We start from the raw sequence: 72,089 nt of genomic DNA, 5'->3' as shown, positions 1-72,089 counted from the left end.
CTGAGAAACACAACTAAAAGCCAACACAGATCTAGATACAATTAATTCTATTCCAAAACTTTATGAGTGGCTACAGGAAGCTTTTGATATCCTAATACCACTCAGAAAAACTAACCAGGACAAAAGGAAACCAACACCTTGGAGAAACACAGAACTTAAAAAGATAAAGCAACAAATCAGAAAGTTGCAGCAGACCTGGCTCAAAACAAACAACAGTCAAGACAAAACACAGCTACACAAACTTAACAGAATATACTAATCATCAATCAAAAAAGCTAAAAAAGGTACTACTCCGACAGAATTCAAAATGCTAACTCTACAACCAAATAATTTTATAAAATTCTCAATGAATTTCGAAAACCTAAATGCATGAAAGGAAGTCATCCCACTACTCAAGATTTCCTAAACAAACTGGCAACTCGTTACACACCCAAAGCAGACACATTGGACTCCTATTTAAAACAGAAGAAAACCATCAGCACCAACAACTTTCCTAAAATACCCTCTAAGAATAAACCAACCCTGCCTTTACTGTCCTTGAAACAAATATCACAAAGTGAATTTATGGACTTGGTCAAAGCAAGCAGACCTTCCAGTTGCCCTTCTGACTCTTGCCCACCACACATCTTCAAGAACATTCTTATATCTACTTCTGCTGCCACACCTGTAAGAAGAATCATCAAAAACTCTTTAACTACAGGACCTTTTCCTGTAGACCTGAAAAAAACATACACACAACCTTTATTAAAGAAAACAAACCTAGACCTGCAGGACCCCAACAACTACAGACCAATCGCAAATGGATCTTTCTTGGGCAAACTAATAGCAAGAGCAGCATTCACCCAGATTTCACAATTCATTGAAGAAAATTTCATACTTTCAGACTACCAAACTGGATGATGCCCAGAAAGAGGCAATGAATCAGCACTCAAAGCAATCTGGGATGATGTTGAAAACACAGTTGACTGCAATGGAGTTGCTGCACTACGTCTCTTGCACCTCTCGGCTCCCTTTGATATGGTTGACCATGACACCCTAATTCAAAGACTCCACAAAGCCGCCATAGAAGAGACTCCTCTGGACTGGATTACATCCTACCTTCATAAAAGAACTAATATCATCTATTCTCCCCCCTTCTCGTCCGAACACTACCTCAGAAAAAGAGGGGTCCCCCAAGGATCAATCATCTCACCTTTGCTTTTCATCATCTACGTGATGTCACTACCAGAACTGATCAATGATTTTCATCTCACATGCTACAACAATGCAGATGACACACAAATACTATTTAAATTAGAATGCCCCAAAAACATTGAAAACTCACAAATCTTCAGTTGCCTCAGAGCCGTTGATCAGTGGATGACTTGGAGCCATCTCAAACTAAATGCCTCCAAAACAGAAATACTCATATGTCGTGACTGGAAAAATTATGACCCGCTGTGCGCCTAGCCTGACGATCTCAGACCACCTCCTTAATTGTGTGAGGAAGTTAAAAACCTTGGAATTACCATTGGACTCCAAGTTCACAATGAATGCCCAAGTGGACAAATTAGCACGAACAAGCTTCATCACCTTGAAGACTCTATGACGCATCTTCCCCCACCTCAGATTTCGACACAAGGTGCAGGCTACTATCTTGCTTGTTCTATTCAAACTGGATTATGCCAATGGCCTCTACCATGGATCATCTCTATCTAATATGAAAAAATTACAACACATTCAGAACTCCGCTTCGAAGGCTACTGTTACATGTAAAGCCACAAGCCCATATCTCACCTGTCTTGAGAGCACTACACTAGTTATCTGTTGCCAGAAGATGCACCTTCAAGCTGCTTTGTATCACCCTTAAGCTATACATGGAACAGGACTGCTCTTTATCAGAAACAAAATAACCAAATACATTCAACAAAGAAACCTCCGTTCAAGATTGGCATCCCGCCTTAGAAAACCACCATACAAGAAAAAGACTGGAGGTGGTACATCCTTCTCCATTCAAGCAGCCAAACAATGGAATTCATTAATCTGATTGTGTGTATGGTTCTTTAGGAAATAAGTATTGCTACTATGTCATAACAATAGATCACACACATACTCTTTAAACCTGTTTAACTAACTGTATATATATATCTATATATATATATATATATATATATATATAAATATATAGCCATATATATGTGTATGTATGTGTGTGTGTGTGTATATATATATATATATATATATATATATATATATATATATATATATATATAAATATATAGCCATATATATGTGTATGTATGTGTGTGTGTGTGTATATATATATATATATATATATATATATGTATGTTATCCTATGCTTAACATGTTCATAGGTCATTGCATAGCTCCTAGATAAGTTGTTATATTAGATACTTATGAATCCCTGCTCTCATTTTATATCACACTGATCAAATGTTTTATTATCATAAGCATTTGGCTATTCAAAAATTGAGTAAAGATAAATAAATGTTAGAAAAGTACATTTAGGCCCTCATTCTGACCTTGGCGGGCGGCGGAGGCCGCCCGCCAAAGTCCCGCCGTCAGGTTACCGTTCCGCGGTCGAAAGACCGCGGCGGTAATTCTGACTTTCCCGCTGGGCTGGCGGGCGGTCGCCTTCAGGCCGCCCGCCAGCCCAGCGGGAAAGAGGCTTCCACGATGAAGCCGGCTCGGAATCGAGCCGGCGGAGTGGAAGCTGTGCGACGGGTGCAGTTGCACCCGTCGCGTATTTCACTGTCTGCGCAGCAGACAGTGAAATACATTTAGGGGCCCTCTTACGGGGGCCCCTGCAATGCCCATGCCAGTGGCATGGGCACTGCAGGGGCCCCCAGGGGCCCCGCGACCCCCCCTACCGCCATCCGGTTCCCGGCGGTCGGACCGCCGGGATCTGGATGGCGGTAGGGGGGGTCGGAATCCCCTCGGCGGCGCAGCAAGCTGCGCCGCCTTGGAGGATTCAATGGGGCGGCGGTACACTGGCGGGAGACCGCCAGTGGTGCCGGTCCGACCGCGGCTTTACCGCCGCGGTCGGAATCCCCATTGGAGCACCGCCGGCCTGTCGGCGGTGCTCCCGCGGTCCTCCGCCCTGGCGGTCTTTGACCGCCAGGGTCAGAATGACCGCCTTAATAATTAACTTCAAATATTACAAATTGTGAAAGTCTGTGTTTATACAATACTACTTTTCTTCTCATATTATACCCATTATTATATTCCTTGAACATATATTCCTTTACTATGTATTTACATATCTATTTATTTATTACTCTAGTCCTACTGTACTAGAGAAAAATAAATTTAAAATAAAATACTATCTATAAATAAAATTCAAATTATAAATAAGTAAATTAAAAATAAATGACATTAATAATAATAATGAATACATAAATTAAATCAAAATAATGATAAAAATAATAATATATATATATATATATATATATATATATATATATATATATATATATATATATATATATTTTACTGTCTTGTAAGCTTTACTTTGCCTACCCATCACCATATGTCATGTCTCTATCAATCTATCCTCCATCCCCACTCAGACTCATCACAAACCCATTCTACTACTTTCATCTCCTAAATAACCCTGCCTAAGCTCTTCCCTCCTCTTCCACATGTAACTCACCCAAACCTCAGTTTACTACCATTATTTCCCAAATAACCCTACTAAATTCTCCCTGTTAGACCTGACAGCCTTAGGGCGGTCACCCCTAACTTTTTGCCTGCCTCCCTACACTTTGTGGATACTGTTTTTGCTGGTTTTTGGACTCTGCGCACTTTACCACTGCTACCCAGTGTAAAAGTGCATATGCTTTCTCCCGTTAAACATGATGACATTGGATCATAGCCAATTGGATTATTTAATTTACTTATAAGTCCGTAGTAAAGTGCACCACATGTGCCCAGGGCCCGTAAATTAAATGCTACTAGTGGGCTGCAGCACTGGTTGTGCCACCCACACAAGTAGCCCTTTAACCATGTCTCAGGCCTGGCATTGCAAGGCCTGTGTGTGCAGTTTCAATGCCAATTCGACTTGGCATTTAAAAGTACTTGCCAAGCCTAAAACTCCCCTTTTTCTACATATAAGTCACCCCTAAGGTAGGCCCTAGGTAATCCACAGGGCAGGGTGCTGTGTAGAGAAAAGGCAGGACATGTACCTTTGAGGTTTACATGTCCTGGTAGTGTAAAACTCCTAAATTACTTTTTGCACTGCTGTGAGGCCTGCTCCTTCAAAGGCTAACATTAGGGCTACCCTCATATATTGTTTTAGTGGTAGCTGCTGATCTGAAAGGGGTAGTAAGGCCATATTTAGTATGGCTAGAATGGTAATATAAAATCCTGCTGAATGGTGAAGTTGGATTTAATATTACTATATTAGAAATGCCACTTTGAGAAAGTGAGCATTTCTGTGCGCTTAAAGCTCTCTGTGCCTTACAATCCACGTCTGGCTAGGTTCAGTTGACAGCTCCTTTGTGCATTTACTCAGACAAACCCCAAACACAGGATGCTCAGCCTCACTTGCATACATCTGTATTTTGAATGGGTCTTCCTGGGCTGAGAGGGTGTAGGGCCTGACACTTATATGTCAAAGGACAGTAGTCTGCCCTAATACAAAGCACCACACCCCCTACTGGGACCGTGGCAGACAGGATTGAACTGAAAGGGGTCCTTGTGAACTTCTAAGCCACTCTTTGAAGTCTCCCCCACTTCAAAGGCACATTTGGGTATTGAAACAGGGACTCTACCCCTACCAACTCAGACACTTCCTGGAGTACAGAACTTGAACCAGAACCTGCATCCTGCCAAGAAGAACTGCCTGGCTGCCCAAATAACTCACCTGTCTGCTTTCTGTGAAGGGCTACTTGATGTTACCCTGCTGCCTTGCTACTCTCTGGCTGTGGTGAGAAGTGCTCTCCAAGGGCTTGGATAGAGCTTGCCTCCTGTTCCTTGAAGTCTCAGGACCAAAAAGACTTTGGCCCTCATTACAACCCTGGCGGTCGGTGATAAAGCAGCGGTAATACAACCAACAGGCCGGCGGTAAAAAAAATGGAATCACCACCATGGCGGAAACCGCCAAAACAGACAGCCACTTTAACATTCCGACCGCCACGGCAGTAGCAACAAACACTGCGGTGGTAACTACCAACAGACAGGTGGAAAACAATGTACCACCCACACTATTACAAGGCACCAATCCGCCAGATTTTCCGGGGTGGTACCAACGCCATCAAAAGCACAGTGGAAACAGTCTTTGGAATGGAAACCAATCACCTCACGACACCCAACGAGGAACCAGGACGCCATGGAGCCCAAGTTACAGGTCCTGCCCATGTTGGTCTACCTCCTCATCTACCAGGAACATCAAAGACGCTGGCGACGACCACGGTGAGTACTGCATCTAGCACACAGGGGAGGAGGGGAGGAAAAAGAGAGTGACACACACACGCAATACGCAACACCCCCACCCCCACCCTCAACCACTACACCATACACACAAACACATCCAATTACATCACAGATACACCCTATCACCCCCTGGAAGAACACAAGAACCAAATGAAATGATTTAAACAAGTGTAATAATCGAAAATTCAGATAGGCCAAGATAACTTAAAATCATCAGTATATACAAATATTTAAAGCAAGGTCACAAGTCTGTGTACTGTTCCATTAAATGTCTGTGGACCAGTGGTCCCAAAAAGCATGGGCGAGGCCCACACATGACACCTGCCTCAAAACGGAGAGAACACTGCAGGGGCATCAGGTTGAAAATAAACACAGGCACCTCAGGGGGGGGCACCTCAGCCGGATGATGGGACGTCGCCACTGCTCCTCGAGGGGTCTCCATGCCCACTGCTTGGTCTTGGGGAGTGTAAAGCCACAGTCTCTCAAGTCTCTCAAGTGGGTGCACTGCCCGCTGCTTGGTCCTGGGGAGCACAAAGCCACAGTCTCTCAAGTGGGTGGTTTGCCCACTGCTTGGTCCTGGGGAGTGCAAAGCCACAGTCTCTCAAGTGGGTGGTTTGCTCACTGCTTGGTCCTGAAGAGTGCAAGGGCACAGTCTCTCAAGTGGGTGGCTTCTTCCACTGGTTCTGGAGGGGGCTTTGTGCCCAGAGCGCTTCATCCTGCCAAGGACTGGGGTAGTCAATGCTGTTCTCCACTGGTTCAGCAGGGGGTTTTGTGCCCAGAGTGCTTCATCTTGCCAAGGACTGGGTGAGTGGATGCCGTTCTCCACTGGTTCTGGAGGGGGCTTTGTGCCCAGTGATGCAGCACCTGGGGTTTGGCAGTTCCCATTCCCTCACCTGGGTGTCTGAGCCACGAGATTTTCAGGGAACAGGTAGCATGATACTCCATGGAGGCAGAGCCACACTCCACCCTGCGGCAAATTAGCCTGGCAACTGCTGGTAGTGCCCGTGCTGGTATGGTGCCTCATGTAGTGTGTGCAGGGTTCAGGACGTCTCCTGCAGCCTCAGACGGCTGCCCACTGGGGATGCTGCTGATGTCCGCTGTAGTGGCAATGGCTGGGCATGTTGCGGGGCAGGTGGGGATGGCGGTGGCTGCGGCGGTGTCTGCGGTGGAGATGCTGCCGATTTGTGCAGGTGTCTGCACTTGTGGAGGGAGACAACAGGCCATCTCCTGCAGTCTCGGAAGGGTGCCCACTGGGGATGATGCTGGTGGCTGTAGTAGAGGCAGCAGACATGCCGGTGGCGGTGCAGGTGGCGGTCGTTGCGGAGGTGGACACCGCCGTACAGGTTGCTGGTCTGTCTTGCAGAAAGGGTGACACCAGTCCCTCACCCAGAGGCTCAGTGCCCTGAGCTGACTTCCTTTTGCCCTTGTGTCCCTTCCCCACCTTGGAAGTCACTGCTGGGACCTTGGCACTGTCCTCTTTGGTCCTGGAAGAGGCCTTGCTGGGTGGTTGGTGCGGCTTTTCTCTTCTGCATGCGGGCGCCTTTACCTTGGCAAGTGGCGGAATAGGGTGGTCCTTGGACTCACTAGGTGGCACACTGGCAGACCTGATGGGTGCAGCCTTCGATGTTTCCAGACTTGCAGGGACCACACTGGACGAGGATCTTGTGGCTGAGGTGCTTGGCTGGGATCTGGACATCCTGGCCCTAGGGAAAGGACGGGGGGAGGTGTAGGGAAGACGTCAAGTGGAAGCTAGGAAAAGTTTTTTAGACACACTGGGATGGGAAGATGTAGGGGCTTTGGGAGTGGAGGAAGAGGCAGTAATTGTAGGAGGTGTATGTCTGCTGAGTGTGCGTGAAGGTGCATGGGCTGGAGGCTGTTGTGAGGTGGATGGCTGTTGAGTGGGTGTGTGCCGGCGTTTGTGTACTTTGGGAGGAGGGCTCACAGACACACTGGGAGAGGACACAGGGGACGTGTGCATGCTGGTGGGGGTGGTGATTGCACATGAGCGGTGTGTGGTAATGGGTGTGCTGGTGATGGAGGTAGTGGATGAGGACTCAAGTGTGAGTGGAGATAAAACAGGGAGGGAGGTGGAGGACGTGGAGGAGGGGGACACAGTGGAGGCAGCGATGTTGGTGTGTCTGCATGGGGATGGTGCTTGTGTGAGTGCCTGTGGGATGTGTGGTGCTTATGTTTGCCTGAGCCACTTTTGTGTGCTGAGGAGTGTGCATGCTGGTCTGATGGTATGCTTGGGATAGGCTGAGGTAGAAGGGATTGGGTCGGGGGAGTGGAGGTTGGAGGGGGGAGACTGGACACAGGGACAGTGGCTGCCATCAGTGCTGAGGCCAGAGCCTGAAATGCTCTCTGCTGGGCCTCCACGCCAGAATGAATGACTTCCAGGTATGCATTTGTTTGTTGCAAATGCCTCTCGACACCCTGGATGGCATTCAGTATGGTTGGCTGCCCAACAGTGAGGGATCTCTGGAGGTCAATAGCCTCCTCACTGAGGGCAGCAGGGCTGACTGGGGCAGGACCTGAGGTGCCTGAGGTGAAGGAGATGGCCACCCTGCCGGGTGAGCGGGCACGGGAAGCACGCTGAGGGGCTGCTGGGAGGGCAGTGCTGATAGGGGGTGGCGGCTGTACCTGTTGTTGCGGTGGGCACAGAGGTTCCTGCCAACACAAGTGAACTCCCATCAGAGGAGGAGTCGCTGTCGCTGGTGTCCCCTCCTGTCCCTGTCATGGAGCTCCCCTCGCCCTCCGTCCCACTGGTGTCTTCAGACTCCATACATTCACCCTCCTGGGCCATGTGGGTTGCAGCTCCCTCCTGCTCCGGTGCCACTGCTCCTCCGCCAGATGATGCTAATGCACACAAGGACAGGGTGACAAAACAAAAAGGGGGGTAAAGACAGAGGATACACATGGTCAATGCCAGCAACAACACCACCGTTGGCGGACACAACACACAGGGAGCAGCCCTATGCACTAGGCCATACACTAACAGTTATTAGGAAAATCACCTGCCCATGGGGGATGATGCCATTTGCTGCACACCTGGAACCCACAGGAGCCTGACTAGGTGTAGATGGCCACTACCACTATTGGGGTTGGAGTGCCACACAGCCTGCCTAACAAGGGACCTACCCTAGCAAGTTCGCCCTGGCCTAGGGGAACCCACAGCCCACTTCCCCCACCCAGCCATCTAGTAAAATGCACAGTCAGCTGAATGATACTGTACTCACCCCCTTGTGGCTGCTGTGATGCCCTCAAGTGCCCATCCAACTCCGGATATGCCACCACCAGGATCCGGAACATCAGTGGGGTCATGGTGCGACAGGTGCCCCTTCCATGTTGGGAGGCCATCCCCAGCTGGGCCTCCGCCATCTTCTTGGTCCAGCGGCACAGGTCCTCCCATCTCTTGCAGCAGTGGGTGCTCTGTCTATGATAGACCCCCAGGGTCCGCTCTTCCTTGCCGATGGCACGCCAAATACCCTTCTTCTGTTGGGCGCTGACCTACAGGAAAGGTAAAGTAAGATGGATTTTACTCCCCCATCCGGTTATTCTTACTCATTGGCCCCAACTTCCCACCCATGCCCTGAAACACATACACTGACCATCCTCACATGCAGACCACAGCCCCCCTTGTATCTTCCATCCATGCCACTCCATACATTAATGTCCCATCCGTCATGCTCACAGTGTACTCACCTGTTTGTCTGGAGGACCATAGAGTAGCATGTAGTGGGGGAGGACCCCATCCACCAGGTTGTCCAACTCTTCCGCAGTTAAGGCAGGGGCCCTTTCCCTAGACACTGTAGCCATTGTCGCTTCCAGACTCAGGTCACAGCAGCACTTGCAGTGTAGGTCCTCTCCTGTTGAAGGTCAGGTATCAAGTGAGTGAAGAGATAGAAAATGGCGGTCACGTCCGTGGCGGTGTGTACCGTCACCGCCGGCGTACATCGTCATTGGCTCTTGGAACCCAATGATAACCAATGCTGAATTGCGCAGTGGTTTTCGACCACCTACTGCGATGCTGCATTTGTCCCACCCCCCAGGGATGAACAGGTGTGCAGAAACCACAAAAACTACCATTTCAATAATGTACAGATGGTGTGTTTGGCAGACCAGTAGATCTCCCATGTGAATGCCAAGTATCCTGGCTCAGTGCATGACGCTTACATTTTGAGGAATAGCCACATCCATTATGGGATGGGGCAACTCCAGATGTACTGTGTGTGGCTAATAGGTGAGCCCAAGGTCCCCACACAGTTTGAATAGGTGTCTGGGTATGGAAGAGTCCCTAAGGGTTTGTGTATGTCTAACAGATACCCCTCGATATTTGCAGGTGACTCTGGTTACCCCAACCTGTCATGGCTACTGACCCCAGTGAGGAATCCCAGGACAAGGGCAAAGGAACACTACAATGAGGAACATGGGCTTACAAGGAGGAATATAGAGTGGACTTTCGGCCTCCTGAAGGCCAGGTTCTGGTGCCTCCATCTGACAGGTGGCTTCCTATACTACTCACCGAAGAAGCGGTTCCAGATCATCGTGGCATGCTGTATGTTGCACAACCTGGCTTTGCGACGCCAGGTGCCTTTTCTGCAGGAGGATGGGCCTGATGTTGGTCTTGTGGCAGCTGTGGAGCCTGTGGACAGTGAAGAAGAGGAGGCAGAAGAAGAAGATCTTGACAACCGAAACAACATCATCATGCAATACTTCCAGTGAGACACAGGTAAGAGTCTGGCACTGCTCCTCTCATGTCAGACTGCTGTAGGATATTGCATGATTCTGCCTTTTTACCTCTGTGTATGGACCCTGACAGTTTACTTTGGCTTTCCTTTTCACAGATCTGGGTACCACATTCTGCCTTTTGCTATGTTTATTGCTGCCCAACAACTGCCATACATTGGTATGTGCAAATGAACATTGACATTGATATTTGTCAGAGAGGTTGTAATAACACATTTGTGAAAGTACAGACTGACTCCAGATTGTTTTGTGATTCAAGGGTGTTTATTTAAGTGCTAATCAGTGGAGGGTGATGTGTAATGGGCTGGGGTGATGGTTGAGGAATGTCCATGGTAGAGTCCAGTCTCTTGGTATCACAGGTGCATTGTCCAAGGGGGCATAGGAAGTGGGGCAATGGCAGTTCAAGGTGGTCAGGGTGACATAGTGGGACAGAAAGGTGACAATCAGGAGAGTCTTATTTCCTGGCGGGGGTCTTGGCAATGTTCTCTGTCTTGTGCCTGGATCGCAGGGACTGTTTGCGGGGTGGTTCTCCTTCTGAAGCGGGTGGGGTGCTGGTAGCCTGTTGTTCCTGTGGTGGGACCTCCTGTCCACTAGCGCTGGCGGATGTGAAGGACTGTTCATCGTTCGGGCTAGTATCAGGGGCCTGTTGGTGTGCCACTGTCTCCCTCATGGTGTTGGCCATGTCTGCCAGCACCCCTGCAATGGTGACCAGGGTGGTGTTAATGGACTTCAAGCCCTCCCTGATCCTCAGGTACTGTTCCCCCTGCAGCCGCTGGGTCTCCTGAAACTTGGCCAGTACCATGACCCTGATCTCCTGGGAATGGTGGTATGCTCCCATGATGTTTGAGAGTTCCTCGTGGAGAGTGGGTTCACTGGGCCTGTCCTCCCCCTGTTGCACAGCAGTCCTCCCAGCTTCCCTGTTATCCTGTGCTTCTGTCCCTGAACAGTGTGCCCACTGACCCCAGGTCCATGATCGTCCTGGGTTAGTGGGTTTGCCTGGGGTCCCTCTAGTGGTGGACATACTGCTGATTGACTTGTCCTGGGGACGGTGGCATGGGCCCGCTGGGTGGGTGCTCTGCTGGTGATTCCTGAGGGGGGAGGTTCAGTGGTGGTTTGGCACTGTGGCAGGGGAACCGACTGTCCAGAGATCCCTGATGGGCCAGGCTGGTGATCTTGATCCAGGCGTGCAAAGCTGCTGCCGTCACTGTGGGCCTCTTCTGTGGGGGGACTGGATATTGCCGGCACCTCCTGTCTGGTGACGTTGGGTAGGGGTTCTGTTGGGGTGTAAATGCATAGTTATTGTATCTGTGTGTGCCATCCTGTGCAATGTGTGAGTTTCCTTCTGCTCCTGTGCTTGCATTATTGCCTTGGCCCTTGTGTGAGTGGTGATTTTGTGGCCTGGGTGAGTCTCTCTACTGGACATGCCTTTGTGATGGGTGTCCATGCAGTTCTGTGATGGGTGTCCTTGCATTGGTGTTACATGCAGGGCTTGGTATTGGGATGTGTGGGTTGGGCTAGTGGGGTATCTGTGAGGTGTTGGGGAGATGGGTGTGAGGGTAGGGGTGGGAGTTTGTGATGGTATGCAGGTAGGGTAGGGGGGATAAAGTAGTAAAGATTTGCCTTACCAGAGTACAGTCCTCCTGCTACTTCTGTGAGGCCCTCAGGATGCATGATCACCAAAACCTGCTCCTCCCATGTTGTTAGTTTTGGGGAGGAGGTGGGGGTCCACTGCCAGTCCTCTGTATGGATACCTGGTTTCTGGATACCACAGAACGCACCTTCCCCGTAGGTCGTTCCACCTCTTCCTGATGTTAGCCTGTGTTCTTGGATGCTGTCCCACTGCGTTGACCCTGTCGACAATTCTCCGCCACAGCTCCATCTTCCTGCAATGGACGTCTGCTGCACCTGTGGTCCGAATAGCTGTGGCTCTACCCGGATGATTTCCTCCACCATGACCCTGAGCTCCTCCTCAGAAAACCTGGGGTGTCTTTGAGGTGCCATAATGTGGTGTGGGTGATGTGTGAGGTGATGTTTGTTGTGCTGTGTGATGTGTTGTGTTGGGGTGTGTTCTTTGAGGTGCGTGGATGTTGTATGTGTGATGGTGTTGTGTGCCTGTGGATGCTGCTATTATGTTTGCTGTTCTCTCTCTCTCTGCTTCTTCCAAAAATGTCATTGTAAGGGGTTGTCTGTATTGTGGTATATTACGAGATGTGGGTCGTAATACCTGTAGTGGATTTCCGCTGCGGCAACGGTATGTTGGCGGCCATCAGCACGGGGGTAAGCAGGATTTACAGCCAGGGTTGAAATGAGGGCCTTTATCTCTCAAGGAAGGACTCCTTGTGCGCCCAAAATTGACGCACAGCCTGACAGAAACGACGCACAACCTGCATCGTGGTGAACAATCCACTGCACACCAAACCAGAATGATGCAGACTGACTTCGCAACAAGAAGATCGATGCAGCGCCAGAGTAGCTACTGGAAATTTGACGCACTGCACACTGGATCGACGCACAACCGAGCCGGAACGATGCAGCCCAAGTTCCAGAGAGGAATTGACGGAGAGCCTACTGTGGGGTAGAAATTTCCACGCAACGCCCACCGGATCAACGCAGCCCCTTTGACTATGTCCTGTCAGCGCCAGAAATCCATGAATCGTCCCCGGGGCGTCCAAAAACCCCACAACCTGAAGAGGATCCACAATCGAGCACCAGAAATCGATGCAAAGCCATCCCTGTGTGAAAACTAAGCAATGCATAGCCGTGTGCGGCCCAAGAAATTGATGCACACCTCTCTGTTTTCCACACATCTCCTCCTCTGCGGATCTTTGCGGAAACTTTGAACGCAAACCAGGTACTTCGTGCTTGATAGAGACATTCATTGCTTCTAAAAGACTAAAGACACTTTATATCATTTTTACAATGATTTTTTCATCACACACTCTTCTTAATCGTTTTGACCTGCATCTTATCAGATAAATATATATTTTTCTAAACACTGTGTGGTGTATTTTTGTGGTGCTATACTGTGTTATTGCATGACTTATTGCACAAATACTTTACACATTGCCTTCTAAGTTAAGCCTGACTGCTCAGTGCAAAGCTCCCAGAGGGTGGGCACAGGATAATTTGGATTGTGTGTGACTTACCCTGACTACAGGGAGGGTCCTTGCTTGAACAGGGGGTAACCTGACTGCCAACCAAAGACCCCATTTCTAACACTCCCTCATTTATCTCACCTTTGACTCATCCAAAATCCCTCCTGCTACTATGATCTCCCAACCCTTTCCACAGACTCTTCCCTCCTCCATCCCCCTTTACTCATCCCAAGCCTCATCCTATTACTATGAACTCTCAATTAACACTTCTGGGTTCTTCCCTCCTCTACCCCTCCATTACTCCAGTCAATCCAGCTAACAAACTCACATACCCGCGGCTCAAATTAACTCATAATATTACTAAAACTGTACTCATATTTCTCTATACTAATCCACCACTAATTTCGTTTGGGTTCCGGAGTAGTGTGCTGCTCGTCGAAAAGCACTTTGACGCCTCGTCAGGGTAGTAAGCGCTATATGAATACTATTACAATACAATACAATTCAATACAATATGTGTAAATTATTCTATGCTTAACATGTTCATAGGTCATTGACTAGCTATGAATCCCTGCTTTCATTATATTGATCACAATGAGCGAATTTTATCTCAACTAATTTATCAGCAGGCATTTCACTATTGAAAATTGAGGAAAGATAAAATAATGTTAGAGTAGTACACAGATAAATTAACTACAATTACTGCAAATATGGAAAGTCTGTGTTTACACAACACTACTTTAAATAAAAAAAAAATAATATATCCATTAATATTTTCCTTATACACACATAGGGGGTCATTCTGACCCTGGCGGTCGACCGCGGAAGCACCGCCAACAGGCTGGCGGTGCTTCCATGGGCATTCTGACCGCGGCGGTACAGCCGCGGTCAGAAACGGGAAACCGGCGGTGTCCCGCCGGTTTCCCGCTGCCCCAGGGAATCCTCCACGGCGCGCTGCTTGCAGCGCCGCCATGGGGATTCCGACCCCCTTACCGCCATCCTGTTCCTGGCGGTTTTCACCGCCAGGAACAGGATGGCGGTAACGGGTGTCGTGGGGCCCCTGGGGGCCCCTGCAGTGCCCATGCCGATGGCATGGGCACTGCAGGGGCCTCCTAACAGGGCCCCACATTGATTTTCAGTGTCTGCCAAGCAGACACTGAAAATCGCGACGGGTGCCACTGCACCCGTCGCACGCCTTCAACTCCGCCGGCTCCATTCGGAGCCGGCTTCCTCGTTGAAGGCGCTTTCCCGCTGGGCCGGCGGGCGGCCTTCTGGCGGTCGCCCGCCAGCCCAGCGGGAAAGCCAGAATGGCCGCCGCAGGTCATTCGGCGGCTCCCGCCAGGCGTGCGGTTAGCGCCGCCGGCGGGAGTCGGAATGACCCCCATATTCTCTTACTATATATTTATGTATCTATTTATTTATTACTTTAGTTCTACTGCACAAAAGAGAAAAAAATAATCTTGATTAAGCTTTGCTCTGTCTCCCCATCACCCTATACCTCTTTTAATCTATTCTCCATCCCCACTCCCTGACTCATCCCAAGCCCATTATACTAGTGTGATCTCCAGAATACCCCTGCCTAGGCTCTTCCCTCTTCTACTGCTCCCGGCTCACTTCAAACCTCAGTTTACTACTATAATCTCTCAAACAAATCAACTAATTTCTCCTTCACTTATCTCAGCTTTGACTCATCCAAAAACCCTTCAACTACTAGGATCTCCCTAACCCTTTCTAAAGACTCTTCCATCCTCCATCTCTTCTTTACTCATCCTAAGCCTCATACTGTTATTATAAACTCCAAATTAACACTTCTGGATTTTTCCCTCCTCTATCCCTCTATCATTCTATTCAAACCTACTAACAAACTCACATATCCTCTGCTCACATCAACTCATACTAATACTGTACTCATATTTCCCTATGCTAATCCACCACTAATCCTTTTGGGTTCCACAGTAGTGTGCTATATAAACCAATTACAATTACATAACCCTTCATGCTCAGCAAGTGGATGGTTCCCTTTATGTGAAGGTGACTGACTATCATCTACTCACATCAGTTCATCCATTGTTTCACTTGCTATGACTATACATGAGGGCAACCCCATTAAGGGACTCTTTAAGATCCCAACTTCCTCATGGCTGTCCCAGTCAACTTGCTCCCTGTGAGCTTGTTATATCAATGAGCGGCAAATCTTATAATGTACTGTCACTTATCCCAGGCTCCTCCTTGTGTACACCAAATCATAACTCTTTGGCTTGTATATATTTTTCTATCACTACTATATAAACTCCTAAGAAATCCTTCATAGCACTTATCTCGTAGAATGTGGCGTACCGTAGGTCAAAGATCGAACTACCAGATTGGAATAATTTTATTGAATTACATGATATCTGCTTGTTTCAAGGAAACCGGAGTATTGAGCCAATCTTTAAACCAGGTTACTAAATTTTTTTAATTGCAGTACAATCTAGCTCACCAGTGTGGCCCTCTGGAGGGCTAATGATTTGGCTCAGGTCAACCATAGAATGTCAAATTTTGAGACTCGATATTTATTGCCCAGATATTATAGCCATCCAGTTAGTGACCTGCGAGTTTCCCTGTATTGAAATTCATAACATCTATGCTGGTGGGTTAAGGGTGACCAAGTATCAAAGTCTGTCCAATGTTTGGAAGATTGTCATGATGAGAATGTGTGCCAATGCCATCTCATTCTCGTAGGGGACTTTAATACAACGTTTGAGCCCATGGGGATTAATGACATCAGTGTATCCCCTGAGGAAGATATGAAATGGGCTATTCCATCACTTGCTTTGCCTCCCTTAAAAGGTGGATTGAAGCCACCTTACTGCTAAAGGCTCTATCTTTAGAACTAGGGGTTGGGGCCAGTAATGCATGGACTAAATCTGACACAAAGGGGGATGCTCTTAAACCATTTCTAATGAGCCGCATCTACTACATTTTAGTTGAACTGAGATTCTGGACTCATGAAGAAGACATGGTCATAAAAGACAGATTAGGAAGCGGCCATAATCCCCTATGTCTCACAAAGACAGCTTTTTGTGCTAGGCTCACAAATTATTCCCTTTCACCTTCCACCACTAGTTCTTGAGTGCCTTCCAGTGATATGCACTGGTTTAAATGACACTACTTAGTTGATTGTCCTGGCACCTTATCACCATTAGTCGGGGTTTACAAACATTTCTAGGTTCATTTTGTCATATTTTTCTGTTCTGGTGCCCTCCGCCCGTCCTTATAGATCAAACAGCTGCTTTAATGAGGAATGTAGACAAGTGTGCAACTCACTGACTGAGGATATAAAATCCATGGATACAAGCCACATTTCTTCCCTGAGAAAGGTTTACAAGGCGACCCAGGCTAGACCAAAGAGGGACTGGGATGACTTGAGGTGTCAAGACTTAAAAGCAGCCTGCCTTGCACATTATTCCACCAAATGCTGGTCTTTGGTTACCTGATGGGTAAACAGATCTGCTCCACTACCCACAAATTATATAGCTCCACTAGATTAGTCTGAGTATTTTTTCCAAATTGTATCCGAGGGAATTTCAGATGTATTGGGGAAAGAGCCTTTTGTCTTAGAGGTTTCTGGACCTGCAGCTCCTTTACTCAACTTAGGTAATGTCTCTATTTCACTCAGTGCCATCACTTGTGGAAGAGCCCCGGGATCAGATGGAATTCCAGGGACATATTCAATATGGATAGAGCCAACTAGTCTAAATATATTCTTGCCCTAGCCAATGCCATTGTGAAGGGTACCCCTATCTCAGACTCATGGAAGGGAGAGGAAGTCATTCCTATCTAAAAAGGGTGACAGATGTTAACCTATTAACAATCAACTGATCAGTCTGATAGTCTGTATTCAAAAGATAATTTGTCATCTATTGCTCAGTAAAATTCAAGATGAGATCACTGATAATGATATGCTGTCACCCTTGCAAGCTGGTTTCCATAAGAAAACCAGCACCATTGATCAAGTTTTTTGATTCCTGATCCTACATTAGGAAGACCGCAGTTATCGGTAGAAGCAGCTTGTCGATCTTAAATCAGTCCTTTTGTCAATCCTAAATCAGCATTTGACCTAGTTCCCTGTCGTAAGTTATGGCAGGTCCTCTGTGATGTGGATATGCCCCATGATCTGCTTGTTTTGGTTGATCGCTTACATGAAGGCAAATATGCCAGAATTTGATGGGCTAGCAAGGGCCAGCTTACAGATTGGAATCCTATTAATCAAGGAGTTAATCAGGGATGTGTCTTAAATCCCACATTGTTTTCTTTATATCTTAATGACATCCTCCACTTCCTCTCCCAATATGCCTCCTCCTTAGGCATAATGAAAATATCTATTTCGCTATTCACAGACAATACTTTATCAGTCTCTAAAACCCCTTGCTGACTACAACATCTGCTAAGCCCCTTTGATGAGTTTTGAACCGTCCATGGTTTGAAGATAAATGTGGCAAAGCCCAGTTTTATATCTTTCAACCAACATAAATCATTTAAAGGGAGATTAGTCCTAAGGGGCATGACACTAGAGAGAGCGTACTCATTTAATTATTTGGGTATCAATTTGCCCTCAGCTATGTCTTGGAAGACTCATATTAAAAAAATTACTCTAAAGCATAGGCATAACACAGGTGTCATTTACAAAGAGCATCATGCATCTTTCAGCAAACAGATAGCTCCCACTCTTCAGATTAATGAAGCTAAAGCTGTGAGTTCTGCTGTATACGGTAATATATTAACTGTACTGGTTTAGCAAGATTGGAGAATAAGTCCTTTAGGAATCTGGCCCCCCTTTGTTCTAGTTCCACATTATGCCCCTTATTGCTTGATATGGGCAGGAGGGCGATAGCTAACAAGGCAAGATTGTGCCCTTTATTATTCTGGAGGAGGATATGTCTACTCTTGAACTTACTCACTACGTCATTGCCCTGCAAAATGTTATGAATGCAGACAGGCTTAATACAATAGGCTGACTATCATACATTTGTAGCAAAGTCCTCCTTTTTGCCCTGGTCACCCATAAACCTTTAGGACAGATACTGGTGGTTACTGACTCTTGGCTGTGCCCTGGGCACTGCTTACCAGTCCCCGGGCCGGTGCTCTGTGCAAAGTGGATATGCAAATTAGGCTAATTATAATTGGCAAGATTAACCTACCTATAAGTCCCTAGTATATAGTAGGGCATGTATGTTTAGGGACTCCAGCATAGGTTGTGCACCCATAGGTGCATTGCCGAGGTGCCCAGTGTCATTTTAAAGGCAGGCCTGCCTTGCTGGCTGCTTTTAAACTAAAGTTACGTGCAAATTCGACTTTGGAATTAAAAGTCTTAAACTACCTTGTATTTTACATATAGGTGACCCCTAAGGTGTGCCCTATGTGTCCCTAGGGTTGGGTGCCATGTAACTATGGTGAGGTAACACAGCCAAATTCGTTTTCCCTCAGTGTTGTGAATGGCCTCCATAGGCTAGAATAGGGAGACTTTATTTTAATTTTTAAAGTTCCCTATAGTGTCAGATACCTCAAATGTGGTATCAAATTAATTGGTATAATGATTCCCACAACTTACAATTGTTGGATTTAATATAACTTGTTCAGGTAAAGAGTTTTGAACTCTACCTACAAAGTTGCCAACTTCAGCCCTGTAGTGCCCTCTCTGACTAGCCAGCCTCTGGCAGCCTGCCCAGGCTGCCTTGATGAGGTGTGAAGTGGCCTGAGCTGAACACAAAGAGATGTGCCTGGGGGAGGAGAATTCCCCTCAACAGGTGGAGAAGCAGGAAGGTGGGAGGGCTGCCAAACTCGTCTTCAAAGGCAGGGAAAGACATTTGGAGCAGCCCAGCACCTCCCTCACATCCTGCAAACTTAGACAATTAGGTGCCCCCTTGATTAGATTAGGAGAGGGCAGGAGACGGTTGTGTTTAGGATTTTTAGCAACACCAGTGGGTGGGCTCATCCAGATGTAACCTCCAAAAATCAATATCAACCATGATGGATTTTTGAGGAATGTTGCTCCCTGGAATTGATTTTTGCCACACTTCCCAGGAAGTGGTCATCACAGGGGGAGGGACCCTGTACCGGATTGGAGAACCAGGACCCCCCTGTTTTTCACCCATGAGCAAGGATAGAACTGGAAGAGCTGCACCCACACCTCAGACACTACACTTTGGAGGACTGCACCAGCTGGACACTTGGGCTTCACCACAAAAACGACTTTGACTGGCTTCAACTGGTTCAAGGAGGGACTCCATGTTTGTTGCAGGTGAAAAATTGCTAACCAGATTACCCTGCACCAACTCCTGAAGAAACTGACCAGCTGACCACTGTCCAGTGGCCAATTTGGATTTTGCGCCAGATGCATTCTGGGAGTCGTAGTCTGCACCCTTAAGGAGCAACTCAGAGTTTCTGGAACCTTGGGGTGGGCCATGGACACCAAAAGAACTTTAAAAGAACATCTGGAAGAAGATCCAGAAGTTTGGGGAAGTTTGGAGACCTTTTGGAAAAAAGCTCCATAAAGGGACCGACCCTCTGCGGCAACTCTAGCCGGCTTGCCTCAAACACGACCAGGCCTGACTTGCAGGTTCATCCCAGTGAAGAAAAACTCTGAAAAAGTGACTAGGTCCAAACATAGAAAATTGACAGTGACCTACAAGTCACTGTATCCGAAAAGGGCTCCAGGGACGTCGGCTCAAGATTCAAGTTTGCCCTGGTCAAAGGATTTTCATCTAAAAAAATCATCTCTGTCCGAACGTAGAAATTTCCACCGAGGGCTCCCACAACACGTATCCGAGGAAGGGCTCCAGGAGGTCGGACTGGACTGGTGACTTGGTCCCGCTGAAGAAAATCTTCAAGAAAAAAGGCAAGGTCCGAAGGTAAACCTTTGACCAAGGTCTCCCCTTGCTGTAGCTGATCAGGGCTCCATCGTGGTTAGCTTTAAACTTTGACTTTGCCCCGATCAAAGGGTGACCAGATGACCAGATTGCTGCCATTTGTTTCTATGCGCTAAAAAGCATGAATTCTTTAAAAAATCATATCTCCGGTTTCCTTTATACTATTTTATTTGTTGTGGTGTCATTTTAAAGCTAAACATATATTCTATATTTATAGATTGGTTGTGTATTTTTAAACTGTTTCCTGTGTTTTTTCTAATTACCGTTTTGTGATACCTGAATGCTTTACACTTTGTCTCCTAAATTAAGCCTTGTCGCTCGTTGCCAAGCTATCAAGGGTTGAGCTGGGGTTAATTTATTGAGACCTAACTGAACCTAGTGGGGGTTAGTGACCTATTGCTAAGTGCAGGTGCTTACCTGCCCTTACCAATAACCCATTTTCAACAACTTTAAAAAGATGTTGTCCTCAGTGGGCATGCAAGAGGTCTGGGAGACTCTGGGGGTCATTCCGACCCTCGCGGTCAGTGTTAAAGCGGCGGCCAACCCGCAAACAGGCAGACGGCCCAAAAAATTGAATTCTGACCCTGGCGGGAACCGCCAACACAGCCCGCCACTTTAACACTCCGACCGCCACGGCGGTACAGACAAGCAGCGCGGCGGTCACCGCCAACAGACAGGCGGCAGACAATGTACCGCCCACCCTATCACAACTCACCAATCCGCCACCTTTTCCGAGGCGGGAGCCCCGCCGATAAAAACACGGCGGAAACAGACTACGAACGGGAAAACGCTCACCTCTACACACTCCACGAGGAATCTGGACAGCATGGAACCAGAACTACACATCCTACCAGCTATTGTCTACCTGCTCCTCTACCAGGAGCACGAACGCCGGCGCAGAAGACAACGGTGAGTACTGCACCTACGACACACGGGAGGGGGGAGGAGAAAAGATTACGGGCACACACATACGTGACACCCCCCCCCCTCCAACTACCTACACACCAATGCAGAGCAACAACTCAGAGTGACACCCCCCAAACCCCCCAGAAGAATGCAAAGACAAAATAATAAGTAATTGTAATACAAATATATTGTAAGGCAAAGTAAATAAGTAAGACGAACATCCCATAACTATATACACATATGTATATTGTCCCGTCAGAATTGGCTTTCTGTCATTGTACGTGGGCCAATGGTCCTCAACACATGGGCAAAGCCCACACATGAGACCCGAATCCATTGGAGAGAACACTGCAGGGGCATCAGATAGGAAAACTACAGGCACCTCAGGGGAAAGGGAAGGGGGGCCACCTCAGGCACATGAGTCCACGACGCCAGATCCACGAGGGGCCTCCACGGCCAATGTTCAATCCTGGGGAGTGCAAAGCCACAGTCTCTCAAGTCTCTACAGTGGGTGGGTTGCCCACTGTGCCATCCTGGGGAGTGCAAAGGCACAGTCTCTCAAGTCTCTACAGTGGGTGGGTTGCCCACTGTGCCATCCTGGGGAGTGCAAAGCCACAGACTCTCAAGTCTCTACAGTGGGTGGGTTGCCCACTGTGCCATCCTGGGAGTGCAAAGCCACAGTCTCACAAGTGGATGACAGACTCCAGCGGTACTGGAGGACTCTTGGTGCCCAGAGTGTATCGTGCAGCCCTGTCCAACACTGATCCGGACCTGTCCCTTCTGCCAATGTGTTAGCGGTGCTTGAGATGAAGGCCCCAGCGGAGCGGTGCTTGAGATGAAGGGCCAAGCGGAGCGGTGCAGAGACGGCGGTGCCCAGCGGAGCGGTGCTTGAGATGAAGGGCTCAGCGGAGCGGTGCTTGAGATGAAGGGCCAAGCGGAGCAGTGCAGAGATGGCAGTGCCCAGCGGAGCGGTGCTTGAGATGAAGGGCCCAGCGGAGCGGTGCTTGAGATGAAGGGCCCAGCGGAGCGGTGCTTGAGATGAAGGGCCCAGAGGAGCGGTGCTTGAGATGAAGGGCCCAGCGGAGCGGTGCTTGAGATGAAGGGCCAAGCGGAGCGGTGCTTGAGATGAAGGGCCCAGCGGAGCGGTGCTTGAGATAAAGGGCCCAGCGTAGCAGTGCAGAGACGGCGGTGCCCAGCGGAGCGGTGCAGAGACGGCGGTGCCCAGCGGAGCGGTGCTTGAGATGAAGGGCCCAGCGGAGCGGTGCTTGAGATGAAGGCCCCAGCGGAGCGGTGCTTGAGATGAAGGGCCAAGCGGAGCGGTGCAGAGACGGCGGTGCCCTGTTCAGCGGTGCCTGTCTTGAAGGGCCCTGTTCAGCGGTTCTTGAGACGGCGGTGCCCTGTTCACTGGTGCAGAGACGGCGGTGCCCGGCGGAGCGGTGCAGAGACGGCAGTGCCCAGCGGAGCGGTGCAGAGACGGCGGTGCCCAGCGGAGCGGTGCTTGAGACGAAGGGCCCAGCGGAGCAGTGCTTGAGATGAAGGGCCAAGCGGAGCGGTGCAGAGACGGCGGTGCCCAGCGGAGCGGTGCTTGAGATGAAGGGCCCAGCGGAGCGGTGCTTGAGATGAAGGGCCCAGCGGAGCGGTGCTTGAGATGAAGGGCAAAGCGGAGCGGTGCAGAGACGGCGGTGCCCAGCGGAGCGGTGCTTGAGATGAAGGGCCCAGCGGAGCGGTGCTTGAGATGAAGGGCCAAGCGGAGCGGTGCAGAGATGGCGGTGCCCAGCGGAGCGGTGTTTGAGATGAAGGGCCCAGCGGAGCGGTGCTTGAGATGAAGGCCCCAGCGGAGCGGTGCTTGAGATGAAGGGCCAAGTGGAGCGGTGCAGAGACGCGGTGCCCAGCGGAGCGGTGCAGAGACGGCGGTGCCCAGCGGAGCGGTGCTTGAGATGAAGGGCCCAGCGGAGCGGTGCTTGAGATGAAGAGCCAAGCGGTGCGGTGCAGAGACGGCGGTGCCCAGCGGAGCGGTGCTTGAGATGAAGGGCCCAGCGGAGCGGTGCTTGAGATGAAGGGCCCAGCGGAGCGGTGCTTGAGATGAAGGGACAAGCGGAGCGGTGCAGAGACGGCGGTGCCCAGCGGAGCGGTGCTTGAGATGAAGGCCCCAGCGGAGCGGTGCTTGAGATGAAGGGCCAAGTGGAGCGGTGCAGAGACGGCGGTGCCCAGCGGAGCGGTGCAGAGACGGCGGTGCCCAGCGGAGCGGTGCTTGAGATGAAGGGCCCAGCGGAGCGGTGCTTGAGATGAAGAGCCAAGCGGTGCGGTGCAGAGACGGCGGTGCCCAGCGGAGCGGTGCTTGAGATGAAGGGCCCAGCGGAGCGGTGCTTGAGATGAAGGGCCCAGCGGAGCGGTGCTTGAGATGAAGGGACAAGCGGAGCGGTGCAGAGACGGCGGTGCCCAGCGGAGCGGTGTTTGAGATGAAGGGCCCAGCGGAGCGGTGCTTGAGATGAAGGCCCCAGCGGAGCGGTGCTTGAGATGAAGGGCCAAGCAGAGCGGTGCAGAGACGGCGGTGCCCAGCGGAGCGGTGCAGAGACGGCGGTGCCCAGCGGAGCGGTGCTTGAGATGAAGGGCCCAGCGGAACGGTGCTTGAGATGAAGGGCCAAGCGGAGCGGTGCAGAGCCGGCGGTGCCCAGCGGAGCGGTGCTTGAGATGAAGGGCCCAGCGGAGCGGTGCTTGAGATGAAGGGCCCAGCGGAGCGGTGCTTGAGATGAAGGGCCAAGCGGAGCGGTGCAGAGACGGCTGTGCCCTGTTCAGCGGTGCCTGTCTTGAAGAGCCCTGTTCAGCGGTTCTTGAGACGGCGGTGCCCTGTTCAGAGGTGCCTGTCTTGAAGGGCCCTGTTCAGCGGTGCTTGACACGGCGGTGCCCTGTTCAGCGATGCTTGTCTTGAAGGGCCCTGTTCAGCGGTGCCTGTCTTGAAGGGCCCTGTTCAGCGGTTCTTGAGACGGCGGTGCCCTGTTCAGCGGTGCCTGTCTTGAAGGGCCCTGTTCAGCGGTGCTTGTCTTGAAGGGCCCTGTTCAGCGGTTCTTGACACGGCGGTGCCCTGTTTAGCGGTGCTTGTCTTGAAGGGCCCTGCTCAGCGGTGCCTGTCTTGAAGGGCCCTGTTCAGCGGTGCTTGACACGGCGGTGCCCTGTTCAGCGGTGCCTGTCTTGAAGGGCCCTGTTCAGCGGTGCCTGTCTTGAAGGGCCCTGTTCAGCGGTGCTTGACACGGCGGTGCCCTGTTCAGCGGTGCTTGTCTTGAAGGGCCCTGTTCAGCGGTGCTTCACATGTGTCTCCAGGGCACCAGATCCGGCCAATAGATGGTGTTCACTCGCCATCCGACTTCTCGCTTGCTGGGCCCTCCTGTGCTGGTGGCCCGTGCCCGTGGGTGTCCTCCTTCACCCCCGGAATGGGGCTGGTGGGGCCCTCCTGTGCAGCTCGCCTGCTGCCGGACTTGTCGGCCGTGCTGCCCTTGCCATCCTTGCCTGATCCTCTGTGGCCCTTGCCTCCCTTTGGAGATGTGCCAGGTGGCACCCCACTCCCTGACGGTGCCAGGGTGGTGCCTGTGGAAGCTGCCGTCTCTGTTTTCTCACGCCGATCCTTGGCTTTTTTTGTTTTTTTCCCAGGGGGTGGGCTGGCTGTCCCTTTGCTGCTGGCCGATGTGGCTGCCCTCAAAGGTGGGGGACTCCAATATCCCTGGACTATGGTCCTTGTAGGTCCAGGGGTTGTGGTGGCTGAGGTGCAGATTGGACTTTTACGAGATGGAGGGGTGGGTCAGGTGATGGAAAGAGGTTAATTTTGGAGAGGAAAAACTTTTTGGGAGCAATGGGAAGGGTAGGTGCAGTGGGTATGGGAGTGGAGGAAGAGGATGTGGTTGTAGGAGAGTCAAGTGTGCTGTCTATGGGTGCAGGTGCTTGTGACGGAGGCTGTCGTGAGGTGGATGGCTGTTGGGTGGGTGGCTGCCTGCGTTTGTGTGGTTTGGAAGAGGGGGTGACAGACACACTGGGAGAGGACACAGGGGACGTGTAAATGGCAGTCGGGTGGTGACTGCACGTGTGCGGAGTGTTCTGGTAGGTGTGCTGGTGATGGTCGTAGTGGCTGATGAAGTGGTGCATGCAAGTGTGAGTTGGGACGTCACAGGGAGGGAGGAGGGAGACGAGGAGGAGGGGGACACAGAGGAGGCAGTGGCTGTTGACATGTCTGCATGTGGATGTTGCTTGTGTGAATGCTTCTGTGATGTGTGGTGCTTATGTTTGGATGAGCTGACCTTGGGTGTTGAGGTGTGTGCAGGCTGGTCTGTAGGTGTGTCTGGGATAGGCAGAGGAACAGGGGAGTGGGACTGGGTGGAGGGAGTTGGAGGAGGGAGGCAGGAGACAGGGACAATGGCTGCCGTCAGTGCTGAGGCCAGAGCGTTGAACGATCGCTGATGGGCAGCCTGACTCGAATGAATGCCCTCCAGGTATGCATTGCTCCGATGCACCTCCCTTTCCACCCCCTGGATGGCATTCAAAAGGGTAGACTGCCCAACAATGAGCGTCCGGAGGAGGTCGATGACCTCCTCACTGAGGGCAGCAGGGGTAACTGGGGCAGGGCCTGAGGTGCCAGGGGCGAAGGAGATGCCCGCCTTGGTGTGCGAGCGGGCACGGTGTGAACGCTGAGGGGCTGCTGGGAGGGCGGAGCTGGTGCGCTGGGTGGCGGCTGTACCTGTTGTTGCAGTGGGCACGGATGTTGCCGCCACCACAAGGGAGCTCCCTTTCGAGGACGTGTCGGTGTCGCTGATGTCTCCACGTGTCCCCGTTGTGGAGCCCCCCTCGCCCTCCGTCTCACTGGTCAAATCAGAGTCCGTTGCATGGCCCTCCGGGGCCATGTGAGATGCAGCTCCCTCGTGCTCCAATGCCACTTCTCCTCCGCCAGATGATGCTAATGCACACATGAACAGGAAGAGCAGACAAAAAAAGGGGGGGGGGAGAATAAAGATATGTTGAGTGCATGCAGTTGGCAGAGAGGACAGACACAGAAGCCCCCTGCACTACACCGCGCACTTCAGGTACACTACTCAATCAGTGGGACATGGCCTACAAGCCTATGGACGACAACTGCACACATAGGTGACACAGGGCCATGGATAGCTGTACTTGGCACCCTACAGAGGTGGGGGGCGGTAGCACAGGGCCATGCCTTACGGAGGGGCCTAGCCTACAGAAATCGCCCTGGCCTGGGGATACCCACAGCCCTCCTCCCCCCCCCAGACACCTCCACTGCGCGCATAGTCAGCAGAATGAGTGAGTGTCCCCCCATCCCCACACTTGCCATGTGGCACATGCTCTCATCTGTCGTTTGATGCATGCCTCATACGCTCCCCTCCGCACCATCGTTCATTCACCCCACTCAACCCAGGCATTGCCCACAAAGCATGGTCCCAGTGTACTTACCTGTTGGTCTGGAGGACCGTAGAGTAGCGCATACTGGGGGAGGACCCCATCAACAAGTTTCTCCAATTCCTCAGATGTGAAGGCAGGGGCCCTTTCCCCAGTCGCAGCAGCCATTGTCTCTTCCAGACCGAGGTCACAGCAGCACTTGCAGTATAGGTCCTCTCCTGTGGATGATCAGGTCTCGAGTGATTAAGCAGATAGAAAATGGCGGTCACGCCCGCGGTGGTGCCATTGATGGGACCCATGTGGCTTTGGTTCCCCCCAGTGAAAGTGAGCAGGTGTACAGGAACAGAAAAAGTTATCATTCGATGAATGTCCAGGTGGTCTGTTTGGCTGACCAGTACATTTCCCATGTAAATGCCAAGTTTCCTGGGTCAGTGCATGACGCGTACATCATGCGAAATAGCAGCATCCCTTATGTGATGGAACAGCTACAGAGACACCATGTGTGGCTAATTGGTGACTCTGGTTACCCCAACCTGTCGTGGCTACTGACCCCAGTGAGGAATCCCCGGACCAGGGCAGAGGAACGGTACAATGAGGCCCATGGGCGGACTAGGAGGGTGATCGAGCGGACCTTCGGCCTCCTGAAGGCCAGGTTTAGGTGCCTGCATATGACAGGTGGATCCCTAATGTACTCACCAAAGAAGGAGTGCCATATCATCGTGGCCTGCTGTATGCTTCACAACCTGGCTTTGCGACGCCAGGTGCCTTTCCTGCAGGAGGATGGTCCAGATGGTGGTGTTGTAGCAGCTGTGGAGCCTGTGGAGAGTGAAGAGGAGGAAGACGACGGGGACGATACAGACAACAGGGACACAGTGATACAACAGTATTTTCAGTAGCACACAGGTACGAATCAACCCCGCCATTTTACATTTACTTAAAGTCTCCTGCCTCTCTACTGTCTGTGTTTCCCCCAGTTCCTGTTAACTGAGTTGTGACTTTCCCTTCCGTTTTCAGAGCTGTGGGCCCCACTGCGTGACCTCTGCTTTGTTTGTCCATGGCCTACAGCAGTGTGACAGTGGTATGTTGTCATCACAATGTAACTGAACATTTTGGCACCGTTATGTCTAATACATTTGTTCAAAATACAAGCAGACTCCAGATTTTTTAAGTGCAATAAGTGATTTTATTAAAGTGCTAAATTTAGGGACATGATTGAAAAACGGTGATGGGTGATGGTGGAGTAATGTCCATGGCAGAGTCCAGTTTTCAGTCTCACAGGTGCATTGTCCATATGCCTGTGGAAGGATGGAGCAGGGGCAGTTTAAGTTTGGACAGGGTGACAATGTGGGACAGTGGGATGAGATCAGGGGGTATCCTTTGCTGGCGGGGGTCTTGGCATCCTACTCTGTCTTCTTCTGAGATCTCAGGTACCGCTTGCGGGGTGGTTCTTCTTCTGCAGGAGGTGGAGTTCTGGTGGCCTGTCGTTGTGTGGGGGCCTCCTGTCCACTAGCGCCGGCGGAGGTGGTAGCCTGGTCTGGGTCCATGCTAGTGACAAGGGCCCTTTGTGGTGCCACATGGTCCCGCAATGTGGTGACTATCTGGTTAAGAGCCACGACGATGGTCCCCATTGCGGAACTAATGTTTCTCAGTTCCTCTCTGAACCCCATGTACTGTTCCTCCTGCAGTACCTGGATCTCCTGGAACCTGGCCAGTACCGTAGCCATTGTCTCCTGGGGGCGGTGGTATGCTCCCATGATGGAGGAGAGGGCCTCTTGGAGAGTCGGTTCCCTGGGCCTGTCCCCCCCCTGTCGCACAGCAACCCTCCCAGTTCCCCTGTTTCCCTGGGCCTCTGTCCCCTGGACCGTGTGCCCACTACCACTGCCCCCAGGTCCCTGTTGTTGTTGGGGTGGTGGGTCAACCTGGGTGCCCTGTAGTGGTGGACACACCGCTGATTGACGTGTCCTGGAGACAGAGGCATGGGCCTGCTGGGTGGGAGCTGTGCTGGTGTTCCCAGAGGGGGTTAGGTCTGCTCTAGCCTGTGGCTGTCTGTGGGGAACCGACTGTCCCGAGGTCCCCGATGGGCCGGGCTGGTCATCTGGGTCCAGGGAGACAGAGCTGCTGTCATCACTGGGGGCCTCTTCTGAGGGTGGGATGGACATCTCTGGACCCTCCTGGGCGGTGTGGTGGCGTTCGGGTCCTGCAGGGGTATAAGAGTATGGTTATTGCTCCTGTGTGTGCCATTTCGTGTAATGGCTGGGTGGCCGTGTACCCCAGTGCTGGCATTCCCTTGTGGGGGCTTTTGTGACGGTGGCTTGTGGGGGAGATGGGTATGTGCAGTGGGCATGCTTTGGTGATGGGTGTCCATGCTTTGGGGACGCATGCAGGGCTAGGTTTTGGGATGGGTGGATTGTGATGGTGAGCCATTTGCAAGGAGTTGGTGTGATGGGGGTGGGGGTGAGGGTGGGGGTATGTTTTGGCATGCAGGTGGGGTGGGGGGAATGAAGTAGTGAAGATTTGACTTACCAGAGTCCATTCCTCCGCCTACTCCTGCGAGGCCCTCAGGATGCAGGATGTGCAAGACTTCCTCCTCCCATGCTGTGAATTCTGGGGGAGTAGGGGGGGTCCGCCGCCAGTCTTCTGCACCGCGATGTTGTGCCTTGATACCATGGAACGCACCTTCCCCCGTAGGTCGTTCCACCGCTTCCTGATGTCGTCCCGATTTCGTGGATGCTGTCCCACAGCGTTGACCCTGTCCACTATTCTTTGCCATAGCTCCATCTTCCTGGCAATGATGGTGTGCTGCACCTGTGTCCCGAAGAGCTGGGGCTCTACCCGAACTATTTCCTCCACCATGACCCTGAGTTCTGCGTCAGGGAACCTGGGGTGTCTTTGGGGTGCCATGGGGTGGTGTGGATGAGGTGAGGGGTGGTGTATGTGTTGTAGAGTGTGGTGAGTGTGGTGGTGTATGGTGTTTTGTGCGTGGATATTGTGTGGGTGATGTTGTGATTTGCCTCTGTGTGATGGTCTACTCTATTCTGTGCTGTCTCTCTCTGTCCTTCAGTCGCAATTGTGGTCGTAAGGGTTTGTGGGTGATGTGGGTGTGTGTTTTATATTGTATTGGGTGTGTGGGAGTGTTGTGTGTATGTGTCTCAGGTGTGTGTATTTTGAATTGTCCAATGTGGTAGTGTTTTGTAAAGGTGTGTGTATTTTGACCGCAGTGGTGTGTACCGCCAATGGAATACCGCGGTTGAAAGACCGCTGCGGGGATTTGTGGGTCGGAATGGCATGGGCGTATTTATGTTGGCGTGACGGTGGAGGTTTGGTCATCGCCAGTTTTTCGCTGGCCGTTGCTGTGGCGGAATTTTGTTGATGTTGGGTTTTTGGCGGTTTGCCAGTTGCAGGTCAGAATGACTGTGGCAGTTTACCGCAGCGGTGTTATGGCGGTCTTCTGACCGGCGGTAAGCGCCTTTTACGCCGAGGTCAGAATGACCCCCTCTGTCTCATTAATCCACATCTTCAAGAGAGTTATTGACAAAGCAGTATTGGATTTGGTCAATGCAGAGCGATGTCCTTACAGCTGCTAGTGCTACACTGGCAGGTGAGTTTTTAGATTTTAAATGTTGTGGAACAGTATTGGGATATGATACCTGCCCCGTTGGACAGGAAACTATGGGCATATTTCTGGAAAATTCTAGCGCCCCATTGCGTCGCCCTAACAACATCATGGTTGACCTGTATTTATAACATGGTGCACCACGGTGGTCATGTCCACATTAGAATCATAATTTATGGCGCTAATATAGCAAAGCACAGGGAGACCCATTGATTTCAATGGGAGCGTCATATTAACGCCTTCCCTAAGCAGGCGTCAATAATTACACTAAAAATGGTGCCGTGAAATCTAGTAAATTTCACTGCGACATTTTTCTGAGGCTCCTAATGGGGGAATGCCCCCCTTGCATACATTTTGCCTGTCGGAGGCATAATGTGGTGCCAGGGTTTACAAAGTGGCTGAATGCTTGCCCTGCTCACTTTGTGAATATGGCATGTGGGAAATGCCACCTTAATGCCACTTTACGTTAAAAAAAAATGACGCAAATGTGGAGGAAGATGGGGCTAGGGGCATCATAAATATGCCCCTCTATTTCCAATTCAGGGTTGGCACAGTGCCCATGAGATCTTTTACCTGCAAATGAGCATCTAATGATTCTGTTCTGTGTCCTGCTCGTAACGAAGCAGATGAATACACAGCTCACGTCCTATTTATTTGTCCAGCTTAAGTTGGTCCTTGACAGGCATGGATTAAGCCTCTGTGTAAGCAACTGGGTACACATAGTCACTGTACTGCTCTCAGAATTTTAAGATCAGACTCACATCCACTGTATGCGTGTAATGTTGCTAAACGTTTGGGATGAATTTGGATTACAAGAAGAAAGTCCTCATTGGTAATGGTGTTTGCATTATTTATGGGTAAACGTTTGTCAAGTCTGTTGTATTGCTCTTCCTCTGTATAATGTTGTTGGTCATTATAAATGGGAAAATGTTTCATACTGGAACAACTTTTTAATGATTCACTTTTTAGATGTATATAATTTTTATTGTATGATTTTATGGTACTAGTTGCTGAAATAACGTTATTTGACTGACTGACTGACAATTGTTAATTTGAAACGTTCACCTGCTGGAGAGCACAGTGTATGCCCAGAATTGAGCAGCATATTACATTCACAACTGCAGCAGCTACACCCACCAGTGATGACACCATTCCACGCAACTAAACCTACAGAACTAATAGCTTGACTCCCAATATCTGTATTGAGTAGTTTATAGGCATAGCAGGACTTGAATCAAATGCACAGCTTGATATGGGCAACTCAGTAACAACAATGACACTTGAGAAGATGGCACTGGACTATTTGGATGACCCTACAAAGGTCTACCTCAGTCAAGACTGATTGACCTGTTGGTATTGGAAGAAGGAACAGTGGGCAGAACTGAGCAGGTTGGCAATACATTGCATTCCATGTCCTGAAGTCAGTGCATCTTTGAAGTGCCTGTTCAGTGGAGTCGAGTCAGTTCAAAATGTGGAGAGAATAAGCATGATTACAATGTATACATTTAATACCTAATAATTATAAGGCTTGAGAAGAGACAACCAGGGATGAGGGCAGTTTCTCTGACATCACACGTGTGGAAAGTGATCATCCTCCAGACAACTCCTCTGAGTTTGAGGATGAACTCTACTTTCCAGATTAAAAATAAAATACTAAGACTATATAAATGCATGCTATAAATTTTTTTAAAAAAAAATAAAGTTTCATTTTTAGATTTCGTAATCAGCTAAAGTAAATAAAAGTAACTGGATCAGTGGTGTAGCACATATAAAAAGCAAGGAGATTGCAGCCATTTGGACGAGAGACTGCGTAGTGAATTTTACAAAAAAGAAAGCAATCTCACCCTTAGAAACAACTGCAGGATTTGTTGGAAGCATCAATGGTAAATGAGTTAGCAACGGAAGATCACAGACCATCTCCTGGAAAAAACAAGATGTCTGAAAATGCAAGAGTACACTACATAGCTTATGTATATGACTTACGTAGGAAAAAAGAGGAACACAGATAGGTAGATGGACATCACACTTTGAAAAAGTAAATTGATGATTAATATGATAGATGTGATGGACTTAGGTTAGGTGAACTTAGCATTTCATGCTTAGGCAATCATTTGATTCAGGATGAACAGTGGGAATGTTACTTGATTAGCATTTTGGTAATTTCCACTCCAGTAGCTCTTGTTTCCTCTGAAACTTCCACTACCTAGTATAGACTAAGACTAAAATGACTTTTTTATTTGTTGTTCAATAGGTCTGTCTCTTTTTGGAAGGAAAAAATACAATCTGCAAGTCTCAATAACAACATGTGGAAGAATGATCAGTGTGAATCTACTTCTAAGGAAAACAAAAACACTCAGTGAGGCCTGCTCCTGTGAACTGGACATGAAAAAGCTGAGTTATAACAATGCAGGGTTGTTGCTTGAATGGCAATTCCTAAGTGACTGTCAATTTGTGGTGGACATGATGATGAGGATATGCACATTTACACCTTTTACTGTTTGAGTGATCAATCATTCAGGGTACTTACAGCTAGTTGTTTGGGACCTGTGTTGCTAGATTAGCCCTTAGTTAATTGTATGCTAGCTTCTGCCCCTCACTCTGATTCCTCTTTGCATTCAATATTTACCTTCACTCTCAAATATTGCCATTTTGTTTACTCATCCTACCGATGTTTTCTTCTGCAAAGAAGTAGAACCTCCATGGCGGTGTAGCTCTGCAGTTTACCTGTGCTCCCAAGGCAGACAACGGAGGAACAATGCTGTTGCACCATTTGAACACAGTACTATTTTTTTTTACTTTTATAATAAATATTTTTCAACTTTGTTGATCATGACCATTTTGGACTTCAGCCATGATCACTATAACTAACTAGGATTCTGTTGGCTGTCAAAGAGTCTAGAGAGTCATGTAATTTAACAGTAATCTTCTTTCTATGACAGATGCACTGCACTCATAGATGGGTTGAATGCTGTGTTTGTTGCTTAAAGGTTTTACCCAATCCCTCATACCCATCCAGTCATTGATACCCTAACCCTCCTCCCCACATCTCAATGTCAGTGACACATTTAAGCAACTATAGCTCACCACATTATATTACATGTAAATGAAAATGTTTTCAATACTATATATTATTGTATTTATAAATGCCAAATATAAAAAACTGTATTTTAAACATGTTATTCAATACAATAAATAATACATATGCAATCAACAAGGTATAGTTGCTTAACTTTGTCACTGGCCTTGAGATGTGATGTTATGCTGTGGGCCATACTATGAATTGGACTAATAATGTAACTATCTATTTAATAATATAACCTTAACTATGTGTTTCTAATATGTGTGTAGTTTAAGTAGAGTAGTATTATAATAATCCCTGACTAGAACTTATCACTAACCTTTGGGTGGGGGTTCTCAGTTTTGATTGAGATCTATTGTGGAACTACCACAGTACTTTGCAATTGCAAGACATTTTCTGATAGGCTGGAAAAAAAAAATCTTCAATCAGTATAAAGTAGAATTTGATTTAACTTTATCAGTGGTGTGCTTTTGAGGTGTTCAGAACTGTACTAGTTCTGCTGCTACTTTTCTTGCATTACTCTGCAATTCTCCAGCATGACAGAAGGAAGTGAAGCCAGTAGTGTTGCTCATTATGCAATTGAGGAGTAAGAGGAGGACATTGCCCTCAAAGAGCAAGAGGTATAGCGACCTCAACATCCATCAGGTGCTTGTGTAGCTCACCGCTGGCCTCCCCAAAACCCTTTGGGGTTTTTATTTTGCAGCAGGCTCTGATGTGCCCATTTCGGTGTGTTGTTTTTTTCCTGGTTGACCTGGCTGACCTATACATCAAAAAATACAAAAAGAAAAGAAAGATTAAAAAACATACAAAAGTTCTTATGAGAAGTATTTTCTGTTTCATATCAATAAAAAGCTGGTTATTATCAAAACCTTTTCCCATACAGGTGCAGTCATTAATATGTGTAAAAAAGAGTAAAGGAGAATGTAAGTGAAGGGTAAGCTAAATTTGTTTAGGTATGTATATTAAAGAAATACTGTTTTAACTTGCATTTCTTAAATGTCAAATATTTTATGGATTTAAAAAGCAGAGAGACAAATATAATTTACATCTCTTCACATACATACCTCATACATTTAAATATTTTTATTTAGTGATGTTCAGATGGTAGAAACAAAGAAGCTACTAAAATAGCTCTCACTTATCACCTAAAAGAGTGCAGATAAGCATTATATTTTGTTCATTATCAAACACTGAATAGGATTTCATCTGATGTCTTCAGTATTTCTGTCATACGTAAGTAAACAAGTAAACAAAAGTCAAATGGATTGTGAAAATGCTGTCCTTGTAAAACTATGAGTTCTAGTAAAACTACAAAAGCAATTCACAATAAATAACTCATTTTTTTACCAAAAGCAGTAGATTTCTTCCAAGGTCATCAACTGTGCTAAGCCATATAATGACATATCTACTGCTGGTTCTTTGTAGTATCTTCAATCCATATTGTGCATATGTAAAAGTTTGGACCTAAAATTATAATTTAGGAGTTGGAATCAAAAGATAAAAGTTGGCTAAATTTTCAGGCAATCTTGGTTTAAATCGTAACTTAGGGTCATCACATTCAGTCCATCCTGTATTATTCCTTAAATATGGCGTGTAATGCCCTGCATTAATATTTTCTCAGTGACAGAAAATATTTGCAGAACAAACATATTGAAAAGAGAATATGTGTAGCAGTGAATTCATTAATTAAGGTATCAGTTTCACTATTATCTGGAGCACCTCAGTGTATCATAAGACATAGACACGTTCTTATCATGCGTAAACAAAATGTTGAGGCAACCTTTGATCCACAGCTTGAATACAAGTTAGAGTACACTGCTTGATATATATGAATTTTCAAATGATATTGATTTACAATCAGGAGTAAGAGGGTATACAATTCTTTAAAATTCCATGACTGCTGAGAAAGCTTTCATGTATTGCAAACATTCATTGTCCTTTAGTAGCTTAGAAAAAAAATATCTGGATATGGGAAAGTCTCATTAGCTACAATTTTCAGAATAGCCATACAAAATCCCTGGGCATCTTGTAGCTGATTTATAGAGAAGTATACATGTCCTGTTGAAACATTCACAATATATTTTATACCACTTGCTGATTGCCAAAATTGTTTCTCTGATTGAAGTAGGGAATGCGAATGATTACAGTTTTACAAAAAGGCTTATCTGTATTTTCAACAATAATTATTTTACTAAAAGTAAATAGGAAATAAGGACAATCACTTTACTATAGCAGTAAATACTATTTTTAACACTGAACTGAAAACATAACATTTCATTGTGGTGTTATTTTCTCTTATTTTTACATGGTCCACATTTTCTAATGTCTCAGTAAGGAAGCTTTCTTCCATTTTCATATATATTTTAGGTTTACACACCACTGGATATTCACCAACAGAAGGAATATTCTTTTCTCTTGCACAATTATGTTTGCACACACATACGAAACATCTGCATTAATTTTGGCGTCCTCAAGATCTGTAATATATACTCCTTGCAAAGTGGCAAAGCAACATATGCCATACTCTCTGTAACTGTAGTATATGTCTCGTAGCTTCATTTACAAATCTATGTTCTGCATCAAAATTCTGTCATAAAATAAATAGCATTTTTGGCAAAGAAATATGTCTTTCTCAAATCTGTTATTTTGTGACACTGATATTTCCATATTTAATAATTTTTGTATAAGGATTTAGTTATAAGAATAGTTGCTTCATGAGTTTCAAAACAATCTATGCAAGGTGAATTTTTAATTCTTTAATTTTCCATTGACAACATCTCTATATTTAAATCAGAGCTTTCTTTTAGGGTTGGTATTAAACAAACGAAGGGTAGTGTTTTCAAAAGAATATAAAGCATATCCTGTGCTGCACTTTTCAAAAGTGGAAACAAAAAAGATATACTTCTTGTTGCAAGCGTTTTTTAGCATTCTCAGGTACAATATCTAGTCTATTTTTTTAAAATATTCACCCATATTCTTCATCATTTGCTTGTCTCATATTTTGTGTAAGTTCACTTTATGAGAATGTAACTAAATATTAGCATTACCTATGCTTCCTCATTAGTTTCTAGAAACAAAAGCCATCATTAAGTTAGAAACCATACTAGCCTTGTCCATAATCAAAGTCAGGTGTGTTGGGAAGACTGCCAAAATTCGCAAACAAAATTTGAAGCCACCAGGACACTGGAGGGCCGGAAAGAGGCGGTCCCACCACCAGCACGCCAGGCCAACAAAAATCTACTCACTAGATTGCGAGCCACAAATCACTACAGCAGTTCTTCCATGGTGGAAAACCATTGGTGATGCCAACCACCTCGGTCAGAACCCACAACAGTCAGAAAACCACACCACATAGGATAGTCTGAATACTCCACACCTGACACACATCCACACACCTGACACACCTACTCACTGCCGCATATATAACACACCCCTATGCAACCCACAATCATTTGGAACAAAAACGCCATTCAGATAACTAGAGAATAGGATAAAATAATAGATATAGCACCTTTACACAATAGGAACACATACACATCACACTCAGCAAACACCCCACATCCGCACAACTAATGCAATACACACATCACTAGCACACACATTTCCTGACAACCCTCTCACCCTCACAACACAGCACCCACACCTCACCAAGTACACCACACTGCACCCTTACACTCACAACACCCACACATGCCATCTACACAACCACTACCATGTCCCACAAAAACACCCACATTTCACTGATGATGAGTTAAGGGTCATGGTGGATGAAATTGTCAGGGTAGAGCCACATCTGGTTGGACACAGGTCCAACAAACATCGATTGCAAGGAAAATGGAGTTGTGGACCAGTAAATGGCAATGACAGCAATGCAATGGCACACTGACAATAGCAAACAAAGCAAAACACAGCTACAGCTGAGTACCCATTCCTAATGGCCACACATCAAATATCCCAAGCCAGGAATAGTCTGACCTGGGTTGGAACGTAAGAAGGCTACGTCGATGCACAACATCTAGATACAGGACTATTAGCCTTGCATACTGTTAGAAATGTGGTCTCTGGTTGGCAGTCAGCTTGTACTCTGTCCAAACATGGACCCTCACTCTAGTCAGGGCAGTGGAGATACACACTTAGGATAACCTCTGCTGACCCCCTTGGTAGCTTGGCACAAGCAGTCAGTCTTATCCCAAAGGCAATGTAATTTATGTTTGTAGCAACACACACAGTAATACTGTGAAAACACTATAAAATGGGCACCACACCAGTTTAGAACATAGGCAATAGTTATCTAAATCAAACAAAACCAAAATGACAAAAATCCAACATACACAAGTCAAGATGTGAATTTTTAAAATATTAAGAGCCTCATTCCATAGAAAACTATGGAAACGTTGTTACACAAAGTACCTGGTTTGCATAAAAAATAAAGCAGCACGGGTGAACATGTTTCGAAAAAGACAGTGATGCATTGATTCCTTACTCGCAAGTGAGGCCACATGCCATTTATTCTCCGGTCAGGTAGGCGTTGCATTTTTTTTCTCTCCCTCAAGAGAGCAATATGTTGATTTCCAGACAGGGCACCTCGGATCTGTGCAGGTTCACCATGATTTTGACGCCCATCAGTGATGCTCCAGAAACCCAGTTGCACGGTGTTGGAAAACCACACTGCGAGGGGTTTGCATCATTTCAGCAGCTGCAAATGGGTGTTGCATCATTTCTCCATCTGCGATGCAGGTGATCTGTTTATTTCTCAGCTGCGATGCAGGTGGTGCATCGATTTCAGCTGTGAGGTAGATGGGACGTTGTTTTTACATCCGAGTAGCAGGTGGTACATAAAACTTTTCCCTGCACGGCTTCTTGTGCATGGATTTCAGTCCTTGTTCTACCAGCTTCAACTTTCAAGGGCCCATTGTCTAGCTAGGGCACCACTTGGCAGGACAGATGTATCAGCAGAGTCCACGTGCTGGCAGAGGAAGTCTTTGATGGCCCTGAGACTTTAAAATAGGAGGCAACCTCAATCCAAGCACTTGGAGACTCTTCACAAACAGGAATATACCACAATGTCCATTCTTTGTTTTGGTCAGAAGAAGCAACTGAAGGCTAACCTAGCAAAGCACAGTCATAGTCAAAGGGGCAGTACTCCTCCTCCAGCTCTTATCCTTGGCAGAGGTTGCTCTTGGTTCCAGAAGTAATCTAAAAATCTAGGGGTTTGGGTCCACTACTTATACCCCTTTCTGCCTTTGAAGTAGACAAACTTCAAAAGGAAGTCTCTGTTGTTCACAAGATCCGGCCTTGTCCAGGCCTGGCTCCAGACTCACACCAGGGGTTTGGAGACTGCATTGTGAGAGGGCAGGCACAGCCCATTCGGTGTAAGTGACCACCCCTCCATCCACTCCAGGCCAGATGGCTCATCTGGATATGTATGCTACACCCCAGCTCCCTTTGTGTCACTGTCTAGAGGGGATTCACAAACAGCCCAAATGTCAGTCTGACCCAAACAGGAAATACACATTCAGGCAGAGTCACAAAATGGTTTAAGCAAGAAAATGCCCACTTTCTAAAAGTGGCATTTTCAAACTGACAATTTAAAAACCAACTTCACTAAAATATGTATTTTTAAACTGTGAGTTCAGAGACCACAAACTCCAAATCTCTATCTGCTCCCAAAGGGAAACTGCATTTAGTGGTTATTTAAAGGCAGCCCACATGTTAACCTATGAGAGAGACAGGCCTTGCAACAGTGAAAAATGAATTTGACAGAATTTCACTGTTAGGACATGCAAAACACATCAGTTGCTGTCCCACCTTTACCATACACTGCACCATGCCCATGTGGCTACCAAGGGCCAACCTTAGGGGTGCCTTACAAGTATAAAAAGGGAAGCTTTGTTGCCAGGTTGAATTGGCAGTTTAAAACTGCACACACAGACACTGCAGTGGCAGGTCTGAGCCATGTTTACAGGGCTACGCCTGTGGGTGGCACAACCAGTGCTGCAGGCCCACTAGCAGCATTTGATTTGCGGGCCCTGGGCACCTCTAGCACACTTTACTAGGGAAGTACTAGTAAACCAAATATGCCAATCATGGAAACGCTAATTACCAATACAATTTTTTACAGAGAGCATATGCACTTTAGCACTGGTTAGCAGTAGTAAAGTGCTCAGAATCCTAAAGCCAACAAAAACTGTTCAGAAAAAAATAGGAGGAGTGAGACAAAATGTTTGTGGATGACCCTGCAAAAAGGGCCAGGCCCAAAACAACTCCCCACCAGCCTAAAGCCAGGGGACACCATCCAAAACCTTGATGGACTTCCTTGATTGTGGCGATTGAACATGGACCCCAGTCCGAAACAGCAGGGGCATGTTCCAGTTCTATACCTTTCTGAACCCAGTTAGATCCCTCTGTTCATGCTTTCAGGGCCGACTAATCTAACTTATGGGAAACCCCTCTCCTCACCTGCGGATACCATCTGTGCAGCATCTAACTTTACTTTACCCACAGATGTAGCTTAGGAGGCAGACAGCACCACCATGGCCTACTCCACCACTGTGACTTTGGAGAATGGGAGGCAGTAGCTCCTGGAGTCTGGCACCCTTTGTCCACTCTCCCTTCCACCAGGTCAGGGATAACAGCCTGACACTGGCCCTCCTCTCTGGGGCTCTGTACCCTCCCCTTAGGAGTGGTACCCCCAAGGTCCAGAATTGTTGGGTGCTTGTTGAAGCAGTCCTACAAAATGCTCCCTCGAGTGTAGGAATGGCTCCCTGACACTGGTCTTCTCACCTGGGGTCTGTAACCACAGTTTGGACCGGGGTCAGAGTCGAGGCTTTCCTCCCTCTACCCCACCTTCTGGGGTCCTGCACCCCCACCCAATAGGAGTGCCCCCCAGAATCCAGAATTGTCCGGGTGCTTTTGGAAGCAGTCCTGCACAATTCTCCCAACAGTGCAAGGATGGTTTCCTCGCACTGGTCTCCCTGCCCAGGTTCTGTACCCTTGAATTGAACTGGGGTCAGAGGTGAGTCTCCCTCTCCCCTCCCCCTACTCATAGGGTTCTGCACCCCCTCACTACAGAGATGACCCATAGAAGTCACAACAGAGGGGGTGATTGGGAAAACCGCCCCCTCTATCAGGTCAGGATTTACCACCTGCACCTGACCTTCGAGCCTAGGGTCTGTACCCTCAGACTAGACCACTGCCTGGCAATCCAGGACTTTCTGGGAGCACACCTACCCCCAACAAGGGAAACAACTTCCCTAAGGGCTGTACTAAAGTTTGGCTGGTGCTGGTCTCCTGACCCCTACCCATCTGGCAGAGCCTGGATCCCCCTGAGCCCAGAGACGGTATCAGCAAGGTCATTCCTAGGGGGCTCTGACCTAAGAGCTGACCCCTGGCCCACCAGGTTCTCCACCAGGGCCCGCAATCCCCTTTCAACCCTCCATCTGGACTTCTGCACCCCCTCACTAGGAGTAGTACTGCCAGACACTAGAACTGGTAGAACGCTGGTGACAGCCACCCCTCCCAATTTCTCCTGACACTATGGGGTCCCCCGCCTATGTTACAGGCTAGGCTCCCCTCCTGGCATTCACTCATGGAACCCTCAAGGTTCGGGCCTGGATCTCAGGCATCCTGAGACTCAGCCCACCCCCATTTCCTCTCCACTGAGACTGGACATGGGATCCCTCCCCATCCCAATTCATTGGGACATACCTGGGACAAAAAAAGCCTTTCCCACTTCACCTGGTTGGGACATACCTAGACTACTCCCTTCATGAGCACCATCAAATGCCTCTTCAGACCCTATAGTACTCACCCAGAGGTCTGCCTCCAATGCAATTTCCCTGGGGTCAGAGAACTCACACTCCACCTGGTGTTGGTATAAATCTGGAAAACAAGGATTGGACATTTGCTCTTCAGCAATCCCATCACACAGCGCCTCCCATGAGTTAACCCAACTACCCTTCACCCAACCGTCCAGTGCCTCAGCCTTGAAAAAGTACCCCACATCACACTTTCGAGACTGGTGAGACAGCACTTGACTGTTCCTGACACTCAACCCACACTCTTCTAGGGTGTCTCCACACTCCACAGCCAGGACCTTTACCTGGGGAGAACCCCTCTCCCTGTCAATCTCACTTAGAGCCAGGAGAGTGTCCCTTCTACCACAAGGAATATGACTCCCCATGCCAGTTACCCTATCCCCCTCAGGGACCCTGCGCACCACTGGAGCTACCTCATACCCCTGAACCCCCTGGTGTACGTTAACCCCGTCCTTCAAGTCGAGCACAAAGTCTTTTGGCATGTACACTTCTCATCAGTACTGGATGTAACACTTTTGTGGCCACCATCTGAACTGGATTCAGCCCTCATGGCTTCCAGCTTCAGCTCTTCACAGCTCAGTTCATGAGCTCCCCACATTTCATTTTCCTGGGATAAAGCTCTCTCAGCCTCAGCCCTCTCAGGCTCTTCATCTAGCTCTCGCAGTCTCTGCTCACAAGCTAGACTCCATTCCTCTCTCACTTGTTACCTCTCAGGGCCACTGCCCGCCTCATCAGACTAGCCTTCCTCCTCGGAGTCATCTGGTATTGTTGCTTCCCAGCGTTTCATCTAATACTAAAACAGGGCTGTCTCAAGAACCCACCATTGGGACCTTTTCCTCGCAGAAAATGTTTAGCTCCCTCATTGTATACATCTCCGGGTGCCAGAAGTTGACTCCCATTCTGCAAAGGATTCATAGGTGCACCCACAAACCAGAGTCTAAAATATCACATCTCCTCCAGGAGGACACCAGAAAACATAAAAGGAAAAAACAGTATGTGGTTACAAAATGGTCTGCACTGAAATCAGTAGTATACACTTAGGGCCAGATGTAGGTAGCCTTTTGCGCCTCGCAAACGGCGAAAAACGCTGTTTGCGAGGTGCAAAAGGCCTCGCGATGCAGAAACACATTTTGCGAGTCGGTACCGACTCGCAAAATGTGTTTCCGACTCGCAAATAGGAAGAGGTGTTCCCTTCCCATTTGTGATTCACACCGCGATGTAGAGTTGATTTGTGACCGCGAAAGCGGTCGCAAATCATCTCGCAGTTACCATCCACTTGAAGTGGATGGTAACTCATTCGCAAACGAATGATGGGACCCCTTCCCCTTAGTGAATACTCACAAAATTATTTTTTTCAGGGCAGGCAGTGGTCCTATGGACCACTGCCTGCTCTGAAAAAAACCTAAACAAAAAGGTTTCGGTATTTTTTCGATTTGCATCTCGTTTTCCTTTAAGGAAAACGGGCTGCAAAGAGAAAAAAAAAAACTTCTTTATTTGAAAGCAGTCACGGACATGGTGGTCTGCTGTCTCCAGCAGGCCAGCATCCCCGTGAGTGCCTAGACTCGCTATGGGGTAGCAAACTGCGACCCACCTCATAAATATTTATGAGGTGGGTCTTTGCGACCCCATAGCGAGTCGCAGAAGGTGTCTGAGACACCTTTCTGCATCGCAAATTGCGAGTTGCAATTTGCGAGTCGCTATGACTCGCAAATTGCGAGTTGCAATTTGTCACTTACCTACATCTGGCCCTAAATAACTGTATGTCAAATACAATTACAAGTTCTATCCTCACTGCTGATCACCAGAGTTAGAAATGGGATCTCTTGTTGGCAGTCAGTTTGCGCGCTGTCCAAGCAGGGACTCTCAATCTAGTCAGGGCAATGGAGATACACACTTAGGATAACCCTTGCTCAGCCCCTTGGTAGCTTGTCACAAGCAGTCAGGCTTATCTCAAAGGGAATGTGTAAAGTATTTGTACCAACACACACATAAAAAAAAGTGAAAACACAGCAAAATGAACACCCCACCAGTTTAGAAAAATAGGCAATATTTATTTAAATCAAACACAACCAAAATGACAAAAGTCGAACATATACAGGTCAAGATATGAATTTAAAAAAAATTAAGCACCGTACTCTATAGAAAACAATAGGAACGTTGTTGTTACACTAAGTAAATGGTTTGCGTCAAAAATAAAGCTGCACTGGTGAGCGTGCATCGAAAAAGACAGTGATGTGTTGATTCCTTTCTCACAAGTGAGGCCTGTGTGGTTTCTTCTCCGGTCAGGTAGGCAATACATTGTTTTTCTCTCCTGCAAGAGAGCGATATGTCAATTTCTGGACAGGGCACCTTGTATCCACTCAGGTTCACAATGATTTTGATGCCAAGTGATGGTGTGTGAGAAATCTTGTTACACGGAGTTAGAACACCACACTGTGCATGGATTTCAGTCCTTGTTCTACCAACTTCACCTTTTAAGGGCCTAGGAACTGGATAGGGCACCACTTGGCAGGGCAGGAGTCTTAGCAGAGAGTCCAAGTGCTGGCAGAGGAAGTCTTTGATGGCCCTAAGACTTCAAAATAGGAAGAAGCTCAATCCAATCCCTTGGAGATGCTTCACAAGCAGGAATATACCACAAAGTCCAGTCTTTGTCCTCTTTCAGGGAGAAGCAGCAACTGCAGGCCAACCCAGCAAAGCACAGTCACAGGGGCAGTACTCCTTCTTCAGCTCTTCAGCTCTTCTTGGCACAGATTCCTCTTGGTTCTAGAAGTAATCTAAAAATATGGGGGTTTGGGTCCAATACTTATACCCCTTTCTGCCTTTGAAGTAGGCAAACTTCAAAGGAAAGTCTCTGTTGTTCACAAGATCCTGCCTCAACCAGGCCTGGCTCTAGACTCACACCAGGAGGTTGGAGACTGCATTGTGTGAGGGATTGTACAGCCCATTCAGGTGTAAGTGACCACTCCTCCCTTTATTCCAGCCCAGATGCCCCATCAGGATATGCATGCTACACCCCAGCCCCCTTTGTGTCACTTTCTAGTGGGGATTCACAAACAGCCCAACTGCCAATCTAACTCAGAGAGGGAATAGATACACAAGCAGGCAGAGTCACAGAATGGTTTAAGCAAGAAAATGCCCACATTCAAAAAGTGGCATTTTCAAATTGACAATTTAAAAAACAACTTTACTAAAAGATGTAGTTCAGAGACCCCAAACGTCTCATCTCTATCTGCTCCCAAAGTGAAACTAAACTTAAAAGTTATTAAAGGCAGCCCCATGTTAACCTATGAGAGAGATAGGCCTTGCAACAGTGAAAAACAAATTTGACAGTATTTCCCTGTTGGACATGTAAAGCATGTCAGTAAATGTCTCACCTTTACCATACACTGCACCCTGCCCGTGGGGCTACCTAGGGCCAAGCTTAGTGGTGCCTTACATGTATAAAAGGAAAGGTTTGGGCCTGGCAAGTGGGTACACTTGCCAGGTTGAATTGGAAATTTATAACTGTACACACAGACACTGCAGTGGCAGGTCTGAGCCATGTTTACAGGGCTACTCCTGCGGGTGGCACAACCAGTTCTGCAGGTTCACTAGTAGCAGTTGATTCACAGGTCCTGTGCACCTCTAGTGCATTTTACTAGGGGTTTATTAGTAAATCAAATATGCCAATCATGGAAAAACCAATTACTAATACAATTTACAGAGAGCATATGCACTTTAGTAGTGGTTAGCAGTGGTAAAGTGCCCAGAGTCCTAAAGCCAACAAAAGCTGGTCAGAAAAAATAGGAGGAAGGAGGAAAAAAGTTTGTGGATGACCCTGCAAAAAGGGAAAGGTTCAACACATACTGTGTTCCCACTAGGACACCTTTGTGCTGTGCGTTGTGCAGGTTTAATGTGTGACACCTAGCAAGCCCGACTATTCACTAGGTAACAAAGGTGAACAGTCAGGTCAATTATCAGACAAAATCAGAACCCATCTGCAGTGTTATCTGTACCAAACTTGTATGACAGCTCCCAACGTGGACTCTGGAAATTAAGTCACAGAGTAGTATTTACAATAAAGGTATGCTGTGCAGCATTTTTCAATGTCATTGCAGGGAATCATGTACAGCCACTGTCAGCATCTCACAAAGATGTAACCAAACACACACTCTAACCTGAACTCTGTGGCTCACTGACTCCACAGGTAACCCTGCCACTGCACCATGGAGAGGATACCTGAGACTGCCAGTCCCCCTCAGCATGAAGGCCCCAGTGAGGGCAACAAGCCTGGATGTCAGCATAATGATAAACAACCTGGCCCATCTGAGACATCTAGTCAGTCAATGACTCCCTGCCTTACCCTGACTACGTCCACCCCTCTACCCCTGGTACATCTAAATCACAAACATCTATTCCCCCCCAAACCTGTGTTCCAAGGACTGTTCAATCATGTGCCCCACAGTATAGAGACCTAAGTCGAACCTTGACATCCCTGACAATGAAGGCCCTGCTACCACTGGGTGTAGGCACACCGTGCCAGGGGCACAGGCACCAGTGGTTAGGGTGCGAGGGAGGGATGCTGTGGGCTAGAGGATGGGGCCTCAAAGGGACTCCACTGACCAGGAAACCATCTCCTAATTCCTGGGAGCATACCAAAGTTCTCAGGACAGGATGGGCTAAATAATCACCATGTTGGGGGAGAATCAAAGGCTGCAGAGGGAATGCCACCAGGAACTCATGCAGTGACAGGCATATAATGCCACCATGGCTACCTTTGCAGGGGTGCTGAGAGACTTCAATATCACACTTATCGGTTCATTACTCCATTTTCCCACAAGGACACTGGGCCTGTGTAACTAACTGGTGTACACCTGTGTAACTAACTGGGGTACTCTGATGAATCCATCTACAATGACCTCACTCATCATCTTATTTTCCATGTAATCCCGTCCCTTTTGACCTTAAGTATTTTGATATGCACAATAAACCACATTTGAACACAGCTGCTGTATATGTGTCTTTTATAATACATCAGCAATTGCCATGCTTGCCAACTGTGGTCTGGCCATGCCCCTGCATCGAAAAGCCAGTGTAATGGTCATCAGAAGGAGGCTCCCTCTGCTGGAGAGATATGGCAACAGAAATGTCACAGGACAGATGTCAAAGAAGTTGAAATTCAGGGCAACACCATAGAACAGTCAGTATTCCAATCTGCAAATAGAGCGTGACAGATAGTACAATCTTGATGGAAGGCATGGTGACATACTATGCACAAATACCGGGTAATAGAAGTCATGCCCATGGTAAACCACATACAAAGCAGGGCCAGCCAGATTGGACCTACATGACATCAGATAATGGCTCTTCACATACCCATACCATAGCTACCTGATCACATATCCCATGGAACACACTGAGAACTTCGCAGTAGAACCCAGTATTTTAACAATACACAAACATAGCCCCCCTAGCTGTAGGATTATTACTCACCATAGTCACTATACAGTTACCTGAACCTTGGACAGCAGCATCAGAATACAAACACAGGTAGGTCCCATGGTCATCACAAAGTACTCCAACCATTGTGTTTCTAGAAACCATTATCCAATCATCACACATGGGCCACAAACTTTAACTGACAAGTAATACACCATTTCACATCACTCCAACCCCACTGGTAATAGGAGAAGACTAGCCACTCACAGCCCCACCTGTATGAAGGTAGTACAAACAAGGTTTCATCCTACTGTACCTATATCAACATTACCAGCTATCTGCATGTACACCTCTCATGTCTGTCAGCAATTACCATTGGCTACTGACAATGAATACCTCAAGTCATCTGTTGCAGAGCCAAACATGAAATATCAATTTCAGTGAGTTGAAGGAAAAAAGGATAGGAAAATGCAAGAGACATACTTTAATACTTAGTAGTCCATTATAGAAGTGTATGTTAGGATCACATGTAACAATACATGTTAGAGAAGATTATTTTGAACTGTATATATTACAATCTACCAGTCTGCATCTACAACTCACACATAGGCATTGGAGCACATTACACCCCCGATGAATCAAGTCAGGAGGTGTAGTGGCAGCCATCAACTTAATATTGTGTACATTCAACACTTCATAAGGTCTACTTCACATACCTGTATGTCAGTGGAAGTATTGATTGATGAGATTTGCCCAAGAGTCACCTGCTCCTTCTTCCTCTGGCTCTTTATCACTTCTCATATCAGCATTTCCAGCTACTGGTCCAGCTGCCTCCCCCTCATCTGCTAACAATGGTATCTGATGTCTCAGGGCTAGATTGTGGAGCATGCAACAGACATCAATTATTGTGCATACCATGTGGGGCGAGTAGAGGAGGGCTCCTCCAGAAAGGTCCAGGCACCTGAATTGTGCCTTAAGGAGTCTGGATGTTTGCTCGATTACACGCCTTGTCCTCCCCTGGGTCTCATTGTAACAGAATTTCTCTGGTGTGGCTGGGTACTTCACTGGTGTCAACATCCAAGGAAGGTTTGGATAGCCTGAGTCACTTGTGAACCCAGTGGTAGAATAAACTTTGCTGTGACTTGTAAGATGTACTGGTCTGCCAGACACACCATCTGACATTGATTGAGTGATGGTTCTTCCTGTTCCGATACACCTGTCCATTGGCACTGGGAGGGACCAGGACTACATGGGTGCTCTCAATGGCTCTCACCACACGAGGAATGTGTCCCATCTAAACAATGTCTGCCTCCAAATATGCTAAATATGCTAGTTGGGGGAAATGTAGCTGTCCAGGTGTTTCAACCAGGCAAGCAGTACATCCTTCAACACCAGACTGAAAATGGGCTAAGAAATCCCTGCTGCTGAGGCAACAGTATTCTGAAAGGACCCTCTGGCTAGGAAGTGTAGCACTGACAAGACTATAATGATAGGCGGTATGCTATAGGGATTGCGAATGGCTGGCATCAGATCTGGCTCCATCTGTGTACATAGATCCATGATGGCATGATGATTTAGACAATATGGGGGTCATTCTGACCCTGGCGGCCGGCGACCGCCAGGGTCACCGACCACGGGAGCACCGCCAACAGGCTGGCGGTGCTCCCGAGGGCATTCTGACCGCGGCGGTTCAGCCGCGGCCAGAAAGGGTAAACTGGCGGTCTCCCGCCGGTTTACCACTGCCCTTGTGAATCCTCCATGGCTGCGGAGCGCGCTCCGCAGCCATGGGGATTCTGACACCCCCTACCGCCATTCTGTTCCTGGCGGGTCTCCCGCCAGGAACAGGATGGCGGTAGGGGGTGCCGCGGGGCCCCTGGGGGCCCCTGCAGTGCCCATGGCATGGGCACTGCAAGGGCCCCCGTAAGAGGGCCCCGCAAAGTATTTCAGTGTCTGCTAAGCAGACACTGAAATACGCGACGGGTGCAACTGCACCCGTCGCACCCCTGCAACTACGCCGGCTCAATTCTGAGCCGGCGTCCTCGTTGCAGGGGCATTTCCTCTGGGCCGGCGGGCGCTCTTTTGGAGAGCGCCCGCCGGCCCAGAGGAAATGTCTGAATGGCCGCCGTGGTCTTTTGACCACGGTGCGGTCATTCAGCGGCGGTACCTTGGCGGACGGCCTCCGCCGTCCGCAAAGGTCAAAATGACCCCCTATGTCTGGATGACATGCATTTCTTCCATGGTTTCCAGGTCTACTGGTTGATGGAACACTTGTGGCTGTCTCACTTTCCTCATGGCAGGATAACTATGTTGAGAGGAGAGAATATATTATGAATTATGCAGTATTCACACATTATTTACATATTGTATATTACCTGACACCTAACATCTATGGAGGATGCGTATCACTTCTGACATATACTGTACAGTACAGCCCATAGATATGCACCTATTTCACCCTCATTACTGCACATTGGCTAACATGTCATTTGGATTGTACATATTAAACACATGCTATTTTACACGTGTTTAAGAATGAGCTGTCCTGCACTAATCACACATATGTTTTGGACTCTACCAATAGCTACCCATGGCCAATGTACCGCAGAGTAGCTTTGCATAGTTCTCACCATTTATACTCCCTCAACATGTCATTGTGTCTAATTTAGCACAATATGTTGCACAACCATGATGGCACTACATACGGATACACAGAATATTGGGGGAGTAAGTGGCAGATGCAGATAATTATGCACATCCATAGCTCATATGTGTCCAAAATGGCAGGCACTTGACCTACTGTAGTGGACAGTTGGAAGTGACCTAACTCCACCTGTGAAAGTTGTCATGGCGGTTGCAACTGCCGTGCAACTTGCCATTGGTTAACATTGCAGCCTTTGGGGACTGGGACCAATGGGCATGACGATCGGCAGTGACAGTCCTGTATGTGGTGGCCGTGACCACCATTTTCTGCAGTATTGCTCACTTGACTCCTGACACTGTTGCCAGCAAGATCTCCTGAGCTGTGGTGTACTGCCTCTGGGAGCCACCATACTATGTTCTGCAGGTGATAGGGCCCCTGCCTTCACCCCAGAAGAGCTTGAGAAGTTAGTGGAGAAGGTCCTACCCCTCTATGGACCGCTATATGGGGCACAGAGGAGAAGGTGAGTTCAATGCCCAAGCCATGTGTGATAGGTGTTGTATGTGACGTTGCATCAGGCATGTGAACTTGTGAGGGTGCAGATGCTAGCAGATGGCATAATGTGAAGGCATGTGAGCTGAGAGGCTAGGTATTTGTGCCTACTTACTGTGATTGTTGTGTACTGACCAGTCCTATTGGTAAGGTGCATGTGTCTATGACTATCTCCTTTTGTTTGTGTTCATCCATGCAGGTAAACGCCCATCAGAAGAAGGGGATTTGGCTTGCAATCGCTAAGCAAGTGTGAAAACTGGGGGTTCACAGCCGCCAAAGCACCCACAGTCAAAAGTATTGAGAGGACCTGAGATGCAGAAACCACAGAGGCCCAGCGGGGAATGTCCTCCTAATGAGGGAGTGGTGCCTGACAGACCCTGACCCCAATGGCCCTCATTTTGAAATCTGGCCTACCATGAGGTGGATTGGCATTTGAGGGCCGCACAGAAGCCACAAGGGGGTAAATACTGACTGTATCCTTGTACTTGGCTCTGGTAGTATGGTGTTAGCGGTCACACTTTAGCAGCTGTTACAATGTAGTTGGTGCCACATGTATGTAGAGTAGTGGGAATACATTGTACTCACATTGTCTGACTATTAGATGAAGATCTACATTAGTGTTGCCCATGTGTACATTGTGATCACCTGTGTCAAGGTCTATCTATCACTGCATGTGGAGATGCACAAATGACAATGCCACATGTGTGACTCCACCCAGCCATGTATATGGATGTAAGCTGCTGTATGATCCTATTGTCTCATTGGCTCTCATTATTCTAATGAGGCTACTGGATTTGGGTGGCAGAATCACCTGACTTGTGAGGTGATTATTAAGTACAATCCCACACCATGTGATGCCTGTCGGCCTAATTCGGGTTTTCCGGCTAACTAGCAGCGCCTCATCTCTGTCCAAGAACAGGGATGATTGTGACAACCAGGCGCATTAAAAAAGGCTCCCCATGGGAATCGTGGTCAATAAGATCTCATCCCTTTCCCTCAGTTAAATTAGTTTCACACAGGCAAAGACAAACAGAGGCAGAATATAGTCGGGTAAGCCTTGAAATAACCACAACTTAGATAAAATGGCATGTACTGCACCAACTAGGATGATAAAACACACTAAAATCAAAAGGGTGACGAGGACTGTGAAACACAAAAACAGTCCCACCATACTGTCAATAGGAGTGATATATTTATTTCCTACCTAAGCTATGTGAGAGCACAGGATAATAAGCCCCAATCCACCCTTCAGATTTCCCCCCTAGGAAGACATCCCTCGTACCTGAGCAGGGAAGCCTGTGGTCTAGAGAGACACCGTGCCCATATAGGCCAGGGATTCAGTAGTCTAAGCGAGCTGCTGTTGCGAAGGCAATCAGCATGCAGTCATGGTCATCTGGCTGGAATCTCCCTCTAACGTGTATGGGACAAAGGAGTGTTTTTATAGTAAAACAGTTGATATTCTAAGAAAGGTCCCCACTTAAGGATATGCATCTTTCTGTGAATGTTAGAGACACAGTACACCACTTTTGCCGGCAACCCTATCTGACTGCAGCCTTGAGGTAAGCACAAAGTGCAATGCTAAGAAAATGATTGTAGGAAAGTGCACTCTTTCTTGGCATGGTTACCCCCATTTTCTGCCTCTTGTCAGTGTGTTTGACTGTGTCCACTAGGATCCTGCTAGCCAGTGGTTATGCTCCCTCCCTGTAAATTTTGTTAACTGTACCTTTTTCTTCCCACAATTGGCATCCTGGTCCCTCCATGTAAAACCCTACTATATGGTACCCAGGACATTGAGGTACCAGGGATCCCTGTGGGCTGCAGCAGTTATTCTGCCATCCATAGGGAGCACATGCAAAGGGTTCTGTGGGCCTGCCATTGCAGTCTGTGTGAAACATGTGCATTCACCCGTTTTCACTACAGGTCACTGCACCAGGTCACTGTAAGTCACCCCTTTGGTAGGCCCTCTCAGCTCAGAGGGCAGGGTGCAGGTATCTGTGTGTAAAGGTACCCCTGCACTAGCTGAGTTGCCCTCACAAACTCCAGTTCTATTTTCCTGGACTTCATGAGTGTGGGGCACCATTTTACCCATGTAGTGGAAAGAGGTCTCTACCTAAGTTCAGCTACATAATGGGAACTCCAAACCTGGGCATGTTTGGCATCATACATGTTGGAATCCTACCCCAATACTGTTGCATGTTTTGGAAGTATGATTCTATGCAGTCTGGGGGCTCCTTAGAGGACGCCCTGCATTGCTACCACCAGTCTTACAGGGTTTTCCTGGCAGCTCAAGCTGCTGCCACCCTTCGGACAGGTCTCTGCCCCCCTGCTGCTTGATCTGATCAAGCTCAGGAAGGCAGAACAAAGCATTTCTTTTGGGAGAAGTAGGTAACACCCTCTCCCTATGGAAATAGGTCTGACTGGCTTGGGAAGGATAGCCTTCCCAAACCACTGGTATGCTTAGAAGGGCACATTTGGTGCCCTCTATGCCTAGACTAGTCCACACCAGTTCAGGGACCCCCAAGTCCCTGCTCTGGCATGAAGTTGGACAATGGAAAAGGGAGTGACCACTCCTCTGTCGATCACCACCCCAGAACTCCCTCAAAGGGTTCCTGGGTTCTGCCATCTTGTTTGCAAGGTTGGCAGGGAAATCTGGGAGCATCTGAGTGGCCAGGCCAGGTAGGTGATGTCAGAGCCCACTCTTTATAAATGCTTATCTGAGTAGGTGACCAATCCCCCCTTTCAGGGCTATTTAGGGTCTTCCTCTGGGGTGGGTACTCAGATTCTGCTTGCAAGATTCCAGAAGGATTCCTCTGCAACCTTCACTTTGACTTCTGGCCTACGGAACCGTGACTAGACCCTCCAGGACCTGGCAATCTGCCTCCAAGAAGAAGAACTCTTCTGCAACATTGTTTCCAGGGCCCCTGCCAGCAACTGCAACATTTCCACCAGTTGTGCGTCAACTGAGGGTTTTGTGTCTTCAGTCTGCACTAGAAGAAAGAAGGAATCTCCCTTGGAGTAAAGGAGTCATTCACCTGCATGCACAGGCACCTGCTGCAATGACAACCAGCTGCGTGGATCTCCCCTCATCTTGAGCTGCATGGATCCTGCATCACGGGTTCTGGTCCACAGTAGTCCACTTGGTCCTCTCTGCCAGCTGTCAAACTTTGGTGGAGGATAGCCTTTTTTTACCTTCCCATGCAGGAGAGTACCCCTATGCATCATGCCTCTTGCACCTGCCAAGGCCTGTTTGCATCTCCTTCAAGGGATTTTCAGGTGATGTGTACCAGTCCCCAGCACTCCTTCCTGCGATGCACAACTCTCTGCATGGTTCTCCTGTGGTGTGGGATCCCTTTCTGTAGTGCTGTGGGGGCTCCTTCTGCAATTTCTTTGTCCCCGTTCTGTGGGGCTCCTGTGGGTGCTGCCTCCACTTTTCTGGGTCCTCTGTTTGCTGAGGGGCTCCTGTGACTTCTCCTCCTCTTGGGTTGAATACTCCTGGGCTTTGCTGGTCCCCAGCAGCACCACTTTTCTACTAATTGCAAATTTGCTTTTGCCAAGGCTTGTTGGTGGAATTCCTGCACCGACACCTATCTGCCGTCACTCCAGTGTGGGACATCTTCTGCATCCATCCATCAGGAACTCTTCTCCATCTCCAGAGCTGCATTGCTGACCTGTTCGTCCTCACAGTCGACCAACTCCTGCAAGTACAGCTGGATGGGTAGTAGCTCCTACTCCTCCTGGACTCCACTGCGACTTTTGGCCTTGGTCCCCTATCTTCACATGTCTTCTCCTCCAGGATTCCATTGTTGGTTTCTTGCAGTTTTGTCTGGGTGTCTTCTTTTCTTCTTTTCCTTCCTTTTGGGTGGTTTGGGGAAATTCCAGTGATTTACTCCTGCTTTTCTGGTCCCTGGGGGGGGGGTACTGTGTTACCTCTGTGTTTTTCTGGTATTCCCAGCTCCCCTCTACACATTCTACTTACCTAGGTGGGAGTCCTGAGTGATCATTCCATTTTTTTAGTATATGGTTTGGGCATCCCTAGGGTCACTATTGGTTATTGCTATTTGCACTATTTTCTAACCATTTCCATGCCTTTTACTATTTACTACATTATATTATTAGTGTATTATTTACCTCCTATTGGAGGGTTGCCCTTCTAGTATTTTGTGGTATTGTGTTCCAAACATAAAGTACCTTTATTTCTGTACAAGTGTTTTCTTTCATGTCTGTAAGTGCTGTGTGACTACAGTGGTTTTGCATGAGCTTTGCATGTCTCCTAGATAAGCCTCGGCTGCTCATCCATAGCTACCTCTAGAAAGCCCAACTTGTAGGCACTGACTACACTGCCTACACCCAGCACACACCAAGCCAGATTCCTACAATGATGCTTTCCTAGGCAAAGAAACAAATAGATGGAGAAAATAAAACAACACCGCAAATGGGGCTAATGAATAGAAAAATAACCAATGCTGAATAAAAATGTAACTGGGCTAAAATGCACAATGGCAGGCCTAGTGTTCTAAAATAACATATCTAAAATATGACTAAAATAGTTATACAACACCCTCTCCTTGCCGATTCAAGCCTAAAATAAATAAAGCTACTAAGATCTATTTATAAAACATATAAACATAAACATCAATAATGACGAGTTAAAAGACACTTGGGCAGGAGTAAAAAGAGTAATTTCAAATTTCAATAGTGGCACCAAAAAAGCCAAATTCAAAAGTCATTGTCATTTTTAAAATCACCAATTATGTCCGGGACAATTGAAGTCAGGAAATGTTCCACTTCTGGAGGTGGCAAAATATCCAAATTGTTGCCAAGGAAAACCATAGAGCATTCATGTTCCAAAGCCTGAGCTCTAGCTGAGGCAGCAGCATACCATTTTGTGCCCAATGTTGAGTTAAGAGTTGCATAATCCGTACAGGGCAACTCATAGACAGCTTCCCATAGCAAACGCAATCTCAACGTGAATGTCTGATAATGACCCCTCATCAAGAACATCAACAGATCAGCGTCCAATGAAAGTAAGTGCTGCATAGAAAGACAGACTTTCAGTGCACATTCAAAAAGACACTAAAGCACCAAACACAGGCTGCACACAATCCAAAACCGTTCAGAATGATAGAGACCAGTCACACTCCAGTTGTTCTAGGAGTGGTGCTCCAAAATAGTGCATCATGCGTTCATGACACAGCTGCACTGGTGGAAGTGCTTTCGGTCCTCCTTGTTGTGAAGGGAGAGCCATTGCACAGAAAAAGCAGCAACAGCAAGATGCCACCAATGATAGCCAAAGTAATAGGAAATCTCCCAAAAATACTCAAAAATATTGAGTGTATGGCTGAAGGCATTAAGCCATATAAAGAAGAGAGGATGTGAACTAAACCAAAACTAATAGCCTTAAAGAAATGAGCGATTCCAATAGCACTGGACGTGTTAAATCTTCACCCCACAAGTTCACCAGAGTGTCTTGGAAAGTTTGCACTTAAAAGGGACTGAATCTCTGCAGATGACCTCGCACCCTGAAGCACCGGATGTAAGATCATGCGCGGTTGTAAGCGACACATGTTTTTGAAACAATAAAGCCTTGAGTCTGCTCAAATTGTCAAAATTCACATCTGAAGTAGCAATATCTCTGCTACTTCCCTCTGTTGCGTAAGGGGAAAAAGGACATTCCCTCAACAGGATACAATTTGGGAGACCGAAACGACATAAGCTATTCCTGCTCGCATTTCACAACAACTCTCACTGAGCACATAGCTTCCATTTGAGAGCACCTGGAACGCAGGTCTAATCAAGGGCACAGTAACTCTCTTCAGATAGCAAGCCATGTTCACTGCAGAGGCATTACATGCCCTATGCAAAGAAAGTTGCCTACAAACCATTGAATGGCTCACAGAAGTCTTGCATTTGCTGCCGCTAAGAAAGACCTCTTTCATGCCATTGGAACATTTGTTTGAAAAGGGAATCTCCCACACCTCGTGTATATAACTATCTCCCAGCATTTCATATATGCCTACTGGAATGTGTGTCAAGCAGGATGTGAATTGAAGTGTTGAAATGAGCAGATTAATAACCCCTTGTATTAACCATTCTGCAGATATTATTTCAGCTACAGTAATGGCAACTTTTCAAATTTCTCAATGCTTAACATAACATAAACCACTTCCTTTTTAGCCATTATTTGCTGTTGCCGCGTTAAATTACATTTTGAAAATATGTCCCTTGCACTAATGTCTTGTCAGGGAATGCAACCTCCTTTCAATCTTTGTAGCGTCCAACCTAACTGCATAATGGACCTTAGTTGACTCTGTCTATGGTGTAAAAATGACATGTCACTTTGTACTATGTCTATTGCAGAAGAGACAATGTTGTCTAAAGTGTACATCCGGTAGGACAAGATGTTAATCCCATTATCCTCAATGGCTAATGCTTTCTGTAAATTTTTCAAATCTTTTTGCCTTAACCGGGCGGCAGCTTCTTGTTGGGAAAGTTTCCAAATTTCATCATATACTGCATATAAGAAGCACTTTCCCCATTGCCTTCTGGGGCCTAACAGGATATCTTGCAATCCTGCAAATCTGTATAGTTAGACAGGAGATTGAAGTGAGCTTTAACAGCATCAACTGGGGAACTTTTCAACCATTGCTGGCATAATTTCCCTACACTATGGGGGTCATTCCGACCCCGGCGGTCAAGGACCGCCGGGGCCGGGGATGCGGGAGCACCGCCAACAGGCTGGCGGTGCTCCTCAGGACATTCTGACCGCAGCAGTTCAGCCGCGGTCAGAACAGGAAAACCGGCGGTCTCCCGCCGGTTTTCAGCTGTCCTGCAGAATCCTCCATGGCGGCGCAGCTTGCTGCGCCGCCATGGGGATTCTGACACCCCATACCGCCATCCTGTTCCTGGCGGGTCGCCCGCCAGGAGCAGGATGGCGGTATGGGGTGTTGTGGGGCCCCTGGGGGCCCCTGCAGTGCCCATGCCAATGGCATGGGCACTGCAGGGGCCCCCGTAAGAGGGCCCCACTTTGTATTTCAGTGTCTGCTTTGCAGACACTGAAATACGCGACGGGTGCCACTGCACCCGTCGCACATACCCACTCCGCTGGCTCCATTCGGAGCCGGCTTCCTCGTGGGGAGGGGTTTCCCGCTTGGCTGGCGGGCGGCCTTCTGGCGGTCGCTCGCCAGCCCAGCGGGAAAGCCAGAATGGCCTCCGTGGTCTTTCGACCGCAGAGCGGCCATATGGCGGCTCCCTCCAGGCGGGCGGCTCCTGCCGCCTGCGGGGGTCAGAATGACCCCCTATATGTTGTCACTATACCCAAGTGTTCCGATGACACATAACGAGGATCTGGCCTATTTGTTCTAAACCCCCGTGGAGTTTACAAAATGTGTATGACACCCATTGGTGTCTACTGGCCACAATAACCACCCACCAGGATGTGAAAGTGATGTGTTAAATACCCCATTCTGGACCCACTCATCTAGCTGCTCTTCTGTTGCATTTATGTACTTTTGCCATTTGTAAAATTTTGCAGGGGCAGGAATACTGGACCCATTCAAATCCTTAATTTTTGCCAAGCCAAACAACTTGGCTGTTGTACAGTTTCATGTAAAAAAATAATTTGAACAGGTATCAGGCATGCTCTAAATAAAGCTTTATTTTCCCTTATATGCCAATTTGTGGTTCCCCACAAACTTTTCAAGTCTATCAACTTCAACCAGTAATCATATCCTTCTATAGCTAACCAGGAAACAAAGGAATCAGAATAACTTAATTTTGTATTGGTCAATAAAACATGTTAACTTTCCATTACTGGCAATTTAAAATAATACAACTCAGCATTTTTAACATTTTGCCCAGAGAAATATGCAAATATTTCAGTATACGTTTTGGAACTCCCTACTGGTGGAGGTGGACAGTGTTCACACTGTGTGCAGTTAAAAATAGTCTTGGGGGTACTTGCTCTGTGAATAAAGTGATGTCCATAATAATTATAACAGAACATTTCTCCATAGTTTTCTTTTGATTGATAAACATCCTCATTTTGAAATACAGTATAATACTGCAAGTCAGACATCATAGAATCAACGGTTTTCACATCCCAATCATCAGAAACTACTCCGGGTATAATTACATTGTTCATGGAAAGTTTGAATACATATGGAATTTGAATGATCTCTATTGGTTCATATATATTGAATAATACTTTATCTCAAACAATCCCATCAGGAATTGGTATAGCAGAAATGTTCACTAGGGACAAGTCTCTGCGGACTTTGTGAGAAGAAAAAGTGGTTTTAGGACCTCATCCACCTGTACAACTCTAGAGCACTCAGGAAGGTAATGACTGTGTATCAATAAGAAGAAAACAATGACAAACCCAGTCCAAAGGACAAAGGCCAGTACAGTTAATAAGAGCCATAGATAATTTCATGGAAAAATGAAATAGTAAATTTTGAGCCAAACTATCAGCTTACGTGCTCTTGGCAGTTCTGTTGCAGTAGAGCCAGATTAGTCAGTGAAATGTCATTGATGTCAGCAAAATATCCAGAAATAGTTCATGCAAAAACTGGAGCCGTGTTTGGAAGAGAGGAGCTTGCAGAGATCTCCCTCGGTGGTTCATAGCAGACTATGCCATCTGTTTGTGTGGAATTTGAATAAACGTGATCAATACTATTGGTGTTATTTGTAGTAGTAGAAGTTAGTGGAACCAATGAAAGCTCATTTTCCACCCTCCCCAAGCTCGGAGAGGTATTGGCGTTGTTGCTTAATACCTGTAGAGGAACATCCTAGTCTGTAGTGAGAGGGATTTGGGTACTACCCAGGAGTTCCCTGGGTCTGCTGGGCAGGATCAACCATATTGTCTAGCTTGACATTGTCAATGGAGACAAAGAGATTTTCTTTGGTTCCAGACAGCGGTGGTAGAATGACAGTTTTGGTACCGTGTATTCCCAGGACTGGAACCACTGCACGATAGGAAGGATCAAACTACTTTTTCACAGCAATCATTTCACACACTAGATCCCCAACTTTTGGAATCTAGCCGGTAGATGTTATTGGTACATCCCTTAATCCCAAGGAGGTAGCATTGGCAGATGTGTTGTTGTCACTGAACTGTTGTAAGTCTGGTAAGGCAGTGACACGTTCATTTATGTCAAAGGGTGTATCTGCCGTCTATGTGCTAGGACCATCAAGATCTGGAAAATACATATGTGCTCCAATTATTTTTATTAGTACGCCCACCCGGGGATCTTCTGGGCAGACTTTTAAGTGCTCTCTGGACTCCGTACAGGTGTCCAAGCCAACTACAACCCATGCCTAATACTCTGGCTGTTGAGGATTACTTTAAATCTCGATTTCATCTCTCCACGACACTATTTCCCTCTAGATAAAATGGAGACGAGTAATGCAGTTGGACCCCTAATGAAGCCATAACATCGCAAAGCCCTTGAGGCAAAAGCAGGGCCCTGGTCAGAGTAGAAAGCTGCAATGACATATGTGCCGATAAAGACTTGCAAATCTTCAATATCAGTTTGAGCATCAGCCGAGCATTGTGGCCAAGCCCATAGAAATCTGGAGCATGAGTCAACAGCGACTAAGATGTGCTAGCTTGATTATCATCACCTGGACTTGCAGGAGTGGGGTGTGGAATGTACTTTCAATGACTGTATTAAATATGAAAACACGTTTGCAACTGGTACCAACATATGGATATCTTGTGTCTAGGAGAAAATACAACTTAGAGACACCGTTCTCTCATGTGAAAGTGGATCTAGCTTCAGAACAGTTTTTGGTAGAACAACAACATGCATTGAAAGACAGTAATGGGCAGAATTCAATGCCAGAGATGATCCATGCGGAACTAAACACAATCTGACTATCCATGAAGAATTCTTTTAGGAGAGCTTCACCCATGCTGCTAGTAATTTGTATGACACAGCATATTGTGTTTAGTCAAAATTAGCTGTGTCTGTGTTGCTAAGGTTGTTGTTGCATTCTAAAAGCCTACCTTAAGGGGGGACTCCATTTGTGATTAGTGAGACATACATAGGTCTGACTTACCGGTCTGCACTCGACCATGAATTGCAGTCAAGCCTTCAGGATGGAGGATTTGCAAAACCTTCTCCTCCTGAGAAAGATTTGTAATGGGGAAGAGGAAACCCAGCATAGGGTCCTCTGGGCCTCCAGGTGAAACTTGGAGGACAGTGAATGAACCTTCCCCTGCAGGTCATTCTACCTCTTCCTAATCGCTTCCTGTGTAAACAAGTTGTTGACTACTGCAGGCACCCTGCCCACTTTTCTGGTACATGCTTGCCTTTTCTGGGAAATATTAGTATTTTGAACTTGTGCTCCAAACAATTGTGATAAGACTGCCAAGTTCTAATTCGGGCTCTAAGTGATTTGCCCAGAATCACAAAGTGCTGAGCCAATGCCCATGCTGAGACTTAAAGAAGAGGAAATACTTATTGATGAGGTATTTGCACTAAGGGCCTGAGTTAAATATTGGCAGATGAGTTTCTCCCTCCTGTGGGATTTAGATTTCAGTGAACAGGAAATCCGTCACCGCTGTGATGGAGTAACTCCTCCACCAATATCTAAATCAGGCCTTTAGTTACTCATTGAACCATGAATCTGAAGAATGGTCATACACATCAACTATAGAAGTTTATTTGGACCATTTAACTTATTTAACATTAGCAGATTGCAAAACTGTGGTTTTTGACAGATTGTTGAAACAAGATACACAAAACAATAGATGGTCAAATTGTCAAACACATCTTTTTTCAACATTATGGTGGTCATTACAACCCTGGCGGATGGTGTTAAAGCTGCGGTAATACCGCAAACAGTGCGGCGGATAAAAAAATTGAATTATGACCCTGGCGGAAACCGCCAAAAAAGACAGCCACTTTAACACACCGCCCGCCACGTCGGTACAGACAAGCAGCGCGGCGGTCACCGCCAACAGACAGGCGGAACACAATGTACCGCCCATAGTATTACAACCCGCCAATCCGCCACCTTTTCCGGGGCGGATTCACCGTGGATAAAAACACGGCGGAAACAGCTTTTGAAATGGGAAAACGCTCACCTGAACACATCCCACGAGGAACGAGGACTCCATGGACCCAGAACTCCAAATACTCCCTGCCCTTGTGTTTCTGCTCCTCTACGACCAACATCTACATAGGCGCCGAAGACAACGGTGAGTACTGCACCTACGACATGGGGGAGAGGGGAGGCAAAAGTTAGGGGGACACCCACCAAACACCCCCACCCCCAACCTCGCATAATACAACATACACACCAATGCATTCACAAAAATCACAGTAACAACCCACAATCCCCCCGGAAGAATGAAAAGACAAAGCGAAATTCGGTCAAACATTGTAATGTGGCAATATACATGTCATACAAAAATATACAGATATATATGAAAATCAGTCATAATTATATACCTTACGAGAAGTAGTGCAGATATGTACATAACAATGTCCGTGCAACAACAGTCCAAAAATGCAAGGGCGAGGCCCACAAAGGATACCTGACCACAATCGGAGAGAACACTGCCGGGGCATCAGATAGAAATACTACAGGCACCTCAGGGGGAAGGGACGGGGGGGCACCTCAGACGGATGACTGCAAAGCCAGATCCACGACGGAGCTCCATGCCCATTGATGTATCCTGGGGAGTGCAAAGCCACAGTCTCTCAAGTCTCTACAGTGGGTGGGTTGCCCACTGTTCCATCCTGGGGAGTGCAAAGCCACAGTCTTTCAAGTCTCTACAGTGGGTGGGGTTCCCACCATGCCATCCTGGGGAGTGCAAAGCCACAGTCTCTCAAGTAGATGCAGGTCTCCACTGGTACTGGGGGGGACTGGTGCCCAGAGTGCTTCATCCTGTGCAGGACAGACAGAGTGGATGCAGGTCTCCACTGGTTCTGGAGGGGGACTGGTGCCCAGACTGGATGAGTCTCCCCGTGAAAGTTCCTGTCCTGTCACTGTCCCAGCTGCACATGGGATAAGGATGCCTGATGTGGCGGTCTATTCATTCCTACCCGGTGCTTGCCCTGTTCAGCGGTCTTCACCATGGCGGTCTTTGCCCTGTTCAGCGGTGCTTTGACATGGCAGTTCTGGACTATTCAGCGGTGCTTTGCCATGGCGGTTCAGGACTGTTCAGCGGTGTTTTGCCATGGCAGTCTTTGCCCTGTTCAGCGGTCTTCACCATGGCGGTCTATGCCCTGTTCAGCGGTGCTTTGCCATGGCAGTCTTTGCCCTGTTCAGCGGTGCTTTGACATGGCGGTTCTGGACTGTTCAGCGGTGCTTTGCCATGGCGGTTCAGGACTGTTCAGCGGTGTTTTGCCATGGCGGTCTTTGCCCTGTTCAGCGGTCTTCACCATGGCGGTCTATGCCCTGTTCAGCGGTCTTCACCATGGCGGTCTTAGCCCTGTTCAGCGGTGCTTTGACCTTGCGGTTCTGGTACGGACATTGGTGTGTGGCATGACGTTCCCTACACTGGGCATTGGTGTGTGGCATGACGTTCCCTACACTGGGCATTGGTGTGTGGCATGACGTTCCATCATAGCCCACCTGGGCTGTGGCTGCCGCCCCTGGGCACTGAGTCCGGCGGTGGCGGTGGTCTCCTGACCAGTGATGATACTTGTGCCCTCCTGGGCACTGACTCCGGCGGTGGCAGTGGTCTCCTGACCAATGACCAGTGACGATACTTGTGCCCTCCTGGGCACTGACTCCGGCGATTGTCTCTGGACCAGTGACGATACTTGGGCCCTCCTGGGCAATGACTGCGGCGGTGGTCTCCTGACCAGTGAAGATACTTGGGCCCTCCTGGGCAATGACTCTGGCGGTGGTCTCTGGACAAGTGACGATACTTGGGCCCTCCTGGGCACTGACTCCGGCGGTGGTGGTGGTCTCTGGACCAGTGACGATACTTGGGCCCTCCTGGGCAATGACTCCGGCGGTGGTCTCCTGACCAGTGACGATACTTGGGCCCTCCAGGGCAATGACTCTGGCGGTGGTCTCTGGACCAGTGATGATACTTGGGCCCTCCTGGGCAATGACTCTGGCGGTGGTCTCCAGACCAGTGATGATACTTGGGCCCTCCTGGGCAATGACTCTGGCGGTGGTCTTTGGACCAGTGACGACGGTGCTGGCGGTTGTGTCTAGACCGCCGGAAATGATGGCGCACTTCTCCGCCGTGACACTCACAACAGGCTGGGCAGACTTCCTCTGGCCCTTCCCCACCTTTGGTGGAGTCACAGCTGACTCTCCAATCCCCTTGGAACCCATGTGAGTGGTTTTCCCACCAGGAGTCTTCACACGGTCCCGTTGTCCACTCTCCAATTTTAGAGACTTTACAGGGCTGCCAGTGCCTTGGCTCCGGGTCACAGTGCCTGCCCTGGTGGCCGGTGCACTCCACAAACTTTGAACAGGCACCACTGGTCTTGGAGGCTTTTTGGCTGAGGTGCTACGACGGGACTGATAAATTGGAGGGGGAGTGGGGGCAAAAGGTCAACTTTACAGAGGGACAGTTTCCGATGAACACTGGGATGAGTAGTTGGAGGGGGCCTGGGAGTGGAGGAGGTGGTTGTCGGAGGTGTCACTTTAGGTGTTTTGGGTGCAGGTGCAGGTACTGGAGGCTGTCGTGAGGTGGATGGATGTTGGGTGAGTGATTGCCGGCGTTTGTGTACTTTGGGAGGGGGCGTCACAGACACACTGGGAGAGGACACAGGGGATGTGTAAATGGGAGTGGAGGTGGTGAGTGCAGGTGAGCGGCTTGTGGTGCTGGGTCTCTTTGTGCGATTCATGGTGCCTGTAGATTTGGTGCATGCAGGTGTGTGTGTGTAGAAGAGGAGGAGGGGGACACAGTGGAGGCAGTGGATGTTGCTGTATCTGTACGTGGGTGAGGCTTGCGTGAGTGCCTGTGGGTTGTGTGGTGCCTATGTTTGCTTGAGCTACCTGTGTGTGCTGACTTGTGTGCATGCTGGTCTGTAGGTGTGCTTGGGATGGGCTGGGGTACAGGAGATTGGGTCTGGGTGGAGGAGGTTGGAGGGGGGAGGCTAGACACAGGGACAATGGCTGCCATCAGTGCTGAGGCCAGAGATTGCAGGGTTCGCTGAAGGACAGCCTGGCCAGAATGAATGCCCTCCAGGAATGCATTACTGTGTTGCAACTCTCGTTCTACACCCTGGATGGCATTCACAATGGTAGACTGCCCAACAGTGAGTGACCTGAGGAGGTCAGTGGCCTCCTCACTGAGGGCAGCAGGGGTGACTGGGGCAGGGCCTGAGGTGCCTGGGGCGAAGGTGATGCCCATCTTCCTGGGTGAGCGGGCACAGGGCGAAGGCTGAGGGGCTGCTGGGAAGGCGGTGCTGGTAGGGGAGGTGGCGGCTGTACCTGTAGAAGTGGGGCACACAGATGGTTCCGCCACCACAAGGGAGCCCCCATCGGCGAACGAGTCCATGTCGCTGCTTGGTGATCCGGTGGCCGACGTGAAGCTCCCCTCGCCCTCCGTCCCACTGGTGCATTCAGAGTCCGTGGTGTGGCCCTCCATGGCCATGTGGGATGCAGCTCCCTCGTGCTCCGGTGCCACTGTACCTCCGCCTGATGATGCTGATGTACAAAAGGACAGGGAGAGCAGAAAAAGGGGGGGAGACAGAAGAAAGAGAGTTTTAGTGAATGGCATACCGCTACCGTTGGCGGACAAGACAGACACAGAAGCCCCCTGCATTACGCCGTGCTCCTGCCCTCTGCACGTGCAATTTCTGGGATATGGCCTACAGGGCAATGGTGGACATCTGCGCACATGGATGCCACAGGGGCAACTATACCTCGACTTGGCACTCTGCTGAGGTGGGGTAGAGTGCCACATGGCCTACATTACGGAGGGGCCTTGCCTACCGAACTCGCCCTGGCCTAGGGACACCCACAGCACACCTCCCCCACCCAGACACCTCCACTGCACGCAAAGTCCGAAGAATGAGACTGTACTCACCCCCTTGTGTCTGCTGTGATGCCCTCAAGCGCCCATCCAACTCCGGGTAGGCCACCGCCAGGATCCAGAACATCAGGGGGGTCATGGTGCGACGGGCACCCCTCCCACGTTGGGAAGCAATCCCCAGCTGAGCCTCCGCCGTCTTCTTGCTGCAGCGGCGAATGTCCTCCCATCTCTTACGGCAGTGGGTGCCCCGTCTCTGGTGGGCCCCCAGGGTCCAGACCTCTTTGGCGATGGAACACCAAATGTCCCTCTTCTGGTGGGCGCTGACCTACATGACATGCACAAGGAAAGAGGAACAGTCATTACCAATTGCACCGTCGTTGTGAGTGGTACCCTCCCTACTCTGGTCATGTGGCCCATTCATTCCCATGCATTAATGTTCTATGAACTCTGCCCCCTTCCCTCTTCCAACCAGCCCTCTCCACACAGGCCTAGCCCATACAACGTGCTCTCTGTGTACTAACCTGTTGGTCTGGAGGACCGTAGAGTAGCGTGTACTGGGGGAGGACCCTGTCTACCAGTTTCTCCAACTCCTGTTCAGTGAAGGCAGGGGCCCTTTCCCCAGACGCAGCAGCCATCGTCGCTTCCAGACCGAGGTCACAGCAGCACTTGCAGTGTAGGTCCTCTCCTGTCGAAGGTCAGGTATCTAGTGATTGAACAGATAGAAAATGGCGGTGACGTCTGCGGCGGTGACGTCCGCGGCGGTGCGCATCATCACTGCCGGCGCACCTGTTCATTGGCTCCTGGGACCCACGACGGTGTGCAATGCCAGCGCAGTTACCCCACAATCCCATTGTCCCAGTTTAGAGGTCAGACAGCCGCCATTTCAGGGGCCCACATGGCTTAATTTACCTCTGCGTCACACATAGCTAGGCCTACACTCAACACACATACAGGAAGGGTTTTGTGAGTGGTGTAGTCTTGTGTGTAACTGTGGGTACATACCTGGAGGAATAATGACTGATTTGTCGCTGTTGTCCTTCGTAGGCACCGTCAGCTGGGAAAGCTGAGAAGATGGCGGAGTCCTCCGGTGTACCGACCGCTGGTGGACCTGTTGACAATGGAAGAGCGACATGTCATCGTCACCTACTGGTTTGACCGTGCCACAATCCAGGAACTATGTACCCAGTTGGAGCCAGACCTGATGTCACCAATCCGCCATCCGACTGGAATCCCCCCTGACGTGCAGGTGCTGTCAGTGCTCCATTTCCTTGCAAGTGGGTCTTTTCATACAACAGTGGCCATGGCATCAGGGATCTCCCAGCCTATGTTTTCCAACGTGTTGTCCAGAGTGCTGTCTGTCCTGCTGAAACACGTAAGGAGATACATCATTTTCCCTGAGGTGGCAGATTTGCCTACAGTGAAAGGTGACTTCTATGCCCTTGGACATATCCCCAACGTCATAGGTGCCATTGATGGGACCCATGTAGCTCTGGTCGCCCCCCACAGGAGTGAACAGGTGTACAGGAACAGGAAGAGTTATCATTCAATGAATGTACAGATGGTATGTTTGGCAGACCAGTACATCTCGCAGGTAAATGCTATGTTCCCTGGCTCAGTGCATGACGCCTACATCCTGCGGAATAGCAGCATCCCTGATATGATGGGTCAACTCCACAGGCACCGTGTATGGCTATTAGGAGACTCTGGTTACCCCAACCTGTCCTGGATATTGACCCCAGTGAGGAATCCCAGGACCAGGGCAGAGGAATGGTACAATGAGGCCCATGGGCGGACTAGGAGGGTGATCGAACGCACCTTCGGCCTCCTGAAGGCCAGGTTCAGGTGCCTCCATATGACAGGTGGATCCCTATTCTACTCACCGAAGAAGGTGTGCGAGATCATCATTGCCTGCTCCATGCTTCATAATCTGGCTTTGCGACGCCAGGTGCCTTTTCTGCAGGAGGATGATCCAGATGACGGTGTTGTAGCAGCTGTGGAGCCTGTGGACAGTGATGAGGAGGAAGCTGAGGAAGAAGACAACGACAACAGGGAGTCAGTCATACAGCAATATTTCCAGTGACACTCAGGTGAGAAAATTTTCATGTTTGACATTACATTAACTTTCACAGGTCTACCTCTATCCTGTCTGTCGGTTTCAACCACTATTTGGTAACTGAGTTGTACCTTTCGATTACTGTTTTACCAACGTGTCATCTGCTTGCATCCTTCAAGTACTTGTGATGTGTGACAGAGGTATGATAGCTTTACAATAGGAAACGCATTATCACACTGTCATTGATAATACATATTTACTAAATCACAGACTGACTCCAGATTGTTTTGTGTTTAAAGGGTGTTTATTGAAGTGCTAATTATTGGAGGGGGTGGTAAAATGGTGATGGGTGATGGTGGAGGAATGTCCATGGCAGAGTCCAGTCTATTAGTCTCACAGGTGCACTGCCCATCTGGGCATAGGAAGTGGAGCTGGGGCAGTTTAAGTATGGACAGGGTAACAAGGTGGGACAGTGGGAGGACAAACAGGGTGGTCTCATTTCCTGGCGGGGTCTTGCCATCTTGCTCTGTCCTGTTCCTGGATCTCAGGGACCGCTTGCGTGGTGGTTGTCCGTCTGCAGGGGGTGGGGTGCTGGTGTGGTGGTCCTGTGGCGGGCGTCCTGTCCACTAGCGCCGGTGGTGGGCAGTTCATCGTCCTGGCTAGTGTCAGGGGCCCCTTGGAGTGCCACGGTGTCCCTCAAGGTCTGCTGTATGTCCTTCAGCACCCCTACGATGGTGCCCAGGGCGGAGCTGATGGTCCTGAGCTCCTCCCTGAACCCCAAATACTGTTCCTCCTGCAGGTGCAGGGTCTCCTGCAACTTGTCCAGGACCGTCGCCATCGTCTACTGGGAGTGGTGGTATGCTCCCAAAATGGAGGATAGGGCCTCGTGGAGAGTGGGTTCCCTTGGCCTGTCCGCCCCCTGTCGCACAGCAGCCCTCCCAGTTCCCCTGTGTTCCTGTGCCTCCGTCCCCTGGACCATGTGCCCACTACCACTGCCCCCATGTCCCTGTTGTTGTTGGGGTGGTGGGTTAGCCTGGGTTCCCTGTAGTGGTGGACACACCGCTGATTGACCTGTCCTGGGTAGGGAGGTTTGGGCCCGCTGGGTGGGTGCTGTGCTGGTGTTACCAGAGGGTGGAAGGTCGGTGTTGGGCTGTGCCTGTGCAAGGGGAACCGACTGTCCCGAGGCCCACGATGGTCCGGGCTGGTCATCAGGATCCAGTAGGGCAGAGCTGCTATCGTCACTGTGGGCCTCTTCTGGGGGTGGAGTGGTGTTGTCTGGACCCTCTGGTGTGGTGACGGTCTTTCGGGTTTCTGCAGGGGCATAAGAGCATGATTATTGCATGTGTGTGTGTAATGGTGTGCAATGGGTGGGTGAGCGTGTACCCGAGTGCAAGCATTCCTGTGTGGGAGCTTGGGTGATGGTGGTTTAGGGGGTTGTATAGGTGTGTGCAATGGGCATGCTTTAGTGCTGGGTGTCCATGGTTAGTTCTGTCATGCAGGGCTTGTGTTGGGATGTGTGGTTTGTGTTATTAGTACATTATTGAGGATTTGGGGTGATAGGGGAGGGGGTGAGGGTGGGGGTGTGTGATAGCATGCAGGTAGGGTGGGGGATATGATAGTTAAGATTTGACTTACCAGTGTCCCATCTTCCACCGACTCCTGCGAGGCCCTCAGGATGCATGATGGTCAAGACTTGCTCCTCCCATGTTGTTAGTTGTGGGGGAGGAGGTGGGGGTCTGCCGCCAGTCCTCTGAACCGCAATGTTGTGCCTGGAGACCGTTGAACGCACCTTCCCCCGTAGGTCGTTCCACCTCTTCCTGATGTCCTCCGTATTTCTTGGGTGCTGTCCCACTGCGTTGACCCTGTCCACGACTCTTCGCCATAGCTCCATCTTCCTGGCTATTGATGTGTGCTGTACCTGTGAGCCAAATAGCTGTGGCTCTACCCGTACGATTTCCTCCACCATGACCCTGAGCTCCTCCTCGGAGAAGCGGGGGTGTCTTTGGCGAGACATGGGGTGGTGTGTGTGATGTGTGGGGCGGTGTGAGTGTTGATGTGTGTGGTGATGTGTAGTGGTGTGTGGTGTTTTGTGCGTGGATGTGGGTTGGGTGATGGTGTTGTGTGCCTCTGTATGGTGGTGTTGTCTTGGCTGTGCAGTCTCTCTGGCCTGCGTCTCTAATTTATGGTCATAGGGTTTTTTGGGTGATGTGGGTGTGTGTTTTATATTGTGTTGGGTGTGTGGGAGTGGTGTTTGTATGTGTGTCAGGTGTGTGTATTTGTAATTGTCCAATGTGGCCGTGTTTTGGAGATGTGTGTGTATTTTGAGCGTGGCGGTGTGTACTGCCAATGGAATACGGCGGTTGAAAGACCGCCGCGAGGATTCGTGGGTCGTCATAGCATGGGCGTGTTCCTGTTGGCGTGGAGGTGGAGGTTTTGTTTTCGCCAGTTTATCACTGACCTTTGGTGTGGCGGTGTTGTGTGGGTGTCTGAATTTCGGCGGATTCCGAGATGTGGGTCATAATAGCTGTGGCGGGATTCCGCGGCCGCGGCGGTGTATTGGCGGTTTTCTGCATGGCGGTAAGCGCCTTTTATCGCCAATGTTGTAATGACCCCCTATGTGTAGGAAGTATGTTATTTTAATGCTACAATGAGTATATGGCAACAAATTGGAAACTGAGATTACACACTTGAAAGCAGTACAAATATCAATTTCTGTAAAAACAAATAGTACAATTACTATCATATTTCATGAAAGAGTTAGTGTTACATCTGATCACTATACTGTCTAGCTAAAAAGTAAAAATGGATTGACAGAATTTAATAATAGCAACAGAAAATTCAAGCAAAGTTTGCCTTATAAATTACGAAATTCTTATCTTTTGGTTCTGGAACCAAAGTTCAAAGGAGGATTACAGTTCTAAAAGTGAAACAGTGTAGTTGCAGTAGATGCATCATCAGTATTTATGACATCATACGGCCTACCAGGGATGATGACTTTATAAGGCTTTCCATATGCTTGTGTGTCTTTTATATCTATTACTAGTTCTAATGACGAATGTCTTATGTTCATGATATGTTTCCTTAGATTAGTAGAACAATTATACATTAAAAAAAAAAAAATCATTGTAGCGAGTGCAATGCACAGTGTTGCTCAATTACAGTGACATATTGTACAGTTCAGTTTTTTTCCTACCATCTATATGATTGTTTTTCCTCACTTTTCATGGATGATTCTTTATATAGTATATCATTTATAGTGTGTGAGTACAGAAACTGACAGCAGTAAAAAGGGATACCAAAATGCTTATTATGATAGTGTGGCATTACTACATGAGAAATGTGTAGTGGTTTGTTCTTTTTATGAAGGTATGCATTGTTGACATTTCTAAACTTCTAAACTTATTATATATATATACATATATATATATATATATATATATATACTTGTATTTTGTTTTAATACGGATCAATTGCATCATCTATTACCTCTCTCAGTGTTTCTCCATAAGGTTGTGTTGTCTACAATTAAAAAAACATACACTGACTTACACCGTCAGATACGCACTTAGACTCCCAGACAGTCACTCATACACCCACTCACACACTGATACAGACACTCACACACCCCAGTGACACATTGATAAACACACTCACACATCCACTTAAACACTGATACAGCAACTCATACACCCACTCATAAACCGATACAGCCACTAACACACCCAAAAACATACCAATAATTTAGCCACTAACACACAGCCACACACCAATATAGCCAATCACACACCCACTTACATACTGATACAGACAATCACATACCCACTCATACACAGATACACACATTCACTCACACAGTGATACAGCAAATCACACACCCATTCACAAACCGATACAGCCACTCACATACCCAGTGACACTCTGATACAGTTACTCACACACCCATTCAGACTATGATAGAGCAACATACATATCAATTCACACAGTGATGCTATCACTCTCACACTCACTCACACACGCACATAGCAACTCACACACCCACTTAAACACAGATACACCCACTCATACATGCTGCCACACACTAACAAAGCCACTCACATACCCAGCCCCACACTGATTTAGCTACTTACACAATCTGTCACATGTGATACAGTCAGCAGGGCACTCACTCACACACCAATACAGCCACTCACACAATAAAGCTACTCACATACAAAGGCATGCACGAATACAGCCACTCACACATTCACTCACACATGAATACAGCCACTCGCACACTGAGCCACACGATATAGTCACTTATATACCCACTCACACACCAGTACAGAAAATCAGACACCCACTAACACATTGATACAGCCACTCACACATCCGTTAATACACCAATACAGCCACTCTTACAACTGACCAAACATTGGTACAGTCACTCCCATATCCAATCACAGACTGATACAGCCAATCACATGCCCTGCTGCATACTCATACAGCCACTCATACCCATTCACACATAGATACAGCTACTCACACACCCACTCACACACCAATACAGCCACTCACACAAAGCCAAATGCCAATACATTCACTCACACACCCACTCACACATTGATATAGCCACAAACACACAAGCAAAAAATGATACAGTCACTTACATACCCACTCACACACCAACAAAGCAAATCACACACTCACTAACACACCGATGCAGCCATCCACACATCCATTAGCACACTGATACAGTCACTTTCACACCCACTCATGCTTTGATACAGCCACTCATACACCCAGCCACACACTGATACAGCCACTGCCACACCCTGTCAAATACCAATGCAGCCACTAGCACACCAAGTGATACTCTGGTACAACTACTCACATACTCACTCACACACTGATACAGCAACTCATACACCCACTCAAACTAATACAGTCACTCACAAACCCAGCAACATTCTGATACAGCTACTCACACACCAACTCACACACAACCCAGCTATTTACACATCCACTCACACACCAATAGAGCCATTCACACACCCAGCCACACACTAATATGCCCTCTCACACACCCATCCACACACTAATACGACCAATCACACATCCACTCACACACTGATACAGACTTTCATGCAGCCTGGTACACACTGATGCAGTCATTCACACACTCATTCACACACCAGCGCACCCACTAACATACCAATACCTCTTCTCACATCCAGCCAAAGACCAATACATGCACTTACACACCCACTCACACATTGATACAGCCACTCAACACCCAGCCACAGACCAATACAGCCACGGACAAACCCAGTCACACAGCAATACAGCCACTCACATGCCTAGCAACACTACGGTGCAACTACTCACACACCCACCCATACACAGATACAGCCACAGACATGCCCAATTACACACTGATACAATCACTCCCACAACCTTTCACACACTGATGCAGCTACTAACACACACAGCCACACACAATAC

This window comes from Pleurodeles waltl, chromosome 3_1 (genome assembly GCF_031143425.1).
Source record: "Pleurodeles waltl isolate 20211129_DDA chromosome 3_1, aPleWal1.hap1.20221129, whole genome shotgun sequence".
In the NCBI taxonomy this organism is placed as follows: domain Eukaryota; kingdom Metazoa; phylum Chordata; class Amphibia; order Caudata; family Salamandridae; genus Pleurodeles; species Pleurodeles waltl.
The sequence above is the reverse complement of the archived record's forward strand: the minus strand, read 5'-3'. Positions refer to the sequence as shown.